Source organism: Salvelinus fontinalis, chromosome 4 (assembly GCF_029448725.1).
Source record: "Salvelinus fontinalis isolate EN_2023a chromosome 4, ASM2944872v1, whole genome shotgun sequence".
NCBI classification, from domain to species: domain Eukaryota; kingdom Metazoa; phylum Chordata; class Actinopteri; order Salmoniformes; family Salmonidae; genus Salvelinus; species Salvelinus fontinalis.
Genome location: NC_074668.1, coordinates 969963 through 1042051, shown reverse-complemented (window position 1 = coordinate 1042051; position 72089 = coordinate 969963). Strand labels below are relative to the sequence as shown.

Here is a 72089-nt window from a genome sequence, read left to right as displayed (position 1 = left end):
GTCCCTGAAGATCTCATCTACAAACGATTGGAAGACTGATGGAGCATTCATCAACCCATATGGCATGACCAGGTACTCATAATGACCTGAGGTGGTGCTAAATGCCGTCTTCCACTCATCACCCCTCCTAATACGCACCAGATTGTACGCACTCCTGAGATCCAATTTTGTGAAGAAGCGGGCCCCGCGCATTGACTCCATTACTGTATTAATCAAAGGTAGCGGGTAACTATATTTTACCGTGATTTTATTAAGGTCTCGATAATCAATGCACGGGCGTAAACCGCCATCCTTCTTCTTCACAAAAAAGAAACTCGAAGAGGCGGGTGAAATGGATGGCTGAATGAACCCCTGACGCAGGGATTCAGAGATATAATTATCCATAGCCACTGTCTCCGCTTGCGACAGAGGATACACGTGACTCCTGGGATATGCAGCGTCTACCAGGAGATCTATCGCACAATCCCCCTGTCGATGGGGTGGTAATTGAGTCGCCTTCTTTTTACAGAAGGCGAGTGCCAAATCGGCATATTCTGGGGGAATGCGCACGGTGGAAACCTGGTCTGGACTTTCCACCGTAGTGGCACCAACGGAAACCCCTACACACCTACCTGAGCACTCTCGCGACCACCCCGTGAGAGCCCTCTGTGGCCAAGAAACAGTGGGGTTATGAGTAGTTAACCAGGGTAGGCCTAACACCACAGAATACGCAGGGGAATCAATAAGGAAAAGACTAATCTTCTCCTTGTGACCCTCCCGCGTTATCATAGACAAAGGTGCGGTGACCTCCCTGATAAACCCTAACCCTATTGGTCGACTATCTAAGGCATGAATAGGGAAAGGCATATCCACAGAAACAATAGGAATCCCTAAACTATAAGCTAAATTTTTATTAATGAAATTCCCAGCCGCGCCTGAATCTACTAGCGCCTTATACTGGGAATGCAGGGAAAAATCCGGAAAGGTGACAGAGACAAACATAAGTGCAGCAGAGGGCTCTGGATGAGTATGGTGCCTACTCACCTGGGGTGATGCCAGAGTGCCCTGCCTGCCTTCTCTATTCCCAGAGGAACCAACCCGGCACCGATCAGCAGTGTGATCTCTGCGATCATAGATGGTGCTCGAGCGGGTACCCCCTCCAGTCTCCCTGCGCACCATCCCTCCCAAATCCATAGGTTCGGGAGAGAGAGTGCGAGAGGATGGAACAACCAGACCCCGATCTAGACGTCCCCGAGTAGCCAGCATGTTGTCCAGCCTGATGGACATATCCACCAGTTGGTCGAAGTTGAGGGTGGTGTCTCTACAGGCCAGCTCCCGACGGACGTCCTCGCGTAGACTACAACGGTAGTGGTCGATCAGGGCCCTGTCGCTCCATCCAGCGCCGGCAGCCAAAGTCCTAAACTCCAACGCGAACTCCTGAGCACTCCTCTTCCCCTGCCTCAGATGATAGAGGAGCTCACCTGCTGCTCTGCCTTCGGATGGGTGGTCGAATACCTTCCGGAAATGGCAGATGAGCTCCTCAAAATGGTCCAACGCCTTATCCTCTCCACACACAGCGTTGGCCCACTCCAGGGCTTTCCCGGTAAGGCAGGAGATGAGGGCGAAGCTTTTCTCACGGTCTGTTGGTACTGGATAGACCGTGGCCAGATACAAGTTCAGTTTTAGGAGAAAACCCTGGCAGCTGGTAGTATCTCCATTGTATCCCGTGGGTAGGGACAACTGGATCCTGTTCTGTTCCGGCGGGGAAAAAACGTTCGAAGGAATTCCAGGGGGTGGTGGAGGTACTGGACACGCTCCCTGTCTCTCCCAGCGGTCCATACTCTGGACAATGAGATCCATGACAGCGCACAGACTGTCAATCTCCGCCGCGTGTTCCAGGACGCGTTCCTCAACCTCCATTAGTGAAGTGCCTCCTCCTGCTGACTTCATTTTTAAGGTCAGAGATTCTGTCACAATGGCGTGTATAAGTGGCAGAGGAAGTCAGGCGCAGGAGAGTCAAAATAGAGTGTAGCATGGAGTACTTTAATAAAAGTTCCAGTAATAAGCTCCATAACACTCACTAAAAAATATAATACAAAATCTGGGTATGAAGACCCATCGCACACTTATACACAAAACACACAACACTTGACAACGAACAATCTCTGACAAACACATGAAGGGAAACAGAGGGTTAAATACACAACAGGTAATGAAATGGGATTGACAACAGGTGTGTGGGAAGACAAGACAAAACCAATGGAAAATGAAAAATGGATCGATGATGACTAGAAGACCGGTGAAGTCGACCGCCGAACACCGCCCGGACAAGGAGAGGCAACGACTTCGGCAGAAGTCGTGACACCGAGTTACAGTTTTGACGTAAATCGGCTTGAAAATCTATGGCAAGCCGTGGTGTAGTGCTGTTTTTTTAGGTGAGGGAGCGCAAAAAAAAAACATTATGTCGTCAATTCCTCCGCCTATCATTAAAGGGCTCTCCAACCCTGTTCCTGGAGAGCAACCCCTTGTAAGGTTTCACTTCAACCCTAGTTGTAACTAACCTGATTTATCTTATAAATCAGCTAATTATTATATTCAGGTGAGCTAGATTAGGGTTGGAATGAAAACCTACAGAATGGTAACTCTCCAGGAACAGGGTTGGAGAGTCCTGTTATAGAATATGCATAAAATGCATCCTCCAATTGCAGAATCTGCCTATGCCCACACATATTTTCTATTTTGAATTCCCTCAAACACCCAGTTAGGCATACGTAATTTCAAAATAGGCCATCATCACTGTCAATCATCAATGATAATTCTTCACGTTTACCGGTGGAACTGCATCTTCATGCCAATCATTTGATTGATTTCAATCAGTTTAATATAAATAGCCAATGCATTTCGCAGCCTGGTCTCATAGACTAGATGTAACATAGTAAATGTACATCCGGAACAATCAAATTCAGTATGATATGTTACGTTTGGTATGGTTCCAAAAGACAGATGGTTAATTAAAGCAAAAACAAAAGGTTGCGAATTTGAAGCTTATAAACGGACAACTTTAGCATTTTAGCAACTTTTCAAGTACTTACTACTTTTAGCTACTTTGCTACTACTTAGCATGTTAGCTAACCCTTCCCATAACCTTTACCCTTTTAGCTAAACCTGCCCATAACTCGGCCCGAAGGGGTGCACGTTTTGGTTTTTGGCCCTAACACTAGACAGCTAATTCAAATGACGAAAGGTCGATGATTAGTTGATTATTTGAATCAGCTGTGTAGTGCTAGGGCCCCCAAAAAAGAGCTGCCCTAGGCTGCTACATATTTATTTGTTTTGTCATTCTATAATTTTTTCATGGTTATTCAATATCATTTATTTAGAATTGATCAGAATACATTTTCCAGAAATAGTTTTACTGTGCATTCTCAAATTGAAAAAGGTGAGGGAGTGCTGCTCCTCCACGCTCCTGCAGCACTACACCCTTGATGGCAAGACTTCAAAATGGCTGTCTAGCAATGATCAACAACCAACTTGACGGAGCTTGAAGAATTGTGTGCAAATATTGTAACAATCCAGGTGTGCAAAGCTCTTAAAAGATTTGCCCAGAATGCCTCACAGCTGTAATCACTGCCAAAGGTACTTATGTAAATGAGCTATTTCTATATTTCCGTTTCAATAAATGTGCAACAACAAAAAATCTAAAAACATGTTTTCACTTTGTCATTATGGGGTATTGTGTAGATGGACGACAAAAACAAATAATCCATGTTGAATTCAGGCTGTAACACAACAAAATGTGGAATAAGTCAAAGGGGGTATGAATACTTTCTGAAGGCACTGTTAACCTTTATTAGGTGAATCCACTTTGGTTGTAACTTTTAGGGTCCCATGTTTTGCACAATCATATGACATGCCTGGATTTGAACCTTTATTTAAAGCCTTTTCACCAAACTGTCCCCTCTTTCTTTTATGTCAGATGGTCAGGCACCATCCTTAGACAACTGCGCAAAACACAGAGTCTTACGTGACTGTATGTTTGGTTATATTCTCTGGAAAAAAAATATGACAATCTATTGTGGTGTTGTGTCATCCCTCCATCAGTGTGAAACAGTATAGGCTACTCTCCATAGTTAAGATAATGCTGCCCCCTGTTGTTAGTCCTCTCCTTAACATCAACGTTTACTAATGGGTGGACAATGATGTCTATATGAAAGGAATAAAAAAATAAATACAAGTTAAGCATTATATATACCTTCTGAATTATAGTTGGGCTGTATAGTAGTCTCAGGTTGAAGCTCAATGGTAACTTTAAATCTTCCTGCGGTCACATCTAAGCCAATCCGTATATAGAACGCCGTTTGGGTCTTCAAAAGATACACAACAAATAACACTATTTGACGTGTCAAATGAGCTTGTTGACCAATCAGGACCTGAATATGACTGCAGGTCACATAATAATTTGACGAGTTCATCGATTTTTTTACGAAGTTATAACATATTGATTGTACTATCACTCCTATTTCATATGTCACAGCGCTTCACCGATACATATACTATGATGCTGGTAAAAGTTACTGTGTTGTCATGTGTTGCTGCCTTGCTATGTTGTTGTCTTAGGTCTCTCTTTGTGTAGTGTAGTGTTGTCTCTCTTTATGTAGTGTAGTGGTGTCTCTCTTTATGTAGTGTTGTGGTGTCTCTCTTTATGTAGTGTTGTGGTATCTCTATGTAGTGTTGTCTCTCTTTATGTAGTGTTGTGGTGTCTCTCTTTATGTAGTGTTGTGGTATCTCTATGTAGTGTTGTCTCTCTTTATGTAGTGTTGTGGTGTCTCTATGTAGTGTTGTCTCTCTTTATGTAGTGTTGTGGTGTCTCTATGTAGTGTTGTCTCTCTTTATGTAGTGTTGTGGTGTCTCTATGTAGTGTTGTCTCTCTTTATGTAGTGTTGTGGTGTCTCTATGTAGTGTTGTCTCTCTTTATGTAGTGTTGTGGTGTCTCTATGTAGTGTTGTCTCTCTTTATGTAGTGTTGTGGTGTCTCTATGTAGTGTTGTGTTGTCTCTCTTTATGTAGTGTTGTGTTGTCTCTCTTTATGTAGTGTTGTCTCTCTTTATGTAGTGTTGTGTTGTCTCTCTTTATGTAGTGTAGTGCTGTCTCTCTTTATGTAGTGTTGTGTTGTCTCTCTTTATGTAGTGTTGTGTTGTCTCTCTTTATGTAGTGTAGTGTTGTCTCTCTTTATGTAGTGTTGTGTTGTCTCTCTTTATGTAGTGTTGTGTTGTCTCTCTTTATGTAGTGTTGTCTCTCTTTATGTAGTGTTGTGTTGTATCTCTCTATGTAGTGTTGTCTCTCTTTATGTAGTGTTGTGTTGTATCTCTTTATGTAGTGTTGTCTCTCTTTATGTTGTGTTGTATCTCTTTATGTAGTGTTGTGTTGTATTTCTTTATGTAGTGTTGTGTTGTCTCTCTTTATGTAGTGTTGTCTCTCTTTATGTAGTGTTGTCTCTCTTTATGTAGTGTTGTGGTGTCTCTCTTTATGTAGTGTTGTGTTGTATCTCTTTATGTAGTGTTGTGTTGTCTCTCTTTATGTAGTGTTGTGTTGTATCTCTTTATGTAGTGTTGTGTTGTCTCTCTTTATGTAGTGTTGTGTTGTATCTCTTTATGTAGTGTTGTCTCTCTTTATGTAGTGTTGTCTCTCTTTATGTAGTGTTGTGTTGTATCTCTTTATGTAGTGTTGTGTTGTCTCTCTTTATGTAGTGTTGTCTCTCTTTATGTAGTGTTGTCTCTCTTTATGTAGTGTTGTGTTGTATCTCTTTATGTAGTGTTGTGTTGTCTCTCTTTATGTAGTGTTGTCTCTCCTTGTGTAGTGTTGTGTTGTCTCTCTATGTAGTGTTGTCTCTCTTTATGTCGTGTTGTGTTGTCTCTCTTTATGTAGTGTTGTGTTGTCTCTATGTAGTGTTGTGGTGTCTCTCTTTGTGTAGTGTTGTCTCTCTTTATGTAGTGTTGTCTCACTTTATGTAGTGTTGTCTCTATGTAGTGTTGTGGTGTCTCTCTTTATGTAGTGTTGTCTCTCTTTATGTAGTGTTGTCTCTCTTTATGTAATGTTGTCGCTCTTTATGTAGTGTTGTGTTGTGTCTCTTTATGTAGTGTTGTGTTGTGTCTCTTTATGTAGTGTTGTGTTGTCTCTCTTTATGTAGTGTTGTGTTGTCTCTATGTAGTGTTGTGGTGTCTCTCTTTATGTAGTGTTGTGTTGTCTCTCTTTATGTAGTGTTGTCTCTCTTTATGTAGTGTTGTCTCTCTTTATGTAATGTTGTCGCTCTTTATGTAGTGTTGTGTTGTCTCTCTTTATGTAGTGTTGTGTTGTCTCTCTTTATGTAGTGTTGTGTTGTCTCTCTTTATGTAGTGTTGTCTCTCTTTATGTAGTGTTGTTTTGTCTCTCTTTATGTAGTGTTGTGGGGTCTCTCTTTATGTAGTGTTGTGGTGTCTCTCTTCATGTAGTGTTGTGGTGTCTCTCTTTATGTAGTGTTGTGGTGTCTCTCTTTATGTAGTGTTGTGGTGTCTCTATGTAGTGTTGTGTTGTCTCTCTCTTTATGTAGTGTTGTGGTGTCTCTCTTTATGTAGTGTTGTGGTGTCTCTCTTTATGTAGTGTTGTCTCTCTTTATGTAGTGTTGTGGTGTCTCTCTTTATGTCGTGTTGTGTTGTCTCTCTTTATGTAGTGTTGTGGTGTCTCTATGTAGTGTTGTGGTGTCTCTCTTTGTGTAGTGTTGTCTCTCTTTGTGTCGTGTTGTCTCTCTTTATGTAGTGTTGTGGTGTCTCTCTTTATGTCGTGTTGTGTTGTCTCTCTTTATGTAGTGTTGTGGTGTCTCTCTTTGTGTAGTGTTGTCTCTCTTTATGTCGTGTTGTCTCTCTTCTCGTGATGTGTGTTCTGTATTTATATTCTATTACTTTATTTATTTTTAATCTCACCCCGCCATCCCCGCAGGATGCCTTACGCCTTTTGGTAGGCCGTCATTGTAAATAAGAATTTGTTCTTAACTGACTTTTTGTTCTTAAGAATTTGTTCTTAACTTGTCTAGTTACATAAAGGTTACATTAAAATACATAAATAAACACATGCCGCTGCCGCATGAGCGCAGACACACTTCCCCAACCTCTGGGACAGTGCTGGTCATTAAAAAAACAGCTAGCTAGCTAAACAAACACTGTTTTTCTCCAAAAACATAGCAAAACGAAATAATCTGTTTGGTGTTCACCTTCAAAAGTGCTAAATATTCATACAAATAGTGGAATCATAACAATCACGCTCCCTCAAAACTTAAGACATCTGTGGTATTGTGCACATTTTAGAGTGGCCTTTTATTGTCCCCCAGCACAAGGTGCACCTGTGTAATGATCATGCTGTTTAATCAGCTTCTTGATATGCCACACCTGTCAGGTGGATGGATTATCTTGGCGAAGGAGAAATGTTCACTAACAGGGATGTAAACATATTTGCAACATTTGAGAGAAATAAGCTTTTTGTGCGTATGGACAATTTCTGGGATGTTTTATTTCAGCTCGTGAAATATGGGACCAACACTTTACATGTTGCGTTTATATTTTTGTTCAGTACAGATGATGCCTAGCTAGATCGTTGGCTAGCTAACTATAACTACTGAAACAGATGTCGCTATGTTTTTGGGGGAGGACATTGTTTCCGTCCATCAGCTAGCTAGCATTGTTTCTGACCACCATTGTCCCAGAGCTTGGGGAAATGTGTGTCTGCCTTGTGCAGCAGCGGGAGGTGCGAAAGACAAAACTTGACCAGCATCATAGCATACATATCAGTTAATCGATGTGACGTATGAAATACGAGTGATAAGGTAGTCAATGTGTAATAACTACGTAAAAATGTTTGAAACTGTTTTATGTGATATGCAGTCATGTTCAGGTACTGATTGGTCAACAAGCATATTTTGATCCAAACGACGTCCCATAAATATGACACCAGTGTCGATGATACGTCTAAAGGTATCTGGATACTGCTGGAGGTACACGACACATTCCCCACCTCTCGTCGTGATCCGTTCAGCCTTTACCGAGAACCACATACCAGACGTCGGATACTAACAAGACTACAGCATTCATAAAGTAAATAAGATTGTAGGTGCAACAGTTTTGATTAAATGTATAATTTATGGCTTTCAGGTGCCAATAGAGAACCAACGATGTGCTACCTTTTTGTAGCATTACTGAAAATGCTAAGATATTTTCAGCCGAATCTCAGAGCTCTATCTAAAACCAGGCCCAGCAACTCGGTTGCTCGGCAACTCATTAACACAGCTGTTCGTCTGCACTAAGCACAAGAAGAGGCTGAGAAAAAAACCTAGGCTAATGTAAATACAAACTTAGGTCCACAGGAGGCTGCTGAGGGGAGGACAGCTCATAATAATGGCTGAAACAGAGTGAATGGAATGGCATCCAACACATGGAAGCCACGTGTTGGATGTCTTTGATACCATTCCACTTATTCTACTCCAGCCATGACCACGAGCTCGTCCTCCCCAGTTAAGGTGCCCCCAACCTCCTGTGACTTGGGTCAGAGAGGAAGAAGAGAGGCCCAACTCAGCGGAGAATCTGTCTCCATCCAGTGGATGGCGTTGTTTCGACCCACCGAGCAAGTTGTCCTATGGAGGTCAATGAGTGTCGACTTTGGTCAACAACAACAACAAAAATGGTTTATTTGCTACGTGAGGTTTATTTGATCGAAAATAAGTTTCATAATGCTTAAGTTGTTACAAGTGTACTGATATAAGTAGGACAAGTGACAACTTTGATAAAAAAAACACTCTATTTGAAGTTGTCTCTATGCATATTCATGGCATGAGGCTAGTAGCATAGCATCTCTCTGTAGATGAATGGGAGGAGAAAGGTTAAAGAAGGATTTTTAAGCCTTGAGACAATTGAGACATGGATTGTGTATGTGTGCCATTCAAAGTGCCTTTGAATAGGGTAGTAGGTACCAGGCGCACCGGTTTGAGTGTGTCAAGAACTGTAACGCTGCTGGGTTTTTTCATGCTCAACCGTTTCCCCGTGTGTATCAAGAATGGTTCAACCCCCAAAGGACATCAAGCCAACTTGGCACAACTGTGGGAAGCATTGAAGTCAACATGGGGCGGCATGCCAAACACGGATTTTATAAATGTATAGGATGCATAACTCTGCAATGTTTAAGGCTAGAAACAAGCTGTAAAAGACACAAGAAAGCCATGGTTCTAGTTTACATGGGGATCAGAGTATGTGAGCGAGGTGAGCGGTTGGAAAATCACACTCATCGCTCACAGAGCGGCAGGTAAAAATCACACAGCTCTCACAGAGCGGCAGGTAAAAATCACACAGCTCTCACAGAGCGGCAGGTAAAAACCACACAGCTCTCACAGAGCGGCAGGTAAAAACCACACAGCTCTCACAGAGCGGCAGGTAAAAACCACACAGCTCTCACAGAGCGGCAGGTAAAAACCACACAGCTCTCACAGAGCGGCAGGTAAAAACCACACAGCTCTCACAGAGAGGCAGGTAAAAACCACACAGCTCTCACAGAGCGGCAGGTAAAAATCACACAGCTCTCACAGAGCGGCAGGTAAAAATCACACAGCTCTCACAGAGCGGCAGGTAAAAATCACACAGCTCTCACAGAGCGGCAGGTAAAAATCACACAGCTCTCACAGAGCGGCAGGTAAAAACCACACAGCTCTCACAGAGAGGCAGGTAAAAACCACACAGCTCTCACAGAGCGGCAGGTAAAAACCACACAGCTCTCACAGAGCGGCAGGTAAAAACCACACAGCTCTCACAGAGCGGCAGGTAAAAACCACACAGCTCTCACAGAGCGGCAGGTAAAAACCACACAGCTCTCACAGAGCGGCAGGTACAAACCACACAGCTCTCACAGAGCGGCAGGTAAAAACCACACAGCTCTCACAGAGCTGCAGGTAAAAACCACACAGCTCTCACCGCCCGAAAAAAAGAAAAACACTGTAGGTCCAAATTTGCTCCATTCATTTTTTTTGTTTTAAAATGGATCATTTAACAAACACCCCATCTAATCTTGTGACTATGTACCATTTCGTAAGAAGCTTCAACATTTCAGCAACATGTCGTAGGCTACTAAACAAGGGCCCACCTAGGTGATAGCAACATGTCGTAGACTACTAAACAAGGGCCCACCTAGGTGATAGCAACATGTCGTAGACTATTAAACAAGGGCCCACCTAGGTGATAGCAACATGTCGTAGGCTACTAAACAAGGACCTACCTAGGTGATAGGCTACTAAACAAGGACCTACCTAGGTGATAGGCTATTTGGCCACTGCGTTAAAGAAACAGCTTTTCCTCTAATCCACTGATGATCAGATGCTTTAGTTAGAACTGTGGCCCTGTTGTGCTCACATCTTAACAGTTCATTGACAACTTTAGGCACTCCTCTCTTTTTAAAACAACAGCCTGTATTGAAACCCAAACGTCTCTGATGCTGCTGCATGGGCTCATTGGTTGTCTTGTCATCAATTACACAGGTGGTGACCCATTTCTTGTTTGACTCATATCAACATCTCTGCACATTAGTGGCGGGGCTAAATAAATACAACAATAGGTCCAATTAAAAGAACAGTGATGAAGGAAATGAAACATGCTGGGCAGAGCCCCTCCTCCCAGCAGAGCCCCACCTTCCAGCTGAGCCCCTCCTCCCAGCAGAGCCCCTCCTCCCAGCAGAGCCCCTCCTCCCAGCAGAGCCCCTCCTCCCAGCAGAGCCCCTCCTCCCAGCAGAGCCCCACCTCCCAGCAGAGCCCCTCCTCCCAGCAGAGCCCCTCCTCCCAGCAGAGACACTCCTCCCAGCAGAGCCCCTCCTCCCAGCAGAGCCCCTCCTCCCAGCAGAGCCCCTCCTCCCAGCTGGGCAGAGCATGGCCAGAGCTCGTGGCTGAGTTGGTACAGGAGCCAAATTTGAGCGGGAGAGAAAGACACTCACAAATAAGTTCAATCCACTCGCATTTACACACGCTGCGCTCCTCGCTTCACCCCAGCTCCGCTCGCATCCTCTGGTCAAAGCTGTGTGCTGGCAAACCTTGGTGGAGCATGGGTGGAGAAGGCGGTGCAGTGCTCATGTGAATGTATTTCCTTTTTTTCTCACTTAAAACACATTTTGTTGTTTTTTAATGATAGAAAAAAAAAAGACACGATACCGTTTGTCAAGTTTGATTTTAATATGAGAAACAAAGAGAAAGAAAAGATCAGAGGAAAACTGTCATGGGGCTGGAATCTTCTCCTCAGCACCCAATATATTACTATACAAATCTACTCTGACTACACTATGTACAAGTCAGCCACATATGTAATGAGAAGAGTTTCTAAACTGAAGCAATGAATAGAAAAGAGAAAAATCAGAGAGTGTCCTCATTCACCTGGCACCAAACCAACCAGTCATGACCACCCGTTATGCGTTCAAGCACTAACCCTTTTGGGTTTTCACACTCGTACGAACACGTTGTACAGAGACACTAAGTCTAGCAGACTGCCACATGCACACGCTCAAACCAACCTTTACCTCAAAACCTCCTTTACCACAGTTGTGCTTCCACGACATCCAAAAAGTAGAGAAAGCCACTCCTGAGAGGAACTGTTACAGAGCTCAGGTCAATAATCCGCTTTCTTCTATCCAATCTTAACCCATGGAAAACAAAAAAACATGATTTACTTTGTCTGGACCAGCATTAAGGGATTCATCTTTACCAACGAACATTAGCCAACACAGGCTCACTTCAGCAAAGACCTCTGGGATATTGAGTTTAGTGGTTTTCTTACATCCCTCTCTCCCCCTTCCTCCCTCCCCTCTCCATGCATTGCAGATTGTATTGCACAACAACGGGGCACACGTCAAGTTGAACCACTTCCCCCAGTGCTCCGTGGAATGCCAAACATACACATAACACATCCAGCAGAGCCCCCCCCCTCTCAGCAGAGCCCCTCCTCTCAGCAGAGCCCCTCCTCTCAGCAGAGCCCCTCCTCTCAGCAGAGCCCCTCCTCTCAGCAGAGCCCCTCCTCTCAGCAGAGCCCCTCCTCTCAGCAGAGCCCCTCCTCCCAGCAGAGCCCCACCTCCCAGCTGAGCCCCTCCTCCCAGCTGAGCCCCTCCTCCCAGCTGAGCCCCTCCTCCCAGCAGAGCCCCCCCCCCCTCTCAGCAGAGCCCCTCCTCCCAGCAGAGCCCCTCCTCTCAGCAGAGCCCCTCCTCCCAGCTGAGCCCCTCCTCTCAGCAGAGCCCCTCCTCCCAGCTGAGCCCCTCCTCCCAGCTGAGCCCCTCCTCCCAGCTGAGCCCCTCCTCTCAGCAGATCCCCTCCTCCCAGCAGAGCCCCTCCTCTCAGCAGAGCCCCTCCTCTCAGCAGAGCCCCACCTCCCAGCAGAGTCCCACCTCCCAGCAGAGCCCCACCTCCCAGCAGAGCCCCTCCTCCCAGCAGAGCCCCTCCTCCCAGCAGAGCCCCTCCTCCCAGCAGAGCCCTACCTCCCAGCAGACACAGACACACCATGAAGCATCAGATACAGTACAGGTGAACAACACATTAACATTAATGTTAATAACCTTAACAATGACAACACAAGAAATGTCGGAAGCTGATTTCAATGTTGAGATCTATGGTGTCAGCCACTATTAAACACTTGATGTTCATTCACTCAGATATTGTGGCAACAGAGGATGCAGCAATACAAAAAAATGTACTTAAAATAGAGGGGGGGGAATAACGTTTTGAAATAACAAAAAAAGTAAAACTTGGCTTTTTAAAACTTTTACACTAACATGACAACATCGATTGATCTCCCCAATGGACATGTGACATCTACAGAGATAGCTTTTCAATTATATTTACAACCACAATTAAGGTTAACCTTCATTTCAATCCCCTGCAACTCAGAATGAATTCTATGTAAGCCAGCTACAATCATAGAAATATGTGTACTAGAACAGGTGAAGGGAAGTACAGCAGTAATTCTATTGCTATGGCTCAATTCATCTGAAGGCGGAGCTGTGAACACAACAGCTGTTTGGTCAGAGGCTTGGCCACAGCAACATGCTAGCTACTGAATGGTCAGAGGCTTGGCCACAGCAACATGCTAGCTACTGAATGGTCAGAGGCTTGGTCACAGCAGCATGCTAGCTACTGAATGGTCAGAGGCTTGGCCACAGCAACATGCTAGCTACTGAATGGTCAGAGGCTTGGTCACAGCAACATGCTAGCTACTGTGTGGTCAGAGGCTTGGCCACAACAACATGCTAGCTACTGTATACTCAAAAAGAGTGTTGTCCAGCTTCTAGCTCTGGTCCACGTCACTGTTGTCCAGCTTCTAGCTCTGGTCCACGTCACCATCAGTGCGTGTTCCTCCACTGGAACGCGCACAAACGCCCCTGGACCAAAGCTAACCAGCCTCCAGCTACTCAATCCAGATGACTGAATCTCTGTAGGGGATAGCTAATGATATCTAATAATGCTAACTAGCTTTAATGCTATCTGATAAGGCTGCACAGTTTGCGGTGGGTATCTCCAGCGGGACAGTGCCTTGCAGTAGACATCTCCAAGGGGACAGTGCTTTCTATTCCTCATCATCAGTCCATTGTGGCTCCCCAACCCTCTCTAAAGCAGGGTTAGGGTTAGGGTCAGGGTCAGAGGGTTAGGGTCCTATTCTAGCTATGACAGTAGTTCTGCTTTAGCCAAAGGCCTTATCCAAACTGACCTATATAACATTCATATTAAAAAAGGACAATAAAATCTGAGTCAAACAAATCAAAATGACCATAGTCCAGTGTGGGGATAATGAAAGGAACATATCATGGATAAATGGAAGACAACCAGGCAGCAGTGCTTTACACAAAAAAAAACACAGGACCTCAAGACAAAAGCATTTGTCCAGTTATTGATTTCTTACTAGGCCAGGTATTAGGGATATTATGATTTCTTTGGTAGGCCTACCATACAAAAACAACATGAAAACACAACATACTGTATAAAGATGGATGAACAGAATTCAATTTACACAAACCATCAACAGACAAAAAGGTGACAGCTTTTTTTTCATGGATTTTATATGATTAAAGGTCCATCACTGAAGAATGTGAAAGATGAAAGAAGTGGTCCACATTCTGGAAGTGATAACCTCAACCCACTTCCTGCTCTCTCAAAATGACAACATCGCTGCATTCTCTTCCAGTCCTCCCCGCTGTCTGTATGTCTGTCTCTCTGTCTGTCCGTATGTTTGTCCGTCTGTCCTTCTGTCTGTCAGTCAGAGGGGTTAAGAGAAGAGTATTCAGGCAAAAGGGACCTCTCACTCAGGACAGCCCGTTGGTTGTGCCAGGGTTCAAAGTTCACTGGACCACGTGTGGTCGTAAGGCCTGGTACAACCCCTCGAAGGTGGGTCGATCGGCGATGTCGCGGTCCCAACAACGCATCATCAGCTCAAATAGAGAGGGAGGACAGAGCAGTGGGGCGAATAGAAAGATCTAGAAGAAAAATGGTGTGGACGGGGGATGGGGTGCCAAAACATTACTGTTATGCCCAGATATATAATAGCCCCAGATATATAATAGTCCCAGATATACAATAGTCCCAGATATATAATAGTCCCAGATATACAATAGTCCCAGATATACAATAGTCCCAGATATATAATAGTCCCAGATATATAAAAGCCCAAGATATATAATAGTCCCAGATATATAATAGTCCCAGATATATAATAGTCCCAGATATACAATAGTCCCAGATATACAATAGTCCCAGATATATAATAGTCCCAGATATACAATAGTCCCAGATATATAATAGTCCCAGATATATAATAGTCCCAGATATACAATAGTCCCAGATATATAATAGTCCCAGATATACAATAGTACCAGATATATAATAGTCCCAGATATACAATAGTCCCAGATATATAATAGTCCCAGATATATAATAGTCCCAGATATATAATAGTCCCAGATATATAATAGTCACAGATATATAATAGTCACAGATATATAATAGTCCCAGATATATAATGGACTTTACATTGCATGCAGGATGACACAATTTGAGCACAAGACTAAATAATATTTTACCCATATGGAAAAGAATGACATGTTGTTGAATGTGAGACAAAGCTAAGCTACCTACTGACATGTTTAATCCTATGCACTGATGAATCCAGTACCTGGATACCACTCTTCTCTCTTCTAAATGTTTTTGTCACCCATGTATAAATAAATGATTGAATAAAATAAGTAAATAAAATCACTTACCTGTCTGCCCTGGTTTCGGAAGAACTCGCCAGTGTTTTCGATGACCTGTTCGTCTGACAGTAGGCTGTAGGGCTGCTCTTTACACAGAGTGAAGATCTCCCACAGGGTGACGCCGAAGGCCCACACATCGCTGGCCGTGGTGAACTTACCCTGGAGAGGAACCACACAGACAGTGAAGTTCCCCCTAGGTACAGATCTAGAATCAGATTCCCCTCCCCCAATCCTAACCTTAGCTATTAGTGCAGAAAATACCAAACTAACCCAAGATCAGCATCAAGGACCAACTTCACCCTAAACCTCACCAACAACCACGGGATCTATTTGGGTCGTATTGATTTGGCACCAAACGGAAGAAAATAGACAAGTAGGGAGGGGTTTCATAAGTGTTTTGCTATGGTGTGCACTAATGCATAAGACTCAGATGTAGCCAAATAAATGTTGCCTTAACTGGTCAAAATGGTTGCCTATAACTTCTATCTGAATGAGCTTTGATGGAGACATGATCACATTTACATCATCTCTATCTCTCATCCACTCAACGCCACGGTTTCAATGTGAAATTGAGACATATATACTGCACATTTGTCAAGCAAAGGCTTTGTTTTTTGTCGTCAAACAGATGGAAAGGGGGTCTTAGAAAACATCTATAAGAAAAATACACATTTTCTGATTTGTCCTCGTTTTTTCGACTTGGTCTTTATGAAATTCAGCAGCCAACAAGAGTTGTGTTGTGGGTGTGGTTTAATGTGGGTGTGGTTTAATGTGGGTGTCTCTTGTGTGTGTTCGCAAATCACATGTGTTTGTTTCTACATTCAAAAAACAGTTCACATTTAGTCAATCACCCTTCTAGATAACCTGAAACCGTCTAACCAGGTAGTGTGTCTTGGAGTCACCTATGCTAGCTAGTTCTAGCCAACTCCTTTCACCAATTAGCTTCAGCCTGGTTGTGGCAAAGTTGGTTTGACATCGGACAGTCTATCTCTGGGGCTAGTTAGGGACCATCAATAAATTTAACAATGTAAATAGAACCACATTTTCATGTTGCACATCTTTTCAAATCAAATAAAATGTTATTGGTCACATGCATATATTTAGCAGATGTTATTGCGGGTGTTGTGAAATGCTTGTGTTCCTAGCTCCAACAGTACAGTAATAATTCACAACAATACACACATCTAAAAGTAAAAGAATGGAATTAAGAAATATATAAAAATTAGGATGAACAATGTCGGAGTGGCATTGATTACAATACAGTAGAATAGAAGACTGTACATACACTTAAAGTCGGAAGTTTACATACACTTAGGTTGGAGTCATTAAAACTCGTTTTTCAACCAATCCACAATTTTCTTCTTACCCAACTATAGTTTTGGCAAGTCGGTTAGGACATCTACTTTGTGCATGACACAAGTAATTTTTCCAACAATTGTTTACAGACAGATTATTTCACTTATAATTCACTGTATCATAATTCCAGTGGGTCAGAAGTTTACATAGACTAAGTTGACTGTGCCTTTAAACAGCTTGGAATTGAATTGCGACTCCACTTTGTCTCTGCACTGACGTTTTGCCTGTTTGATTGCCTTACGGAGGGAATAACTACACTGGTTGTATACAACCATATTCCCAGTCACCTTGCCGTGGTTAAATGCGGTGGTTCACGCTTCCAGTTTTGAGCGAATGCTGCCATCTATCCATGGTTTCTGGTTTGGGTAGGTTTTAATAGTCACCGTGGGAACAACTTCCCCTATACACTTCCTGATGAACTCAGTCACCGTGTCCATGTAAGCGTCAATGTTGTTCTTGGGAAGCTACCCGGAACATATCCCAGTCCACGTGATCAAAGCATGGATTCCGATTGGTCAGACCAGCGTTGAATAGACCTTAGCATGGGTACTTCCTGTTTGAGTTTCTGCCTATAGGAAGGGAGGAGCAACATTTTTCCAAAGGGAGGGCGGGGGAGGGCCTTCTAGGCATCTCGAAAAGGTGAGTAGCAGTGATCTAGTGTTTTTCCTAAGCGAGTACTACAATCAGTGTGTTGACAGAACTTCGGTAGCTTTTTCCCTATTTGTTTTGTTAAAATCCCCAGCTACAATAAATGCGGCCTCAGGATATGTGGTTTCCAGTTTGCATCAAGTCCAGTGTAGTTCCTTGACGGCCGTTGACAGCTGGAGCGAGTAGTGGAACTGGAGCGGAGCGAGTCGGAGCGAGTAGTGGAGCTGGAGTGGAGTGAGTAGTGGAGCGGAGCGAGTAGTGGAGCGGAGCGAGTAGTGGAGCCGGAGTGAGTAGTGGAGCGGAGCGAGTAGTGGAGCGGAGCGAGTAGTGGAGCTGGAGTGGAGTGAGTAGTGGAGCTGGAGTGGAGTGAGTAGTGGAGTGGAGCGAGTAGTGGAACGGAGCGAGTAGTGGAGCGGAGCGAGTAGTGGAGCGGAGCGAGTAGTGGAGCTGGAGCGAGTAGTGGAGCTGGAGCGAGTAGTGGAGCGGAGCGAGTAGTGGAGCGGAGCGAGTAGTGGAGCGGAGCGAGTAGTGGAGCTGGAGCGGAGTGAGTAGTGGAGCGGAGCGAGTAGTGGAGCGGAGCGAGTAGTGGAGCTGGAGCGGAGTGAGTAGTGGAGCGGAGCGAGTAGTGGAGCTGGAGCGGAGCGAGTAGTGGAGCGGAGCGAGTAGTGTAGCTGGAGTGGAGCGACAAGCGGAGCGTGGCCAATTTTACTGGAGAGCGTAGAGAGAAGATTCCCAAAGGCTGGAGTGTCGGCCTTCTCACCCACTCTGATTTCACTCCAGTAGCGCTCACTTCATGAGCTCAAGGCATGCCCGGCCCAGCATGCATTTATTGTCAACTTGTGTACTGCTAAAGCCCCTTGCTTTAGCTACTGTCATGGAGTTCACTAAATATTTTCATAAAGAAACTGATAGAACACACATGTGCTAAATCAAGGTGACTTACAAAGATGAGGACCAAGAGCAAGAGAGGGAGTGTGGTGATGTAGTGTCCACAACTAAAGAAGAGAGGGAGTGTGGTGATGTAGTGTCAACAAATAAAGAAGAGAGAGAGTGTGGTGATGTAGTGTCCACAACTAAAGAAGAGAGGGAGTGTGGTGATGTAGTGTCCACAACTAAAGAAGTGAGGGAGTGTGGTGATGTAGTGTCCACAACTAAAGAAGAGATGGAGTGTGGTGATGTAGTGTCCACAACTAAAGAAGAGATGGAGTGTGGTGATGTAGTGTCCACAACTAAAGAAGTGAGGGAGTGTGGTGATGTAGTGTCCACAACTAAAGAAGAGATGGAGTGTGGTGATGTAGTGTCCACAAATAAAGAAGAGAGGGAGTGTGGTGATGTAGTGTCCACAACTAAAGAAGTGAGGGAGTGTGGTGATGTAGTGTCCACAACTAAAGAAGTGAGGGAGTGTGGTGATGTAGTGTCCACAACTAAAGAAGAGATGGAGTGTGGTGATGTAGTGTCCACAACTAAAGAAGTGAGGGAGTGTGGTGATGTAGTGTCCACAACTAAAGAAGAGAGGGAGTGTGGTGATGTAGTGTCCACAACTAAAGAAGAGAGGGAGTGTGGTGATGTAGTGTCCACAACTAAAGAAGTGAGGGAGTGTGGTGATGTAGTGTCCACAACTAAAGAAGAGAGGGAGTGTGGTGATGTAGTGTCCACAACTAAAGAAGATAGGGAGTGTGGTGATGTAGTGTCCACTACTAAAGAGAGGGAGTGTGGTGATGTAGTGTCCACAACTAAAGAAGAGAGGGAGTGTGGTGATGTAGTGTCCACTACTAAAGAGAGGGAGTGTGGTGATGTAGTGTCCACTACTAAAGAGAGGGAGTGTGGTGATGTAGTGTCCACCAAAAAGAAAAGACAAAAGACAGGAAGGAGTGTGTCACTGTAGCAAAGTATTTATAAACAAAATCTGATCTCTTAAATGTTTCGTTCATTTTTGTTCTATTATCTATAAAATAGGCCATAATTGATTTAGGATCAATAGGCCTGGCATATTCCCATATTCAAGGAGCTTTCCGTTTTGATTGGGTTATTTTGCCTAAAAACCTTTAGTCCTAACTATAAATAAATAAAACAACTCTGCATCCCTGGCCAGCCTGGCAAGAGTGGCCCGAAGGGTGTTAATCATCCCCAGTGGCTCTGCAAGTGTGGAGAGGATATTTTCTACTGCTGGCCAGCTCTCCAGGCACCATCACATGAGCCTGAAGATAGACGTGGTTCTAAAAATGAATTATAAAAATTAATTCAAAAAGGCACTAATAAGTCCTTTTTTGTTTAATTTGTATTTCAATCTAAGTAAGTCACAGACTATATGCGCAATTTCTATATTATAATGATTTAATACAATGAAATGTTGTTTAAATGCTGAGCGCTTTATGTCCCTACCAGTCTATTGTGTCGCACTCGCTTCACAGTGTATGTTATAGCCTTGAAATAATAGAAATAATACAACCTAAATCATGCAGGCTCCATGTCTGGCTCCTGACCTATTTACAATGTTTATATGCTGTTTAATATGACACACCTGCCCGCCAGTACAGCATCACTACGCTGGACGGTTCTGACTTAGAATATGTGGACAACTACAAATACCTAGGTGTCTGGTTAGACTGTAAACTCTCCTTCCAGACTCACATTAAGCATCTCCAATTCAAAATTAAATCTAGAATCGGCTTCCTATTTCGCAACAAAGCATCCTTCACTCATGCTGCCAAACATACCCTCGTAAAGCTGACTATCCTACCGATCCTCGACTTCGGCGATGTCATTTACGAAATAGCCTCCAACACTCTACTCAACAAATTGGATGCAGTCTATCACAGTGCCATCCGTTTTGTCACCAAAGCCTCATATACTACCCACCACTCTCGTTGGCTGGACTTCGCTTCATATTCTTCGCCAAACCCACTGACTCCAGGTCATCTATAAGTCTCTGCTAGGTAAAGCCCCGCCTTATCTCAGCTCACTGGTCCCCATTGCAGCACCCACCCGTAGCACGCGCTCCAGCAGGTATATTTCACTAGTCACCCCCAAAGCCAATTCCTCCTTTGGCCACCTTTCCTTCCAGTTCTCTGCTGCCATTGACTGGAAAAAACTGCAAAAATCACTGAAGCTGGAGACTCATACCTCCCTCACTAACTTTAATCACCAGCTGTCAGAGCAGCTCACAGATCAATGCACCTGTACATAGCCCATCTGTAAATAGGCCATCCAACTACCGCATCCCCATACTGTTATTTATTTTATTTAATTTGCTCCTTTGCACCCTAGTATCTCTACTTGCACACTCATCTTCTGCACATCTATCACTCCAGTGTTTAATTGCTATATTGTAATTATTTCGCCACTATGGCCTATTTATTACCTTACCTCCCTTATCCTACCTCATTTGCACACACTGTACATATACTTTTTCTATTGTATTATTGACTGTATGTTTGTTTATTCCATGTGTAACTCTGTGTTGTTGTTTGTGTCGCACTGCTTTGCTTTATCTTGGCCAGGTCACAGTTGTAAATGAGAACTTGTTCTCAACTAGCCTACCTGGTTAAATAAAAGTGATATATATATTTTTTTAAAGAACGTAGCCTATTTGAAATGATGTGCGCTTCTTACATTCATCTTTTCATGTTTTTTATTCAAAATACTTTTCATTCAAATCATATGGTTTGGATTCAAAACCAAAATGGTAGGTCCAGGTAGTCACAACAGTAGATGGTGTTGGTTAAATTGGGATTTTAATGAATGGAGTGAATTTGGAGCTGCAGTGTTTTAACTTCTTCAGGCTGCAGGGTGAATATTGAAAAAACTGGAAAATATGCGCACATTTTCAAACGGCCTCTTAAGAAATATTTGATATTCCAATATGCATATATTTACTATTATTGGATAGAAAACAGTCTATAGTTTCTAAAAACGTTTGAATTATTGCTCTAAGTTGAACAGAACTATTTTTACAGCCCATTTCCTATCCAGAATTGAGATTTCCAAAATGCGATGTCTCTCTTTAAGACCTTGTCTATAAAAGGTCATTACACTTAGGACCGTAGAAACACGTCATACGCCTTCATCTGGGTGTAATGCGGAAGTGAGAATTGAAAGGAGTCGAATATCTCGTCCATGGACTGAATACCACACCTTCTTGTGAGACCTGCGCAGTTAAAAAAAAATTCCGGGCGACAGGCAGAATCCTGACTCGGCTCCTGGAAGACGCTCGATTAAGGTGAATATGATCTCTGACTACGATATTATTTGATACATGTCACAAAATCATCCTAAAGTATGTTTTTTCAATATACTTTAATTATATTATTGCAATTTATTCTGGACTGTAGACGTGATGTTTTGGAAGAATTTTTTGAAGACAGAAAGATTAGCGCCGCACAGCCGTGGTGCTTGCTAACCAAAGAGGGAAATATTTCGTTCTGGAACCCAACTAAAGACTGTACTGGACATTGGACCCCGTTACAACATTCTGATGGAATATCAACAAAGATAAGGACCCAATTTGGGATGCTTTTTCATATATCTGTCGAACTGTTCTATGCTAACTGTGCTACGCTAGCGCTTGACTAGAATCAATGCTGCTGTATGCTAGCTTATGTTGTTAGCTAATATAACGATATATTGTGTTTTCGCTGTAAAACACTTCAAAAATCGGAAATATTGGCTCTATTCACACGATATCTGTCTTTCATTAGCTATCCACCATATGTTTTTCTGAAATGTTTTATGAGGTGTAATTAGTAGTTGACGTTGGTGTCTGTATTTTCTCTGGCTACTCCCGTCTGATTTCAGACTGTAGCTATGCTGTAGCATTTATGGTAGCATCAATGTAAAACTGATTTATAGCTAAAATATGCACATTTTATGAACAAAACATAGATTTATTGTGTAACATGTTATATGACTGTCATCTGAGGTAGTTTTTTCTGGGTTCTTTAGGTTGGTTTTAGGTTATTTCGGTTGGCTTGTGCATGCTACTTGAATCATAATTCATACATCATAATCATAATCATACGTGTCTGTCCACTTTTGTATTTGGTGGTGAGCTAACATAAATATATGTGGTGTTTTCTCTGTAAAACATTTAAAAAATCGGACATGTTGGCTGGATTGACAAGATGTTTATCTTTCAAATGCTGTATTGGACTTGTTAATGTGTGAAAGTTAAATATTTTTAAAAAATAGATTTTGAATTTCGCGCCCTGCAGCTGTTGTCATTTTCGTTCCGACATCGGGTTTGCAGCCCAAACAGGTTTTAAACCTGTGAGCGTGGAACGGTTTTTAGCGGAGCGGTTGGAAAGGACGTGGTGCGGTTGGAAAGGACGTGGTGCGGTTGGAAAGGACGTGGTGCGGTTGGAAAGGACGTGGTGCGGTTGGAAAGGACGTGGTGCGGTTGGAAAGGACGTGGTGCGGTTGGAAAGGACGTGGTGCGGTTGGAAAGGACGTGGTGCGGTTGGAAAGGACGTGATGCGGTTGGAAAGGACGTGGAGCGGTTGGAAAGGACGTGATGCGGTTGGAAAGGACGTGGAGCGGTTGGAAAGGACGTGGTGCGGTTGGAAAGGACGTGGTGCGTCAGAGCAATGAGCTGGATGTCCAACTGCTCAACTCAGCTCACATGCTCTGGTTCAGAGCAACACCATCAAAGCCCTGTTATTTTGTTACAATGAATCATTTCTAAAGATGATTATTTATTTCATGTGATTCGTGATTCATTTCTAAAGATTATTATTTATTTCATGTGATTCGTGATTCATTTCTAAAGATTATTATTTATTTCATGTGATTCGTGATTCATTTCTAAAGATGATTATTTATTTCATGTGATTCGTGATTCATTTCTAAAGATGATTATTTATTTCATGTGATTAAGTGATTCATTTCTAAAGATGATTATTTATTTCATGTGATTAGTGATTCATTTTAATGTAAAAAACAACAACATGCCCCTCATTTTAAAGTCAACCCTGTAACGTGAATCTAACTATATTTTTAACATGGTAAAACTATTCATTTTTACATATATATATAAAAAAAAAAAATAGTTAAATCATACTATCAAATCAGGTGAGCTGATTCTACTCTTTTTGGCCATTTCAGTGTTTTTGTGGTGGAAAACTGAGAGGGTTGAGCATAATAGGTCAAGACTGTTACCCATAGATAGACAGGCTGGAAATGGTTTTTACTGGCAGCCCGCCAGGGTCTTAACATTTTTTTTTGTGACGCTTGCATTCAATTGCCCCTCCCTGTTGCACACAACACACTTCCATTCTCACTGTCACAAGGGGATTTATGGCCCTGTTACGGTCAACTCTGTGACAGTCAACCCTGTTACGGTCAACTCTGTGACAGTCAACCCTGTTACTTTATTTGGCACTTAATAAGCACTTACTATAGTCACTTTTTAAATGTAACTTCTTGAGAGGTTGAACATGCTCGTCATGACAAAATTTTAACATTTTGTGAAATAAAATGTCAAATTTTTTCACCAAGTTAACTACCCAAAAGGGATTAATTTTGTGGAACGACCCTGAAGTATTATCCTTTCTCACCAGTAGAATGCTCTCCCAGGCCATCCAGCGGATCGGCAGCACAGCTCGCCCCTGGATGCGGTAGTAGTCACTGCTGTACAGGTTTCTGCTCATGCCGAAGTCTGCTATCTTGATGGTGAGTCTGCGGTCCAGCAGGCAGTTGCGTGTGGCCAAGTCTCGGTGCACAAAGTTCAGAGAGGCCAGGTACCGCATGCCGGACGAGATCTGCACTGACATGTGCAGGAGGTCTGACAAACTACAAAGAGAGAGAGATATAGCAAAAAAGTGAGAGAGAAAAGAGAGATAGCGAAGAGAGATAGCGAAGAGAGAGAGAGGAGAGACCAAAATGAGAGAGAAGATGGATAGCGAAGAGAGAGAGAGGAGAGATAGCGAAGAGAGAGAGAAGATAGATAGTGAAGAGAGAGAGGAGAAAGCGAAATGAGAGAGAGAAGATGGATAGCGAAGAGAGAGAGAGGAGAAGTAGAGAAGAGAGAGAAGATAGATAGTGAAATGAGAGAGAGGAGAGATAGCGAAGAGTGAGGAAATATAGCGAAGAGAGAGAGAGAACCCTATGTGTTAGCTTAAGAAAACAATGTAGAACAATGTTGTTGGAGGAAGTGTGGTGGCATATTTATGCTTTACCAAATGAGGAGAGTTACAAACTACACACCAGTCAGAGTTATACTTAAACTACATCTTTAATAATAATAAGCTTTGCAATAGCATTTGACTTTCAACAATTCACTATTTCTAACGAACCGTTGAGAAGTACCAACAGAAAAGTACAAAGATCTTTTATAGCCAAGATACACCCCTCTCAACTTACACTGACGAACCACAGATCTTAGGAACAGTTCACAAAAGTTAAGATTTGTATGAAAGATATCTATAAAACATAGCAGACAGTTACTGCTGTGTCAACAGTTTTCATTGTTAAGACCAGTGTCTGGCCCCCTCTTACTCCAAAAGGGAACCGTCTCTTCCTGGTACGGCATAGAACAGAACCATTAGCTCATGTTCTCTGGAATGCTCTTTAGGTTTTATCACCCAAGGACATCGTAAATCTCCTCTGTCAGTACTATCTCATAGAGGCCCATCCTCAGTGGAACACATACACAAGACTCTATTCTGTCGAGTAAAACAACCATTATAATGCAATACAAGCATTATAACATAAACTTAGAAGCATTATAACATAATCTTGCAATTTTCCACGACAGAAGTGAGGGAGTAGTAATAGAATATTGAGTCATTGACCTTTATTTCTATGGGTGAGAGAATTGGTTTAGTTTAGGTCAATTCAAATCTGGACCTCCAAGCCTGTTCCACTGCTGCGGAGATTTGCATTGTTCCCCTCTAATCAGGGACTGATTTAGACCTGGGACACCAGGTGGGTAAAATGAATTATCAGGTAGAACATTACCAGCAGTAGTACTCTGGACCTCTAGGCTTGGGTATGAATACCCCTGGTATAGTTGGAATGACTGAGAGTGGTGGAATATGGTGAGAGGGGAGGAGGAGAGAGGAGTGGAGGAGCATGGTGAGAGGAGTGGAGGAGCATGGTGAGAGGGGAGGAGAGAGGAGGAGCGTGGTGAGAGGAGAGTAGACCGAGGAGGAGCATGGTGAGAGGAGAGGAGAGAGGAGGAGGAGACAGAGGAGGAGACCGAGGAGGAGTATGGTGAGAGGAGAGGAGAGAGGAGGAACGTGGTGAGAGGAGAGGAGTAGAGGAGCATGGTGAGAGAGGAGGAGACCGAGGAGGAGCATGGTGAGAGGAGAGGAGGAGTGTGGTGAGAGGAGGAGACAGTGGAGGAGTGTGGTGAGAGAGGAAGAGACCGAGGAGGAGCGTGGTGAGAGGAGGAGCGTGGTGAGAGGAGGAGACCGAGGAGGAGCGTTTGAGAGAGGAAGAGACCGAGGAGGAGCATGGTGATAGAGGAGGAGAGAGGAGGAGCATGGTGAGAGGAAGAGACCGAGGAGGAGCGTGGTGAGAGGAGGAGACAGAGGAGGAGCGTGGTGAGAGGAGGAGACAGAGGAGGAGCGTGGTGAGAGAGGAAGAGACAGAGGAGGAGAGTGGTGAAAGGAGGAGGAGACAGAGGAGGAGTGTGGTGAGAGGAGGAGGAGACAGAGGAGGAGGGTGGTGAGAGGAGGAGGAGACAGAGGAGGAGCGTGGTGAGAGGAGGAAGAGCCCGAGGAGGAGTGTGGTGAGAGGAGACAGAGGAGGAGCGTGGTGAGAGGAGGAGGAGAGAGGAGGAGCATGGTGAGAGGAGGAGGAGACAGAGGAGGAGCATGGTGAGAGGAGGAGGAGACAGAGGAGGAGCGTGGTGAGAGGAGGAGCATGGTGAGAGGAGGAGGAGAGAGGAGGAGCGTGGTGAGAGGAGGAGGAGACAGGAGGAGCATGGTGAGAGGAGGAGGAGACAGAGGAGGAGCATGGTGAGAGGAGGAGTGTGGTGAGAGGAGGAGGAGACAGAGGAGGAGTGTGGTGAGAGGAGGAGGAGACAGAGGAGGAGCATGGTGAGAGGAGGAGTGTGGTGAGAGGAGGAGGAGACAGAGGAGGAGCATGGTGAGAGGAGGAGCATGGTGAGAGGAGGAGTGTGGTGAGAGGAGGAGGAGACAGAGGAGGAGCATGGTGAGAGGAGCAGTGTGGTGAGAGGAGGAGGAGACAGAGGAGGAGCGTGGTGAGAGGAGGAGGAGACAGAGGAGGAGCATGGTGAGAGGAGGAGTGTGGTGAGAAGAGGAGGAGACAGGAGGAGCATGGTGAGAGGAGGAGGAGACAGAGGAGGAGCATGGTGAGAGGAGGAGTGTGGTGAGAAGAGGAGGAGACAGGAGGAGCATGGTGAGAGGAGGAGGAGACAGAGGAGGAACATGGTGAGAGGAGGAGGAGACAGAGGAGGAGTGTGATGAGAGGAGGAGGAGAGAGGAGGAGCATGGTGAGAGGAGGAGGAGACAGGAGGAGCATGGTGAGAGGAGGAGAAGACAGAGGAGGAGCATGGTGAGAGGAGGAGTGTGGTGAGAGGAGGAGGAGACAGAGGAGTGTGGTGAGAGGAGAGGAGGAGAGAGGAGGAGCGTGGTGAGAGGAGGAGGAGACAGAGGAGGAGCGTGGCGAGAGGAGGAGGAGACAGAGGAGGAGCATAGTGAGAGGAGGAGGGTCTCACCTGACTGCGGGGATGTTGTTGGCGTGGGTCAGGGTGCTCTCCATCTCTCTCTGTGACAGAAACATGTTGAGGTCTCCGTTGTCCATGTACTCAGTCACCATGCACAGTGGGTCTGAGCTCACACACACACACAGCAACTGGATGATGTTCGGGTCGTTGAGCCTCGACATGATCTTGATCTCCTTCAGGAAGTCGTTCCTGTGCGTGTGTGTTTGTGTGGTGGCGGTGGGGAGAATACCATAGGTCAGAACGTAGCTATTCATACACACAGAGTACTGTAGGAATATTCATACACACAGAGTACTGTAGGAATATTCATACACACAGAGTACTGTAGGAATATTCATACACACAGGCACCTGGTGAACACAAATAAACAAACACACACACCTGGCGTTGTTGGTGGCGTCTGCCCTCAGTTGCTTCACCGCCACCAGTACAGGTCGTCCGTCTCGGTCGGGAAGGGGGGCGCCCTCCCCTAGAAACTCAGGCAGACCCTCAGCCTCACACAGGTGGACCTGCACAGAGAACAGGGTCATGTTCATTAGGCCCCAAACAGACTGAAACAGGGAGGGACTACCTGGACTTGTCCAATAAGAAACACTCATTTTTATGTTTTGAAGCGTTTTTCATTGTGTGCCCAGTAACACATTATTTTAAGGGGTCCATAATAAGCCATTTATAATCATTTGCAAACAGTTTGCTTATCATTTATTAACCATGACTCCCACATTTGTAGATGTTAGTATGCTAATCATTCACACATGTATATATGTAACAGATGTGAAATGGCTAGCTAGTTAGCGGTGGTGCGCGCTAATAGCGTTTCAATCGGTGACGTCACTCGCTCTGAGGCTTTTGTGGAGCGATAGGTAACGATGCTTCGTGGGAGGCAGTTGTTGATGTGTTCAGAGAGTCCCTGGTTCGAGCCCAGGTTGGGGCGAAGAGAGGGACGGAAGCAACACTGTTACATATTTATAGTTCATTAAACATCCTGTGTTGTGAGCTTGTTCTTTCACCAGGTACAGCAGGAATGTCTGCCCATCAATGTCTGCCCATCTTTTAGTGAGAAATTACACTGGTCACTCAAAACATTTATAAACTATTGAGAAAGTATAGATAGCTCTTACTTTAGATTAGGGACTGAACAAATACTTTATTAATGATTAGTAAATTGTTTATAAATGTGGGAGTAATGATAAATACATGGTGAACAACAAAGTCACTTATGTGACTGAAATTAGAAAAGCGTTTGGTATTATAACACACAGTACAACCTTTTTCTGTTGTTTCCACCAGTGGATAACTGTTGAAGGGCAATCTGGGATTGATACATCCTTCATTGATTCTTGAAGAATACAACGTTTAAACGCTCGTGAAGAACGAATGAGGTCATCTGCAGTTGTCTGTGTGTACGTCGACAAGAAGTTAAACACTAGGAAGGTCCTCACCTCCCCAAACTGCCCCTCCCCCAGCTTCTCCCTGAAGAGCAGCCGGTGGCGGGGGAACTCTGCCACGGAGATGTCCTTGCGGGTGAGCGAGTCGACGGTGAGTGCAGGCACGGCATACATGTTACTGCCGGTCACACCCTGCAGGCTCACGATGTCTGTCTCGGCGTAGTGCGGCACGCTGTTCTGGAAGCACTGGTGAGGCGTGCACTGGGTGACATCGGGCTCCGCATAGCCCCCACCACACGCTGAGGAGGAGCAGGGATATTAGGGAGGAGGAGGAGGAGGAAGAGCATGACGAGGAGGAGGAAGAACAGGAAGAGGAGGGAAGAGGAGAAGGAACAGGATGAATAGGAGGAAGAGCAGGGAAGAGAATGTTTGGGAGGAGGAAGAGCAAGATGAGGAAGAACAGGATGAGGAGGAGGAAGAGCAGGAAGGAGAATGTTAAGAAGGAGGAGGAAGAGCAGGAGGAGGAAAAGGAAGAGAAGGAGGAGGGGGAGGCGGAGAGATAAGGAGAGAGTGATAGTTTGTGCTAAGCTCCTGACTGTTATGATAACCAGGGCCTGAGAGTAGGAGTTCTGATCTAGGATCAGGTCGCCCTTGTTCAAGTAATCTTGTTCATTATGATCTATAAGGCTAAACTGATCCTAGAGCAGCAGTCCTACTCTACATTTTGAACACTGTGCCAGACTCATAAAGCTAAGGATGAAATGAGAACAGTCCCAGACAGTAACAGACCCTGGCAGTCCCAGACAGTAACAGACCCTGGTAGTCCCAGACAGTAACAGACCCTGGTAGTCCCAGACAGTAACAGACCCTGGCAGTTCCAGACAGTAACAGGCCCTGGCAGTCCCAGACAGTAACAGACCCTGGTAGTCCCAGACAGTAACAGACCCTGGTAGTTCCAGACAGTAACAGACCCTGGTAGTCCCAGACAGTAACAGACCCTGGTAGTCCCAGACAGTAACAGACCCTGGCAGTCCCAGACAGTAACAGACCCTGGCAGTCCCAGACAGTAACAGACCCTGGCAGTACCAGACAGTAACAGACCCTGGTAGTTCCAGACAGTAACAGACCCTGGTAGTTCCAGACAGTAACAGACCCTGGCAGTCCCAGACAGTAACAGACCCTGGCAGTCCCAGACAGTAACAGACCCTGGTAGTTCCAGACAGTAACAGACCCTGGTAGTTCCAGACAGTAACAGACCCTGGTAGTTCCAGACAGTAACAGACCCTGGTAGTTCCAGACAGTAACAGACCCTGGTAGTTCCAGACAGTAACAGACCCTGGTAGTTCCAGACAGTAACAGACCCTGGTAGTTCCAGACAGTAACAGACCCTGGTAGTCCCAGACAGTAACAGACCCTGGTAGTTCCAGACAGTAACAGACCCTGGTAGTTCCAGACAGTAACAGACCCTGGCAGTCCCAGACAGTAACAGACCCTGGTAGTTCCAGACAGTAACACAGAAGGGGAAGGAACTTTAGCCTCAAATCAGACAAGCAGGACATTCCCCATCCCCACCACTATAGTCTTCTATATCATTCTGATATTATAGTCTGATAGTAAAACGGAAATACAAACTATTCAAAGAGACACTGGCATTTCAACATTTCCAATCATCATTGAGCGGCCATTCCGGGTCTTCATATTGGCACACCTTTCATCTCTTACCACGAGAGGGGCCTTGGGTCGTGACGAGAGGTCAGGAAGAGGTCATAAAGGCATAGGGCTAGAGGCTAGAGGGATATGGAGGAGGACTGGAAGGTAAAGAAGAGAGAGAGTCTGAACAACAGATCAGCGTGCATAACATACAACATTCCAGAGGATATTGAGAACCAGAGAAGCAGCCGGTATGATCAACAGGTTGATTTGTAAGAAGCGAGTAACAGTCACAGCAACATGCAAACTATAAGGACTAAGAAGTAACACGATGCCTTTGATTGAAAGAAGGATGAAGGTGGGAGGAGAAAGGAGAGGAAGAGGTGTTCACCTGAGGTCTCTGCACTCCGAGACAGTTCAGGCAGCATGTTCCTGAGGCCGGCCGGGTCTTGGTACTGAGGGTCCAGGAGGAAGACACGCTCGTACGGGTGGTCCATCTGAGAGACCCGGGGGGGCACGGGAGGGGTCTGCAGAATGATGGTGTCACTACTGGAGGACAGGCGCACAGTGACCTCCTCCTCGAGGATACGGCGTGGAGCCTGGGGGCGGGAAGCAGGCAGGGATCAGTCTTTAGCGAAGGAAACGTTATCGCTACCTCCCTCTCCGAGGCGCATCAATTGAGGAGCGAATTGAAGTGAAGAGGAAACTCAGCATCTCTTGGAGGGCAGTGGGAGTTGTTTTATAAAAACACTTAAACACACTAAGGTGTAACGGCCCTGGCTGCGTTTCTGCTAAGATGACATATGGAATTGTTTTAAGATGGTCATACCATGGATCATTTAGATATTTGATTTGTAATATAATAAAACATTGAATTCGATACGCATACGCATACGCTTAGATACGCATAGATACGCATTGAATAACATTCATACATGGAAAAACAGATAGACCAAAATATATCAAAAGGAAGCTTGTTGTGAAATGTCTGTCCTGTATCTGAGACATATAAGAAAGATCAGGAAATTAGATACTTTTTTTACCCATATTTAACCCATTTTGTAAACACTAAACTACTTCCATGATTGTTTAAAACTGGTAGCGAGGACCTTCGGTGGAGTCTTGTGAGGCTTGTGGGCGTCCTAGAGCAAAACAACCAACATGTACGTGAGAGTCTCACCTTTCGATGGTGCTAGCCCAAACTGGTGGGACGCTACTGCTAGTTGGCAGATCGTCGGTACCGACTTCAGATGAGTCCCAAGGTCATATTAGTTTGTAGGCCAAACCGTTCGGACTCTACAGACGTTTTCGTGAGAAGACTGATTTTCGGGATTTCTCCTGGTCTGACAAATACCGCTGTAGCTCTTCCACCTTCCACCGCAGATGCGGAAGGTGAATATCGAAGGATGAGGTGGATTAAGACACAGCCCATGCAAAAAACAGACAGCTTCATGATGCTATTTAGATTTCGGAGGAGAAATAAAAACAATTTACACTTTCCAGGCCATTAGAGTTGCTGAATTTTCCTCTTCACTTCAGAGAACACAATTTTTCACATCCCCTTCTGCCTTCTCAGTTCAACCTGCTAGTCAAAAAGGGTTATGACAGATGTGGGTATCCTGAATATAGTCTGTCCTACCTTCTCCAGCACCTTGCACACATACTGGCACCACAAGATCAGGAAGATGATCACTACGAGCAACAGGATGATCGTCACCAGACAGCCAATCAGAATAGGGGTGTTCCCATCATCCGGTTGGTACTTGGCTGATGGGTTTGTCACTGAGGGGGAGGAGTTAAGGAGTTGACTAATTTCATTTATTTGGAGAAAAAAAAATACATATAGGTCTATAGCCAGTAGTACATATATTTAAAATATGATCAAGCATATAACTTAATCAAGTTATTTCCATAGTGAAAACTATACTGTATACAGTAGAAGCAGGTTGGATGGATCCATTCCCTTTCCTTCAGCTTATTTTACACTTTTGCGGTCAGACTTTTTCAGCTCCAACTAAACAACTGAAATGAAACAAAGTGTTGAAAGGTGCTGCATATGAAAAGGGAGGTGTAGGGTTATACTTTTAGAAAACACCTAAACTATCTAGTACCTGAAAGGGTTCTTTGGCTATCCCCATTGTAGAACCCTTTGAAGAACCTTTTTTGGTTTCCGGTAGAACCCTATTGGGTTCCATGTATAAACCCTTTCCCCAGAGGGTTTTACATGAAACCAAAAAGAGTTCTACCTGGAACTAAAAATGGTTCTACCCGGAACCAGATAGTGTTCTACCTGGAACTAAAACCGGTTCTACCTGGAACCAAAAATGGTTCTACCTGGAACCAAAAAGTGTTCTACCTGGAACTAAAAATGGTTCTACCTGGAACCAAAAATGATTCTACCTGGAACCAAAAAGTGTTCTACCTGGAACTAAAAATGGTTCTACCTGGAACCAAAAAGTGTTCTACCTGGAACTAAAAATGGTTCTACCTTGAACTAAAAATGGTTCTACCTTGAACTAAAAATGGTTCTACCTGGAACTAAAAAGTGTTCTCCAATGGATAAAAACCCTTTTGGAACCCTTTTTTTCTGAAGAGACTACCCCGAAACGCTCAGTTTTGCATTTTCTCCATGAATGGTTATGGTAAGGATTGGGAGAGGGGAAGCAGAGAGTTGAAAGGTTACCAGTCTTGTGGGTGGTGGGCATGGAGCTCTCCTCCTTGGGCCAGGAAGATGTCACCACCGGGGTTATCTGAGTAGGAATCACGGTGTCTGCTGTGGGAAAAAAGGAACAAATTAAGAGTTTATTTCCAAAAACTCTATTTCCACAAATGCTTCAAATTCGTGTTTTTTTTTATCAGAAATTATTGCTTATGGGTAATCTTCATGTGTGTGTGTAAAATATTTTTATTCCTAGTATGTGTATGAAAAAAATATATATTTGCAAAACACTATATATCTTTTTTTTTTGCTAGAATGTTCGTATCCTGTATTTTTGACTGTGATATGTGGTGGAACCACTTAGCTATCTTAAAATGCACTAACTGTAAATCGCTCTGGATTAGAGCATCTACTAAATGCCAAACAATTAAAATGTAAATGTTTTACATACAGATCTCATGTTACTGTATTAAATTATTTATTTAAAACATTTAAATATTGATGTCACAAATGTATCATCTGTACATTTTTTTTTTTTTTAATATAGTTATTAGTTACATTTGACTGTGTAAAACCTAGCAGTTTTACTCATTTCTCTGAGAGTGAGGCAGATATATTGCATTTGCAAAAAAAAAAGATTATTTGTCTCTCTGAAATGAATCCATCAAGTGATAGATTTTAATCAAATATTGTCACATGTGCTCCCTCTCCGGCCTCTAGGTCACCAGGCTGCTCGTTATGGTGCACACCTGTCACCATCGTTACGCGCACCTGCGTGTCATCACACTCACCTGGACTCCATCACCTCCCTGATTACCTTCCATATATATGTCACTCCCTTTGGTTCCTTCCCCAGGCGTTATTGTTTCTGTGTCATGTCTGTGTGCTGTTCGTGGTTTCTTGTTTAGTATTACGTAACGTTTATTCATTAAAACACTCATTCCCTGAACTTGCTTCCCGACTCTCAACCCACATCGTTACAAATACAGTACATGTCTGTCATTGAACAACCTCATGTCATGATTAGATAGTGAAAAAATACACTGATCTCTCTCAACTTCTTTAAACAATAAACACTAATTTACCAACATTTCAGAAAATAGATATATAGCGTTTGAGACAAATCTCTTCAAATGGTCACCTGTGTTAACATACGACACTGAACATTAGAGTCTATATTTTGACAGGGGTTTAGATGGTACATTGCTTGTGCTTGTCACATCACAACCTAAAATCTAGCAAACATTTAAGAGTTTTTGAAAGCCAGGAAATGGCGTGGCTATTTCTACATATTGCACAGGTCTTTAACTGTTTTCCAGTGAACCGGTGCCTGGCGGGGCTCAACATGTGTCAAAGGACAGATAGCGCTGGAAGTAGATCATTGTAGTCTTACGTCCCATAGGGGATGAAGAGGAGTCAGGAAGGAAGGAAGGAAAAGGAAGGAAGGAAGGAAGGAAGGAAGTGAACCATGCCTTAGCGGTAGATATTTCTCTGCTTCCCCTCCTACCTGACTGGAAGGAGATTTCGCTGAACATCATCCACACATCAGCGAAGTGGAAGCGGCAGCGCAGGGCCTTGGCATTACGGCGTCCCAGAGGCACGGTCACATAGCGAGCGCTGGGGTTGCGGTCGTCCAGCACCGTACGGAACTCCACCGGCTCCGCCTCCCAGTTAGCGATGAGGCGGGGCTTGAAGGAGCAGGACACGGAGGAGAAGATCTTCACCCCGTGGTAGAACATATTGTTACTGTGCACCTGTTCAGGGAAGACCACAGTTACATACGAACTACACTGGGAAGACCACAGTTACATACGAACTACACTGGGAAGACCACAGTTACATACGAACTACACTGGGAAGACCACAGTTACATACGAACTACACTGGGAAGACCACAGTTACATACGAACTACACTGGGAAGACCACAGTTACATACGAACTACACTGGGAAGACCACAGTTACATACGAACTACACTGGGAAGACCACAGTTACATACGAACTACACTGGGAAGACCACAGGGAAGACCACAGTTACATACGAACTACACAGGGAAGTCAGTAGGTTTTATTAAAAAATATATTTGTATATTTCTACACAGAGTAACTTTTGACCAACATGAGCAGAACGTGAGCCTCTTCATCCATTGTTGTAGGGCGTGAGCAGCACGTCAAAATGTTGAAAATGAAACCAGAATATAATTTACACTGAGCAGCTCAAACCTCAAGCTTTCATTGAAATAAATGCAATCGTCACACTTGGCAAAAGTTCTGCATCAAATGTAGCAGACCAGTAGTTTACACAGACAGTAACACCACCTCATATGAACAGGCCAGTAGGTTACACAGACAGTAACACCACCTCATATGAACAGGCCAGTAGGTTACACAGACAGTAACACCACCTCATATGAACAGGCCAGTAGTTTACACAGACAGTAACACCACCTCATATGAACAGGCCAGTAGTTTACACAGACAGTAACACCACCTCATATGAACAGGCCAGTAGTTTACACAGACAGTAACACCACCTCATATGAACAGGCCAGTAGTTTACACAGACAGTAACACCACCTCATATGAACAGGCCAGTAGTTTACACAGACAGTAACACTACCTGTCCCATTCCTTCTCTGTCCTTAACCTCGTCTGTTCCATGCCTTCTCTGTCCTTAACCTCGTCTGTCCCATGCCTTCTCTATCCTTAACCTCGTCTGTCCCATTCCTTCTCTGTCCTTAACCGTGTCTGTCCCATACCTTCTCTGTCCTTAACCCTGTCTGTCCCATGCCTTCTCTGTCCTTAACCGTGTCTGTCCCATGCCTTCTCTGTCCTTAACCGTGTCTGTCCCATGCCTTCTCTGTCCTTAACCTCGTCTGTCCCATGCCTTCTCTATCCTTAACCTCGTCTGTCCCATGCCTTCTCTATCCTTAACCTCGTCTGTCCCATTCCTTCTCTGTCCTTAACCGTGTCTGTCCCATACCTTCTCTGTCCTTAACCCTGTCTGTCCCATGCCTTCTCTGTCCTTAACCGTGTCTGTCCCATGCCTTCTCTGTCCTTAACCTTGTCTGTCCCATTCCTTCTCTGTCCTTAACCTCGTCTGTTCCATTCCTTCTCTGTCGGATGCACTTTGGTACCTTCATGGAGGTGAAGTTCCTTTGCTTGTCAAAGACAAACTCCATCTCCACATAGCCAGAGCTCAGACTCCCGTTCCTCCAGCCCACATAGTCGTATCCAGGCCATACATGGTACTGCCGCGTCACCAGGAAGTCATCCTGACCAATCACACCGTCCGTCAGCTGACCCAACCCCCCGGACAGTTTCCTTGGGAGAAGGAAGGCACAATAATTGATTGGATTTATAGTGTTTTTCCAGTGCTCAAAGCGCTTTATATATTAAGGAGGGGAAACTACATCAGAACCGGGTAAAGGATAGAGTTGTAGTGCATTTCAGGTCGAATTATATTAGTATTTGTTGGCTTGTTGTTTAATCTGGAGATGTAAGTCTCTGAAATCTGACGTTGCCTGGTTCATTATGTGTGTGTGTGTGTGTGACGGTGTGTTTGCAGGCACCAGGCCTACCTTCGTTCGTGGGGACGTTGCCTGGTTCATTATGTGTGTGTGTGTGTGTGTGTGTGTGTGTGTGACGGTGTGTATGCAGGCACCAGGCCTACCTTCGTTCGTGGGGACGTTACCTGGTTCATTATGTGTGTGTGTGTGTGTGTGTGTGTGTGTGTGTGTGTGACGGTGTGTATGCAGGCACCAGGCCTACCTTCGTTCGCGGGGACGTTGCCTGGTTCATTATGTGTGTGTGTGTGTGTGTGACGGTGTGTATGCAGGCACCAGGCCTACCTTCGTTCGTGGGGACGTTGCCTGGTTCATTATGTGTGTGTGTGTGTGTGTGTGTGTGACGGTGTGTATGCAGGCACCAGGCCTACCTTCGTTCGTGGGGACGTTGCCTGGTTCATTATGTGTGTGTGTGTGTGTGTGACGGTGTGTATGCAGGCACCAGGCCTACCTTCGTTCGCGGGCGCCGTCGTATGTGGAGTCATTGAGGCTGGCAATGGGATACCCAGGAGGCATCATCAGCTGACCTTCAGGAGAGCTGTATGACGTCAGGCCGTCTACAGTACGGAGAAGAGGGGGATAGAGGTAGAGAGGAGGAGGAGGAGGAGGAGGAGTGGAGACAGAGACTCCGTTCTGAGTCATCATTTTAACTGATCGGACAGTTTCACACACGCACACGCACACACACAGCAATCCCTAATCCTCTGTGGTGTGTTCACAGACCCAATACCGCCTAGCTTTATCATGTCCCAACAACACAAACAAGCATTTCGCTACACTCACAATAACATCTGCTAACCATGTGTTTGTGACCAATACAATTAGATTTTATTTGATTTACCTTCCTTTTACTTGCTATACAACATTTATCACTATTTCTCACAGCATTTCACAACATTTTGTGTGTGTGTGTGTGTGTGTGTGTGTGTGTGTGTGTGTGTGTGTGTGTGTGTGTGTGTGTGTGTGTGTGTGTGTGTGCGTGCGTGCGTGCGTGCGTGCGTGCGTGACTTCCAGAGGAGGCTGTTGGGAGGAGCTATAGGAGGACAGTCTCAATCTAATGGCCGGAATGGAATTAATGGAACGTTATCAAACAAATCAAACATATGGAAACCATGTTTGACTCAGTTCCATTTATGACATTCCAGCCATTACAATGAGCCCGTCCTCCTATAGCTCCCCCAGCAGCCTCCTCTGGAAGTCACGCACGCACGCACACACACACACACACACACACACACACACACACACACACACACACACACACACACACACACACACACACACACACACACACACACACACACACACACACACACACACACACACACACACACACACACAAAATGTTGTGAAATGCTGTGAGAAATAGTGAGAAATGTTGTGTGGCACAATGCATTCTGTGGTTGTGTGTACGTGCCTGTGTATGCCTGCTCTCACCGTGCCAGGGGCAGCCGTACAGCTCCAGTCTCATACACACAGTGGTGGGCATCTTGGTGACGGGGATGAGACGGATGTAGCGACTGATGATGGGCGGGTGAAGGTCTTTGATCACAGAGACATAGGCGTTGTCATTCGCCTCCATCGTCTGACAAGAGATTAGAACCAGTTCAATTACAGAACGGTCCTATGTGACTCCGTTGGTAAAGCTTGGTGCTGTCAAGGTTATGGGTTTGATTGCTGGTGGGGTGAAAATATATATATTGCTGGATGGAAACCGTCTGCTAAATAGCATACATTATATAATAAACGACACCCTATATAATCCCTTCTTACACTTTGTCTCGTGGTCCAACGCAACAATGTAATGTTCAACACAACAATGTAAAACATCCTGGTTTTACAATCATTCCAAAACCTACAAGACATTTCTTTGGTCTAGCCTGGACAAAATCCCTTTTCTCAGCTGTTTCTCCACCTCTACAACTGTATTTGACCACTAAACTAAACATACTCTATATATTTGTCAGCCAAATTCATAATGTTTGTGCTCTGGTCATTTCAGCATTAAAAGATTTCCTCTAGAATCGCTCATAATAGTTGGAAACAACATAACACTAAATATTTCTGCTCCCTCCCCCCCCCCATTCTTCACACCACTTCCCTTTCCTGCACTCCTCACTTCCCTCACTTCCCTCACCTTATTGCCAAGACGATTCTTCCAGGACCTCCAGAGCTGGCCGTCGTGGCTGTAGTTCAGGCGGTACATGCGGGCAAATTCTTTACCCGAGTTCCGGGCATAGCGGCCCTGGGTTCCCACCACTGTCAGGAAGGTGAGCCGGCCCAGGTCGACCTGCAGGTACTGGGTGTCAGAGGGCTGTAGGAGTCCCGCTGGGCACCACGCCCCGTCACCCTCCTCCCGGTTCAACCTGCACTCAGATAGGTTTAGGTTTATTTGAACATCTTGGTACATATGCATAAACATACATAAAATATGATGTCATACAATTTTTTATGTTTTTACACACTATATAGATGAGTCAATGATGACTAAATGATGAATAAATTATGACTAAATTATGACTGAATAATGACTAAAAGATGAATAAATTATGACTAAATTATGACTGAATAATGACTAAAAGATGACTAAATTATGAATAAATGATGACTAAATGTATGGAAAGTTCATCAGCAATAAGTTACAACAGATTGGCATACCACTAAACCGATAAATAGACGAGAGTGGGGAACGGAGAGGAAGATAAAGAAAGATAATTCATGGAATGAAGAGAGAACATTTTTACCATATATCAAGAATACACTTCATACACTGGCATTGTGCTGTGTTGTAATCAATGAACACTTACCTGGCATATTGTGGCCCAGTGGTCTCGTACCATTGGCTGGAGGCGGTGATGTCATGGTCTTTGATCCGGCCATCCTCCATGCCAAGCGGGTAACGGCAGTGTGCTGCCGTAGAGGAGTCAGAGCCAGCAGAAAGTGAACCCGAGGTCATTACTAGTCATACCGTCTCCGGCATTGAGGACAAATGGACTTACTATGGCTGATATGTGGTGGTCTCACCTAGCTATCTTAAGATGAATGCACTAACTGCAAGTTGCTCTGGAGAAGAGTGACTGCTAAATGACAAAAAATATACATTTGGGATCAGCTTCCCTTCCCATAATCATAACCTCAACCATTAGTGAGGAAAACGCTACTGACCCAAGATCAACGGCAAGAGGCAACTTCAGCCTACACTGCCTTACTTAGTTAGTACTTTTTAAAACGGACCTGTGAAATATAGCATCTATATGCAGCCTGCAGGGACTGAATGGTCAGTGTGTGCATACTTGTGTGTACGTGGACGGATAAGTGCCAGACAGTTTGAGGTATTGACGTAGGTAGAGTTAGTTAGGTTAACAAAAATAAGCCCTCTGAAATCCCATGGAAGGAAATTACAGTTGGGTTTTAAAGAGGGGAGATGTAAATATAGGGTGCGTCCTAATTAATATCTCCTTTTCCGCAAGTGTCCACTTGTTCAATACTGCCCACAAATTTAAAAGCATTTGATAATTGGTGGCATGTGCTTGTGGGAATTTCCATCATATTTTTTTTTTACACCAGTCACTTCCTTTCAAATCAGTGAAGGGAAGTGAACAAGTCCACATTTCAGGAGGAAGGAGAGGGAATTGGGTCTGGTCCAGGGTCTAATAGGTGACTAATCCTGATTGGTTAGCAATTGTGCATGTTCACCAGGTGTGTGGTATGACTGGCAACAATGGAATGGGGGAGAGTGTGGAGTAACAGCAGCTGACTCACCTGGGTCGATCTGGGCATTGGCATTGGCTTGAAAGACCAGCAGCAGATAGAACAGCATGGTGGGCCTTAAATGTCTGAGGACAGATGTAGACAGAGGCTACATCTCTGAGAGAGAGAGAGAGAGAGAGAGAGAGAGAGAGAGAGAGAGAGAGAGAGAGAGAGAGAGAGAGAGAGAGAGAGAGAGAGAGAGAGAGAGAGAGAGAGAGAGAGAGAGAGAGAGAGAGAGAGAGAGAGAGAGAGAGAGAGAGAGAGAGAGAGAGAGAGAGAGAGAGAGAGAGAGAGAGGAGAGAGAGAGAGAGAGGAGAGAGAGAGAGAGAGAGAGAGAGAGAGAGAGAGAGAGAGAGAGAGAGAGAGAGGAGAGAGAGGAGAGAGAGGAGAGAGAGAGAGAGGAGAGAGAGAGAGAGAGAGAGAGAGAGAGAGAGAGAGAGAGAGAGAGAGAGAGAGAGAGAGAGAGAGAGAGAGAGAGAGAGAAAGAGAGAGAGAGAGAGTTTTAGTCAAATGACCCATCACAATTTCTGGAAGGTCGTTGGTTCATAGCTACCATATTATTACATTGTGCCCTTGAACAAGGCACTTAACCCCTACATGACCCTAGGCTCCTCTTTGTATGTGTTTGCAGAGCAAAATCTGAATTTCTGTCACAAGACAAATGTAGTCTGATTCTATTCTAATCAATTGTATTTTATATACCGTACCAGAAATACAAGTAAATATTATGCACTGATGACTGTAGTAAACACAGACCTGGTTATAACATTTACACCGCTGTAAATGCCACCGTATCATTCTGGGGTAGGCCATGATTAATATTTTGTATCTTCTAACAGTTTCTTTGAAGTACTGTGTGAATCGCCTCAGGCCTTGGGAATGAGACACTGGACGTACTGTCAACTGAGAATGTTCATCCATGAAGCTACTGTTAGGCAGAGTGCACCAACGACAACAACTAACCACAGACAACTCCTCGGGTGTATTCGTTAGTGTACAACGTAGCTAAACGTTTTGCCACTGAACACGTTTTTACCAACGAAAACAAGAGATTCTATTGGACAAATTCATGTAGGTACCTCACTGTTTCTTCCTGTTTTCTTCCGTTTTGGTTCCTAAATGATTCAATAACCTCACTGTCCCACTGTACTGTATCTGTCTCCTCTACTGAGCCTAGTCACTGTCCTGTATCTGCCTCCTCTACTGGGCCTAGTCACTGTACTGTATCTGCCTCCTCTACTGAGCCTAGTCACTGTCCTGTATCTGCCTCCTCTACAGAGCCTAGTCACTGTACTATATCCCCCTCCTCTACTGGGCCTAGTCACTGTACTGTATCCCCCTCCTCTACTGGGCCTAGTCACTGTACTATATCCCCCTCCTCTACTGAGCCTAGTCACTGTCCTGTATCTGCCTCCTCTACTGAGCCTAGTCACTGTCCTGTATCCACTTCCTCTACTGAGCCTAGTCACTGTACTATATCCCCCTCCTCTACTGAGCCTAGTCACTGTACTATATCCCCCTCCTCTACTGGGCCTAGTCACTGTACTGTATCTGTCTCCTCTACTGAGCCTAGTCACTGTCCTGTATCCACTTCCTCTACTGAGCCTAGTCACTGTACTATATCCCCCTCCTCTACTGAGCCTAGTCACTGTCCTGTATCTGCCTCCTCTACTGAGCCTAGTCACTGTACTGTATCCACTTCCTCTACTGAGCCTAGTCACTGTCCTGTATCTGCCTCCTCTACTGGGCCTAGTCACTGTCCTGTATCTGTCTCCTCTACTGAGCCTAGTCACTGTCCTGTATCTGCCTCCTCTACTGAGCCTAGTCACTGTCCTGTATCTGCCTCCTCTACTGAGCCTAGTCACTGTACTGTATCTACCTCCTCTACTGAGCCTAGTCACTGTCCTGTATCTGTCTCCTCTACTGAGCCTAGTCACTGTACTGTATCTACCTCCTCTACTGAGCCTAGTCACTGTCCTGTATCTGCCTCCTCTACTGAGCCTAGTCACTGTACTGTATCTGCCTCCTCTACTGAGCCTAGTCACTGTCCTGTATCTGCCTCCTCTACTGAGCCTAGTCACTGTACTGTATCTGTCTCCTCTACTGAGCCTAGTCACTGTACTGTATCTGTCTCCTCTACTGAGCCTAGTCACTGTCCTGTATCTGCCTCCTCTACAGAGCCTAGTCACTGTACTGTATCTGCCTCCTCTACTGGGCCTAGTCACTGTCCTGTATCTGCCTCCTCTACTGAGTCTAGTCACTGTACTGTATCTGCCTCCTCTACTGAGCCGAGTCACTGTCCTGTATCTGCCTCCTCTACTGAGCCTAGTCACTGTCCTGTATCTGCCTCCTCTACTGAGCCTAGTCACTGTACTGTATCTGCCTCCTCTACTGAGCCTAGTCACTGTCCTGTATCTGCCTCCTCTACTGAGCCTAGTCACTGTGCCTAGTCACTGTACTGTATCTGAGCCTAGTCACTGAGCCTAGTCACTGTACTGTATCTGTCTCCTCCACCTCCTCTACTGAGCCTAGTCACTGTCCTGTATCTGCCTCCTCTACTGAGCCTAGTCACTGTCCTGTATCTGCCTCCTCTACTGAGCCTAGTCACTGTACTGTATCTGTCTCCTCTACTGAGCCTAGTCACTGTCCTGTATCTGCCTCCTCTACTGAGCCTAGTCACTGTCCTGTATCTGCCTCCTCTACTGAGCCTAGTCACTGTACTGTATCTGTCTCCTCTACTGAGCCTAGTCACTGTCCTGTATCTGTCTCCTCTACTGAGCCTAGTCACTGTACTGTATCTGCCTCCTCTACTGAGCCTAGTCACTCTACTATATCTGTCTCCTCTACTGAGCCTAGTCACTGTCCTGTATCTGCCTCCTCTACTGAGCCTAGTCACTGTACTGTATCTGTCTCCTCTACTGAGCCTAGTCACTGTCCTGTATCTGCCTCCTCTACTGGGCCTAGTCACTGTCCTGTATCTGCCTCCTCTACAGAGCCTAGTCACTGTCCTGTATCTGCCTCCTCTACTGAGCCTAGTCACTGTACTGTATCTGCCTCCTCTACTGAGCCTAGTCACTGTCCTGTATCTGACTCCTCTACTGAGCCTAGTCGCTGTACTGTATCTGTCTCCTCTACTGAGCCTAGTCACTGTCCTGTATCTGCCTCCTCTACTGAGCCTAGTCACTGTCCTGTATCTGCCTCCTCTACTGAGCCTAGTCACTGTCCTGTATCTGCCTCCTCTACTGAGCCTAGTCACTGTCCTGTATCCACTTCCTCTACTGAGCCTAGTCACTGTACTATATCCCCCTCCTCTACTGAGCCTAGTCACTGTACTATATCCCCCTCCTCTACTGGGCCTAGTCACTGTACTGTATCTGTCTCCTCTACTGAGCCTAGTCACTGTCCTGTATCCACTTCCTCTACTGAGCCTAGTCACTGTACTATATCCCCCTCCTCTACTGAGCCTAGTCACTGTCCTGTATCTGCCTCCTCTACTGAGCCTAGTCACTGTACTGTATCCACTTCCTCTACTGAGCCTAGTCACTGTACTATATCCCCCTCCTCTACTGAGCCTAGTCACTGTCCTGTATCTGCCTCCTCTACTGGGCCTAGTCACTGTCCTGTATCTGTCTCCTCTACTGAGCCTAGTCACTGTCCTGTATCTGCCTCCTCTACTGAGCCTAGTCACTGTCCTGTATCTGCCTCCTCTACTGAGCCTAGTCACTGTACTGTATCTACCTCCTCTACTGAGCCTAGTCACTGTCCTGTATCTGTCTCCTCTACTGAGCCTAGTCACTGTACTGTATCTACCTCCTCTACTGAGCCTAGTCACTGTCCTGTATCTGCCTCCTCTACTGAGCCTAGTCACTGTACTGTATCTGCCTCCTCTACTGAGCCTAGTCACTGTCCTGTATCTGCCTCCTCTACTGAGCCTAGTCACTGTACTGTATCTGTCTCCTCTACTGAGCCTAGTCACTGTACTGTATCTGTCTCCTCTACTGAGCCTAGTCACTGTCCTGTATCTGCCTCCTCTACAGAGCCTAGTCACTGTACTGTATCTGCCTCCTCTACTGGGCCTAGTCACTGTCCTGTATCTGCCTCCTCTACTGAGTCTAGTCACTGTACTGTATCTGCCTCCTCTACTGAGCCTAGTCACTGTCCTGTATCTGCCTCCTCTACTGAGCCTAGTCACTGTCCTGTATCTGCCTCCTCTACTGAGCCTAGTCACTGTACTGTATCTGCCTCCTCTACTGAGCCTAGTCACTGTCCTGTATCTGCCTCCTCTACTGAGCCTAGTCACTGTGCCTAGTCACTGTACTGTATCTGAGCCTAGTCACTGAGCCTAGTCACTGTACTGTATCTTTCTCCTCCACCTCCTCTACTGAGCCTAGTCACTGTCCTGTATCTGCCTCCTCTACTGAGCCTAGTCACTGTCCTGTATCTGCCTCCTCTACTGAGCCTAGTCACTGTACTGTATCTGTCTCCTCTACTGAGCCTAGTCACTGTCCTGTATCTGCCTCCTCTACTGAGCCTAGTCACTGTCCTGTATCTGCCTCCTCTACTGAGCCTAGTCACTGTACTGTATCTGTCTCCTCTACTGAGCCTAGTCACTGTCCTGTATCTGTCTCCTCTACTGAGCCTAGTCACTGTACTGTATCTGCCTCCTCTACTGAGCCTAGTCACTCTACTATATCTGTCTCCTCTACTGAGCCTAGTCACTGTCCTGTATCTGCCTCCTCTACTGAGCCTAGTCACTGTACTGTATCTGTCTCCTCTACTGAGCCTAGTCACTGTCCTGTATCTGCCTCCTCTACTGGGCCTAGTCACTGTCCTGTATCTGCCTCCTCTACAGAGCCTAGTCACTGTCCTGTATCTGCCTCCTCTACTGAGCCTAGTCACTGTACTGTATCTGCCTCCTCTACTGAGCCTAGTCACTGTCCTGTATCTGCCTCCTCTACTGAGCCTAGTCACTGTACTGTATCTGTCTCCTCTACTGAGCCTAGTCACTGTCCTGTATCTGCCTCCTCTACTGAGCCTAGTCACTGTACTGTATCTGCCTCCTCTACTGAGCCTAGTCACTGTACTGTATCTGCCTCCTCTACTGAGTCTAGTCACTGTACTGTATCTGCCTCCTCTACTGAGCCTAGTCACTGTCCTGTATCTGCCTCCTCTACTGAGCCTAGTCACTGTACTGTATCTGCCTCCTCTACTGAGCCTAGTCACTGTCCTGTATCTGCCTCCTCTACTGAGCCTAGTCACTGTACTGTATCTGTCTCCTCCACCTCCTCTACTGAGCCTAGTCACTGTCCTGTATCTGCCTCCTCTACTGAGCCTAGTCACTGTCCTGTATCTGCCTCCTCTACTGAGCCTAGTCACTGTACTGTATCTGTCTCCTCTACTGAGCCTAGTCACTGTCCTGTATCTGCCTCCTCTACTGAGCCTAGTCACTGTCCTGTATCTGCCTCCTCTACTGAGCCTAGTCACTGTACTGTATCTGTCTCCTCTACTGAGCCTAGTCACTGTCCTGTATCTGCCTCCTCTACTGAGCCTAGTCACTGTACTGTATCTGTCTCCTCTACTGAGCCTAGTCACTGTCCTGTATCTGCCTCCTCTACTGAGCCTAGTCACTGTACTGTATCTGCCTCCTCTACTGAGCCTAGTCACTGTACTGTATCTGCCTCCTCTACTGAGTCTAGTCACTGTACTGTATCTGCCTCCTCTACTGAGCCTAGTCACTGTACTGTATCTGTCTCCTCCACCTCCTCTACTGAGCCTAGTCACTGTCCTGTATCTGCCTCCTCTACTGAGCCTAGTCACTGTCCTGTATCTGCCTCCTCTACTGAGCCTAGTCACTGTACTGTATCTGTCTCCTCTACTGAGCCTAGTCACTGTCCTGTATCTGCCTCCTCTACTGAGCCTAGTCACTGTACTGTATCTGCCTCCTCTACTGAGCCTAGTCACTGTACTGTATCTGCCTCCTCTACTGAGTCTAGTCACTGTACTGTATCTGCCTCCTCTACTGAGCCTAGTCACTGTACTGTATCTGTCTCCTCCACCTCCTCTACTGAGCCTAGTCACTGTCCTGTATCTGCCTCCTCTACTGAGCCTAGTCACTGTCCTGTATCTGCCTCCTCTACTGAGCCTAGTCACTGTACTGTATCTGTCTCCTCTACTGAGCCTAGTCACTGTCCTGTATCTGCCTCCTCTACTGAGCCTAGTCACTGTCCTGTATCTGCCTCCTCTACTGAGCCTAGTCACTGTACTGTATCTGTCTCCTCTACTGAGCCTAGTCACTGTACTGTATCTGTCTCCTCTACTGAGCCTAGTCACTGTCCTGTATCTGCCTCCTCTACTGGGCCTAGTCACTGTCCTGTATCTGCCTCCTCTACAGAGCCTAGTCACTGTCCTGTATCTGCCTCCTCTACTGAGCCTAGTCACTGTACTGTATCTGCCTCCTGTACTGAGCCTAGTCACTGTACTGTATCTGCCTCCTCTACTGAGCCTAGTCACTGTACTGTATCTGCCTCCTCTACTGAGTCTAGTCACTGTACTGTATCTGCCTCCTCTACTGAGCCTAGTCACTGTCCTGTATCTGCCTCCTCTACTGAGCCTAGTCACTGTACTGTATCTGCCTCCTCTACAGAGCCTAGTCACTGTACTGTATCTACCTCCTCTACTGGGCCTAGTCACTGTACTGTATCTACCTCCTCTACTGGGCCTAGTCACTGTACTGTATCTACCTCCTCTACTGGGCCTAGTCACTGTACTGTATCTACCTCCTCTACTGAGCCTAGTCACTGTACTGTATCTACCTCCTCTACTGGGCCTAGTCACTGTATCTGCCTCCTCTACTGAGCCTAGTCACTGTACTGTATCTGCCTCCTCTACTGGGCCTAGTCACTGTACTGTATCTACCTCCTCTACTGAGCCTAGTCACTGTACTGTATCTGTCTCCTCTACTGGGCCTAGTCACTTCGCATTGACAAAGACAACGTACATCGTCAAGTTCTGAGAAGGTTTTGATGTGTCGCTCAAACCTTACTGCACATCCTCGTGTTTCTTCAGAAATGCAACATTGAAACTTTCTCTCCCTCATATTCACCATCTCAGCCCCATACCAGTGTCTACATACTGTATGTGAAAACAGCGCATTTCTACGCTCTGCATTTCTGTGCTCTGCATTTCTATGCTCTGCATTTCTATGCTCTGCATTTCTATGCTCTGCATTTCTATGCTCTGCATTTCTGTGCTCTGCATTTCTGTGATCTGCATTTCTATGATCTGCATTTCTGTGCTCTGCATTTCTATGATCTGCATTTCTGTGCTCTGCATTTCTGTGCTCTGCATTTCTGTGATCTGCATTTCTATTCTATGATCTGCATTTCTATGATCTGCATTTCTATGCTCTGCATTTCTATGATCTGCATTTCTGTGATCTGAATTTCTATTCTATGATCTGCATTTCTATGCTCTGCATTTCTATGATCTGCATTTCTGTGCTCTGCATTTCTGTGATCTGCATTTCTATGATCTGCATTTCTATGATCTGCATTTCTATGATCTGCAGATAAAAAGATGCACAAAAAAAAGGTGCAATTTACTGATGTCATCGAAAGTAAAAACATGAAGAAAATAAAACAGTGAGGAGGACCATGAGATCTGCAGTCACACAGGAAGCAGGAAAATGTCATCCCCCTGGCTGATGTAATCAGACTGCACTTTTTATAGGACCTTTCTTCTTCTTATCTTTTTAACTTGAGAAAATAGAAACGCAACATTTTCACATAGATGTTGGTGTGGTGCTGAAGATGATGAATATGAGGTTGAAAAGTGGTATAAACTCCCCCGTTAAGTTTTCCTGCCCTGGCTCCTATCTATCGTCTACTAACCCTGTCTTCTCTAAATCTTTCCCAATGTGTTGACCCCTTCCCCCACACGTTTCTCCCTCTCCCTCTCTCTCTCTCTAGTCTCTCTCTCTCTCTCTCTCTGGTTGTTTTCAAAGCTCTTGTTGCTTACTGTTCCCAGGAGTCTGGGTCTCTGGATATAGGCCCAAGCAGAGCCTGGAGCCTTGCCAGAGTACTGTGCCTGGGAAACACCACAGTTTGCTGGGCTGAGCCACTGGCACAGGCCTTCTTTTATTGCCCACTTAGATTGAAAGAAAAATATGGTTTCAGGGTAAAATCCCCCACGGGGTGAATAGTGTGATACATGCTCACAGTCAACAATAATCAAAAACGTGCAAAACACTCAGCAATGACAATCCCACATGTTGCCTTGTTGACTAGATGCTTGTATTACTATCCCCATGGGAACTGGAAATCCTCACGTCCCCACAAGGATAGTTAAAACAAGGACAATTCTCTATAACGGGGATATTTCCCACATCCCCACGAGGACAAAGGCTATTCTAAATTTAGGGTTAGGGTTACAATTAGCATTACAATTTGGGTGAGGGGGTAAGGTTAGGGTGTGGGTTAGGTTTAGGATTAAGGGTTAGGGGAAATAGGATTCGAAATGGAAATCCATTTTAGGTCCCCACAAGGATAGTAAATGTGTGTGTGATCCATCCATGTTGTTATTTGGGGTTGACAAGTTTACAAACCCTGGACATAAACCCCAGGCCCACGCAGAGTTCTTACGCAATCCTCCAAAATGAATTCAGACCCCTCCCACCCCCTTCATGTCTTTGCAGCACATAGCAACTTCTGCTTTTTTCAATTTGTTCAGGATCCTTGCATCCTGCCATGTCACCGTGCTTTGAAAGTGTAAAGATGGTCTCTCTCTCTCTCTCTCTCTCTCTCTCTCTCTCTCTCTCTCTCTCTCTCTCTCTCTCTGTCTCTCTCTCTCTCTCTCTCTCTCTCTCTCTTTCAACATTACTCTGGGAAAACCTCAGCTGCACTGAGGGCAGTCTAACTCAAATTGTTGAGAAAGACTAGCAGAGAGAGAGTGAGTGAGTGAGTGAGTGAGTGAGTGAGTGAGTGAGTGAGTGAGTGAGTGAGTGAGTGAGTGAGTGAGTGAGTGAGTGAGTGAGTGAGAGAGAGAGAGAGAGAGAGAGAGAGAGAGAGAGAGAGAGAGAGAAAGAGAGAGAGAGAGAGAGAAAGAGAGAGAGCGAGAGCGCGAGAGAGAAAGAGAGAGAGAGAGAGAGAGAGAGGAACAGATGAACGGTGAGGGATGGAAAGTCAGGAAATGTATGGAAAGAAAGAGAGAGAGATAGAGAGAAAAAGGAGGAGGGGGATTGGGTGAGGCAGATAGTCACAGCTGGTTTATCTAATCCTTGAATCAAGCCGAGGCCTGTTCAACAAAGAGATTCCTCTGTCCTTGCTCATCTTTCTAAGGGTCTCACGTGACCAGGCCCGGAGCCGAGCTGAGCAGCAGGGTTACAGATCCTGGACATTGCTGCTGAGCACCAGGGTTACATACCCTGGGCCTTGTGAGAGAGAGAGAGTGAGAGAGAGTTGAGAGAGTGTGAGCGGGTTTCACAGCCAGACAGCAACCCCTCCGTTTCCAAGCCTCCCATCTCATCTTCCCTAACCCTACATCAGCACAGCAAACAGTCCTAAATCCCCCAAATTCCAAACATACGACGCAATCCAGAGATCACATTCTCCCATACAGGACCGAGCATGTCCTCCTTTTTTTCAGAGGTGAATGAAACTGGAGTTGACTGAGAACAAAGCACAGAACAGAACAGTGTCTACTGTTCTAGTCATATGTCTAAAGAGCTCAGTGAGGTTTCTGCATTATGATGCATTTACATGACACGTCAACATTCTACGGCAGCCATGTTAGAACCCCATTGACATTACATGGGAAATATTTAAACAATGCTATGTTACACCGACTGTCTAATATTAGAACACTTTTCCAAACGTTGGCCCGACATTAATTAGTGCTAATATTTGTCCTGATACACACTTGTAGATGTTTCTTGTATGAGTGTCTAATGGGAATGTGTTTCTAGCATATCCAAACTCCCCCTGAGATACCCGCAGGGACTGGGGTAACAGCCAGGGTCCCCATATCCAAACTCCCCCTGAGATACCCGCAGGGACTGGGGTCACAGCCAGGGTCCCCATATCCCAACTCCCCCTGAGATACCCGCAGGGACTGGGGTCACAGCCAGGGTCCCCATATCCCAACTCCCCCTGAGATACCCGCAGGGACTGGGGTAACAGCCAGGGTCCCCATATCCCAACTCCCCCTGAGATACCCGCAGGGACTGGGGTCACAGCCAGGGTCCCCATATCCCAACTCCCCCTGAGATACCCGCAGGGACTGGGGTCACAGCCAGGGTCCCCATATCCCAACTCCCCCTGAGATACCCACAGGGACTGGGGTCACAGCCAGGGTCCCCATATCGAAACTCCCCCTGAGATACCCGCAGGAACTGGGGTCACAGCCAGGGTCCCCATATCGAAACTCCCCCTGAGATACCCGCAGGGACTGGGGTCACAGACAGGGTCCCCATATCCCAACTCCCCCTGAGATACCCGCAGGGACTGGGGTCACAGCCAGGGTCCCCATATCCCAACTCCCCCTGAGATACCCGCAGGGACTGGGGTCACAGCCCCTGGAGCAATTGGGGTTAAGTGGAGGGCAGGCTAGAAACCAACACCCCCATGATAAACAGTGAACAACGACTATGAGCTCTGTGGAGGGCAGGCTAGAAACCAAAACACAACCTGCACATGAATACACATGTTGACGGACACCCACATATAGACACGGACAAACACCACGCACACACACACCGTCATGTTTACATTAATGTTCAGGACTTTTTCAGGATGGGAAATTGATTCTCATTCAAAATCCTATTTTCCTGAACCCCTAACCCTTAACCTAACCCTTACCTTTACCCTTAACCATCACCCTTTACCCTAACCCTCACCTTTACCCTAACCTTAACCCGTAACCCTAACCTTAACCCCTAACCCTTAACCCTAACCCTTAACCTTTACCCTTACCTTATTTATTTATTATTTATTTACCATTATTTTACCAGGTAAGTTGACTGAGAACACGTTCTCATTTGCAGCAACGACCTGGGGAATAGTTACAGGGGAGAGGAGGGGGATGAATGAGCCAATTGTAAACTGGGGATTATTAGGCGACCATGATGGTTTGAGGGCCAGATTGGGAATTTAGTCAGGACACCGGGGTTAACACCCCTACTCTTACGATAAGTGCCATGGGATCTTTAATGATCTCAGAGAGTCAGGACACCCGTTTAACGTCCCATCCGAAAGACGGCACCCTACACAGGGCAGTGTCCCCAATCACTGCCCTGGGGCATTGGGATATTTTTTAGACCAGAGGAAAGAGTGCCTCCTACTGGCCCTCCCACACCACTTCCAGCAGCATCTGGTCTCCCATCCAGGGACTGACCAGGACCAACCCTGCTTAGCTTCAGAAGCAAGCCAGTAGTGGTATGCAGGGTGGTATGCTGCTGGCTATGCTCCTTAACCCGTAACCCTAACCTTAACCCCTAACCCTTACCCTAACCCGTAACCCTTAACCTTTACACTAACCTTAACCCCAAACCCTAACTCCTAATCATACCCCTAACCCTTACCTTTAAATTGCATTTTTACGTTTTATCACATGCAAAATGTCCTGACTTTTCAGATTTAGTTTTATTTTCCTATCATTTCCTATAAGGACATGCTGGTTACTTGTCAGGACATTCTGGTCCTGATAATAGTAAAACAAGTCCACACACACACACACACACACACACACACACACACACACACACACACACACACACACACACACACACACACACACACACACACACAAGGTCTAAACAAAATACATGATGTGACTTTACTTTACTTTTATGTATTTAGTAGATAATAAATCTGAAATGACATACCATCACATTGAAACAGATTTACCATGAAATACCATCACATTGAAACAGATTTACAATGACATACAATGTCATGAAACTGTGAGTTACATCTGGTGTGGAATGTACTGAGTCGATGTGCAGGGGTACGAGGTAATAACATGGCTATATACAGGGAGTACCAGGGGTACGAGGTAATAACATGGCTATATACAGGGAGTACCAGGGGTACGAGGTAATAACATGGCTATATACAGGGAGTACCAGGTAATAACATGGCTATATACAGGGAGTACCAGGGGTACGAGGTAATAACATGGCTATATACAGGGAGTACCAGGGGTACGAGGTAATAACATGGCTATATACAGGGAGTACCAGGGGTACGAGGTAATAACATGGCTATATACAGGGAGTACCAGGGGTACGAGGTAATAACATGGCTATATACAGGGAGTACCAGGGGTACGAGGTAATAACATGGCTATATACAGGGAGTACCAGGGGTACGAGGTAATAACATGGCTATATACAGGGAGTACCAGGGGTACGAGGTAATAACATGGCTATATACAGGGAGTACCAGGGGTACGAGGTAATAACATGGCTATATACAGGGAGTACCAGGGGTACGAGGTAATAACATGGCTATATACAGGGAGTACCAGGTAATAACAAGGCTATATACAGGGAGTACCAGGGGTACGAGGTAATAACATGGCTATATACAGGGAGTACCAGGGGTACGAGGTCATTAACATGGCTATATACAGGGAGTACCAGGGGTACGAGGTAATAACATGGCTATATACAGGGAGTACCAGGGGTACGAGGTAATAACATGGCTATATACAGGGAGTACCAGGGGTACGAGGTAATAACATGGCTATATACAGGGAGTACCAGGGGTACGAGGTAATAACATGGCTATATACAGGGAGTACCAGGGGTACGAGGTAATAACATGGCTATATACAGGGAGTACCAGGGGTACGAGGTAATAACATGGCTATATACAGGGAGTACCAGGGGTACGAGGTCATTAACAAGGCTATATACAGGGAGTACCAGGGGTACGAGGTAATAACATGGCTATATACAGGGAGTACCAGGGGTACGAGGTAATAACATGGCTATATACAGGGAGTACCAGGGGTACGAGGTAATAACATGGCTATATACAGGGAGTACCAGGGGTACGAGGTAATAACATGGCTATATACAGGGAGTACCAGGGGTACGAGGTAATAACATGGCTATATACAGGGAGTACCAGGGGTACGAGGTCATTAACAAGGCTATATACAGGGAGTACCAGGGGTACGAGGTAATAACATGGCTATATACAGGGAGTACCAGGGGTACGAGGTAATAACAAGGCTATATACAGGGAGTACCAGGGGTACGAGGTCATTAACAAGGCTATATACAGTACCAGTACAGAGTCGATGTGCAGTGGTACGAGTTCATTGAAGTAGATATGTACATATACTGTAAGTATGGATAAAGTGACTAGGCAACAGAATAGGGGAATACCTAGTCAGTTGTACAACTGAATGCCTTCAACTTAAATGTGTCTTCCTCATTTATCCCAAACCCTCTGAATCAGAGAGGTGCGGGGTGGGCTGCCTTAATCGACATCCATGTCTTCGGCACCCGGGGAATAGTGGGTTAACTGCCTTGCTCAGGGGCAGAATGACAGATTTTTACCTTGTCAGCTCGGGGATTCGATCCAGAAACCTTTCGGTCACTGGCCCAACTCTCTAACCACTACTCTCTAACCACTCCGTTCCAACAATAGACAGTAGCAGCAGCGTATGTGGTGAGTGTGAAAGTGTGTGTGGGTGTGAGTCCAACGCGTGTGCAGAACAGTCTATGGCTTGGGTTGCTGGAGTCTTTGACAATTGTGTAGGCCTGGTATAGAGGCTCTGGATGGCAGGGTGCTCGGCCCCAATGATGTACTGGACCGTGTTCACAATCCTTTGTAGCCTTGCGGTCGGTGCATTGCAGTCGGTGCCTTGCGGTCGGTGCATTGCGGTCGGTGCCTTGCGGTCGGTGCATTGCAGTCGGTGCATTGCGGTCGGTGCATTGCAGTCGGTGCCTTTCAGTTGCCATACCAAGCTGTGATGCAGCCAGTCAAAGGGCTCTCAATGGTGCAGCTTTAGAACTGAAGGCCCATGACAAATCTTTTCAGCCTCCTGAGGAGGAAGAGGCGCTGTCATTCCCTCTTCACAACTGTGTGGGTGTGTGGACCATGTTAATTCCTTTGTGATTTGGACGCCAAGGAACTTGAAGCTCTCGACCCGCTCCACTACACCCCAATCGATGTGGATGGGGGAGTATTTGCCCCTCCGTTTCCTGTAGTCCACGATCAGCTCCATTGTCTTGCTGATGTTGAGGGAGAGGTTGCTGTCCTGGCACCACAATGCCAGGTCTCTGACCTCCTCCCTATAGGCTGTCTCATCATCGTCAGTTATCAGTCCTACCACAGTCGTATCATCAGCAAACTTGATGATGGTGTTGGAGTCGTGCTTGGCCAAGCAGTCGTAGGTGAACAGGGAGCACAGGAGGAGACTAAGTTGTTGATGGTCAGCGTGGTAGATGTGTTGTTGCCTACCCTCACCACTTAGGGGTGGCCCGTCAGGAAGTCCAGGATCCAGTTGCAGAGGGAGATGTTCAGTCTCAGAGTTTAGGGATGATCTTGGAGCGGACTATGGTGTTGAATGCTGAGCTGTAGTCAATGAACAACATTATTACGTACAACACATTACTTTTGTCCAGGTGGGTGAGGGCAGTGTGGAGTGCAATAGAGATTGCGTCATCTATGGATCTTTTGAGGCGGTATGCGAAATGGATTGGGTCCAGGGTGACCGGATGATGGTGTTGATGTGAGCCATGACCAGCCTTTCAAAGCATTTCATGGCTATAGATGTGTGTGCTACAAGGCGATAGTCATTTAGGCAGGTTACCTTGGTTTTTTTTGGGCACAGGGACTATAGTGGTCTGCTTGAAAAAAATTGGTATTAAAGATCGGGCCAGGGATAGGTTGAAAATGTCAGTGAAGACACTTGCCAGCTGGTCAGTGCATGCTCTGAGCACATGACCTGGTATTCCGTTTGGCACAGCGGCCTTGCGAATGTTAACCTGTTTAATGTTCTTACTCACTTGGAGAGCGAGATCACTCAGCCGCCTGGAACAGCTTGTGCTCTCATGCATGGTTCAGTGTTACTTGCCTCGAAACGAGCATAGAAGACATTTAGTTAGTCTAGTAGGCTAGTGTAGAAGTTTAAGAAGTTTAAGCTGCCTATCAATCATTGTTTTTGTAACCAGTGGACAGCCAGTGAAAAATGCGCTCTGTCAACAGCTGCACAGTGCAGATCCCAGCCTATGGAATAAAAGTGGGGATTTTATTGCTCAATCTAATTCATCCTGATAGAAAAAATCATCCATAGACACATGCTCAAACTCACACACTTCTGATAGACTTCATGGGACAATTTGTAGTTGCTACATCCATTTTTGGATTTATACATGATATTTATATACACTGCTCAAAAAAATAAAGGGAACACTTAAACAACACAATGTATCTCCAAGTCAATCACACTTCTGTGAATTCAAACTGTCCACTTAGGAAGCAACACTGATTGACAATAAATTTCACATGCTGTTGTGCAAATGGAATAGACAAAAGGTGGAAATTATAGGCAATTAGCAAGACACCCCCAAAAAAGGAGTGATTCTGCAGGTGGTGACCACAGACCACTTCTCAGTTGCTATGCTTCCTGGCTGATGTTTTGGTCACTTTTGAATGCTGGCGGTGCTCTCACTCTAGTGGTAGCATGAGACGGAGTCTACAACCCACACAAGTGGCTCAGGTAGTGCAGTTCATACAGGATGGCACATCAATGTGAGCTGTGGCAAAAAGGTTTGCTGTGTCTGTCAGCGTAGTGTCCAGAGCATGGAGGCGCTACCAGGAGACAGGCCAGTACATCAGGAGACGTGGAGGGCATAGGAGGGCAACAACCCAGCAGCAGGACCGCTACCTCCGCCTTTGTGCAAGGAGGTGCACTGCCAGCGCCCTGCAAAATGACCTCCAGCAGGCCACAAATGTGCATATATATATACACAGCTGAAGTCGGAAGTTTACATACACTTAGGTTGGAGTCATAAAAATTCGTTTTTCAGGCACTCCACAAATTTCTTGTTTACAAACTATAGATTTGGCAAGTTGGTTAGGACATCTACTTTGTGAATGACACAAGTAATTTTTCCAACAATTGTTCACAGACATATTATTTCACTTATAATTCACTGTATCACAATTCCAGTGGGTCAGAAGTTTACACTAAGTTGACTGTGCCTTTAAACAGCTTGGAAAATTCCAGAAAATTATGTCATGGCTTTAGAAGCTGCTGATAGGCTAATTGACATCATTTCAGTCAATTGGAGGTGTACCTGTGGATGTATTTCAAGGCCTACCTTCAAACTCAGTGCCTCTTTGCTTGACATCATGGGAAAGTCAAAAAAATCAGCCAAGACCTCAGAAAAAAAGGTGGACCTCCACAAGTCTGGTTCATCCTTGGGAGCAATTTCCAAATGCCACGTTCATCTGTACAAACAATAGTACGCAAGTACAAACACCATGGGACCACGCAGCCGTCATACCGCTCAGGAAGGAGACGCGTTCAGTCTCCTAGAGATAGACGTACTTTGGTGCGAAAAGTGCATATCAATCCCAGAAAAACAGCAAAGGACCTTGTGAAGATGCTGGAGGAAACAGGTACAACAGTATCTATATCCACAGTAAAACGAGTCCTATATCGACATAACCAGAAAAGCCGCTCAGCAAGGAAGAAGCCACTGCTCCAAAAAAGCCAGACTACGGTTTGCAACTGCACATGGGGACAAAGATTGTACTTTTTGGAGAAATGTCCTCTGGTCTGATGAAACAAATATAGAACTGTTTGGCCATACTGACCATAGTTATGTTTTGAGGATAAAGGGGGATGCTTGCAAGCCGAAGAACACCATCCCAACCATGAAGCACGGGGTTAGCAGCATCATTATGTTGGGGTGCTTTGTTGCAGGAGGGACTGGTGCTCTTCACAAAATAGATGGCATCATTAGGATGGAAAATTATGTGGATATATTGAAGCAACATCTCAAGACATCAGTCAGGAATTTAAAGCTTGGTCGCAAATGGGTCTTCCAAATGGAAAATTACCCCAAGCATACTTCCAAAGTTGTGGCAAAATGGCTTAAGGTCAAGGTATTGGAGTGGCCATCACAAAGCCCTGACCTCAATCCTATAGAATATTTTGGGGCAGAACTGAAAAAGAGTGTGTGAGCAAGGAGGCCTACAAACCTGACTTGGCACAGCGGTCTGATATTGGCACAGTGGTCTGATATTGGCACAGTGGTCTGATATTGGCACACAGTGGTCTGATATTGGCACGCAGCGGTCTGATATTGGCACAGCGGTCTGATAGTGGCACGCAGCGGTCTGATATTGGCACGCTGCAGTCTGATATTGGCACAGAGGTCTCATATTGGCACAGAGGTCTCATATTGGCACAGAGGTCTCATATTGGCACGCTGCAGTCTGATATTGGCACAGAGGTCTGATATTGGCACAGAGGTCTGATATTGGCACAGAGGTCTGATATTGGCACGCAGCGGTCTGACAGTGGCACGCAGCGGTCTGATATTGGCACAGCGGTCTGATATTGGCACGCAGCGGTCTGATATTGGCACGCAGCGGTCTGATATTGGCACGCTGCGGTCTGATATTGGCACACAGCGGTCTGATATTGGCACAGCGGTCTGATATTGGCACGCAGCGGTCTGATATTGGCACGCAGCGGTCTGATATTGGCACGCAGCGGTTAGATATTGGCGCGCAGCGGTTAGATATTGGTGCGCAGCGGTTAGATATTGGTGCGCAGCGGTCTGATATTGGCACGCAGCGGTCTGATATTGGCACGCAGCGGTCTGATATTGGCACAGCGGTCTGATATTGGCACGCAGCGGTCTGATATTGGCACGCAACAGTCTGATATTGGGGCGCAGCGGTCTGATATTGGTGCGCAGCGGTCTGATATTGGCACCCAGCGGTCTGATATTGGCACACAATGCAGATAGCCCGGTTAGCCAATGTGCGGGAGCACTGGTTGGTCAGCACAATTGAGGTAGTATGTACATGAATGTATAGTTAAAGTAACTATGCATATATGATAAACAGAGAGTAGCAGCAGCGTAAAAAGAGGGGTTGGGGGGGCACACAATGCAAATAGTCCGGGTAGCAATTTGATTCCCTGTTCAGGAGTCTTATGGCTTGAGGGTAAAAACTGTTGAGAAGCCTTTTTGTCCTAGACTTGGCACTCCGGTACCGCTTGCCATGCGGTAGTAGAGAGAACAGTCTATGACTGGGGTGGCTGGGGTCTTTGACAATTTTTAGGGCCTTCCTCTGACACCGCCCGGTGTAGATGTCCTGGATGGCAGGCAGCTTAGCCCCAGTGATGTACTGGGCCGTACGTACTACCCTCTGTAGTGCCTTGCGATCGGAGGCCGAGCAATTGCCGTACCAGGCAGTGATGCAACCAGTCAGGATGCTCTTGATGTTGCAGCTGTAGAACCTTTTGAGGGTTTTAGGACCCGTGCCAAATCTTTTTAGTTTCCTGAGGGGGAATAGGCTTGTCGTGCCCTCTTCACGACTGTCTTGGTGTGTTTGGACCATTCTAGTTTGTTGGTGATGTGGACACCAAGGAACTTGAAGCTCTCAACATGCTCCACTACATCCCCGTCGATGAGAATGGGGGTGTGCTCGGTCCTCCTTTTCCTGTAGTCCACAGTCATCTCCTTAGTCTTGGTTACGTTGAGGGAGAGGTTGTTTTTCTGGCACCACCCGGCCAGGTCTCTGATTGGATAGATAGAATGTGGATACCCAACCTGCTGGCTTAAGTCATGTGTTTAAGTATATTTTTTGCATTTATGTCCAGATGACAGATCATTTTAACTATATCTGCTTATAACCATAAAGCATTCTGGGTGAGAGGAGCATAAAAGAGACAAAGCTAATTAGGATTGAGATAACACCCTCATCACCTCCTTTTGAGACACTGATGTTCCCTCTGGGAAAATTATTGTTATTATATTCTATGTTATTCTATTCTATGTTATTCTATTCTATGCTAATCTATTATATGTTATTCTATTCTATGTTATTTTATTCTATGTTATTCTATTCCATGTTACTTCATTGTATGTTATTCTATTCTATGTTATGCTATTATATGTTACTCCATTCTATGTTATTATATTCTGTTATTCTATTCTATGCTATTATATTCTATGTTAATATATTCTATGCTATTCTATGTGGTTCTATGTTATTTTTATTCTATGTTATTCTAATCTATAACATTTTGACAAACTCAAGAAACAGACATGAAAATATAATTAGCTAAAACATCTCTGAAGGCCCTAGTGGTATATTGTAGGGCATGTGTAACTACTGTGAATTTGCATAAAGGAAATGCATTTTTGTCCAAACATCAGGTCTCGAACAGTGAAAATCATGTTTTTCATTCAATTGGATGATATTTGGATGAAACCAGTTCAAAGTAGGATGACCCAAGTTTGAAAAATAACTGTAGCTGGTACATTGATCAAGTTTGATAATAAAGTTACTGGTCCCCTGCCCCCCGTGTCAAACACTTGGATTCAGGAGGCAGACATTACCAAGGATTTACTTCCAGGCTTCATGCAACATCACATAAAGCCAGAAATGTAATACACCAATTGTAGCGTCTCGTCATGTTTAGTCATTTAAATATGTACCGCCTTAAAACCGTCATCACATGTGCGCTTACGCCTTTACTTTGGCTTTGTTTACCAACTGTAAGCTAGCTACTAGCTCAAGCAGAACGTACGACCAAAGATACTGGTACCCGTTCATCTGTGGTGTGACTGTTAGCTAGAAAGCTACTTACCAGCATGTGTTGTGACTGGATGCCATGGTGTAAATTTAACATTTGACTTTTTTTTCAGAAGAATGAAGACATCGGACAGCAGTGGCGGCTTTTCATTTTAGTTAGACAAGCTGCAAAATTACGATAATGTCACATGGCGTGTGCTGTGACCATTTCGAACGAATCTACTTTATCAACTGGGGAGAACATTTGATGGGTCTTAGCTAATCCTGAAAGCGGATGCTGTACCATCATTGACAGTGGAGCTTGCAAGCGCTGACCATAATGGAAGTATCAGAGTTTGATGAGTCTGACATGGTCGCCAACATTTTGGGGGGGTTCAGGGGGCTAACGTTAGATAATGCAACTGTGGCTGTGGCTGCTTTGACTTGCAAAAGGCATATTGTAGCATATACTGTTCAAAACCACACCTGAGAGTCTATATGGTTTTAGTTCTTCCATCCCAAGTGGCGCAGCGGTCTAAGGCACTGCACCTCAGTGCTAGAGGCGACACTACAGACCCCGGTGTGATCCTGGTCTGTATCACAACCGGCCGTGATCGGGAGTACTATAGGGCGGCGCACAATTGGCCCAGCATCATCCGGGTTAGGGGAGGGTTTGGCTGGGCTACGCCGTTATTGTAAAATAAGAATTTGTTCTTAACTGACGTGCCTAGTTAAATAAAGGTTAAACAATTCTAAATAAATAAATCCCTAAGACCCTGACATGAAGTCTGAGATGCTGCATCTACTTCCAGGCCACAGCAGGAACGCTGTGATACAAAACAAGCTTCTCAAGGCAACGCAGACAGGCTCCTGGATCTCCACTTTAACGAGTTCACCAGCGCCGTGATCCAGCACTGTATGTGGGGAAGCTGTGTGAGCTGTCCATCCCAGGACCCCTGTCTGCCCGGTGAGAGAGGACCCCTGTCTGCACAGTGAGAGAGGACCCCTGTCTGCCCAGTGAGAGAGGACCCCTGTCTGCCCAGTGACAGAGGGCCCCTGTCTGCCCAGTGAGAGAGGCCTGTGCTATTCATCCCAGGACCCCTGTCTGCCCGGTGAGAGAGGACCCCTGTCTGCCCGGCGAGAGAGGACCCCTGTCTGCACAGTGAGAGAGGACCCCTGTCTGCCCAGTGAAAGAGGACCCCTGTCTGCCCAGTGAGAGAGGCCTGTGCTATTCATCCCAGGACCCCTGTCTGCCCAGTGAGAGAGGACCACTGTCTGCACAGTGAGAGAGGCCTGAGCTATTCATCCCAGGACCCCTGTCTGCCCGGTGAGAGAGGCCTGAACTGTCCATCCTAGGACCCCTGTCTGCCCAGTGTGAGAGGCCTGAGCTGTCCATCCCAGAACCCCTGTCTGCCCGGTGAGAGAGGCCTGAGTTGTCCATCCCAGGACCCCTGTCTGCCCAGTGAGAGAGGCCTGAGTTGTCCATCCCAGGACCCCTGTCTGCCCAGTGAGAGAGGCCTGAGCTGTTCATCCCAGGACCCCTGTCTGCCCAGTCTGAGAGGCCTGAGCTGTTCATCCCAGGACCCCTGTCTGCCCAGTGTGAGAGGCCTGACAAGGAGGAGGCCATAGCTGGATTTGTCTTGGGGGTGACTGATGCCAAGTGGGTGTCTGAAGACCCTGCTTGATTGAAGACCCCGCTTCCCTCTCCATCAACAGAGCCTCTTCAACCTCAGGAGGCTAAAGACATTTGGCTTGTTACCTAAAACCCTCACAAACTTTTACAGATGCACAATTGAAAGCATCCTGTTGGGATGTATCACCACCTGGTACAGCAACTGCACCGCCCTCAACCACAAGGCTCTCCAGAGGGTGGTGCGATCTGCCAAATGCATCACCGGGGGCTAACTACCTGCCCTCCAGGACACCTACAGCACCCGATGTCATAGGAAGGCCAAAAATAATCAAGGACATCAACCACCCGAGCCACTGCCTGTTCATCCCGCTATCATCCAGAAGGCGAGGTCAGTTCAGGTGTATCAAAGACGGGACCGAGAGACTGAAAAACAGATTCTATCTCAAGCCATCATCAAACAGCCATCACTAGCACAATAGAGGCTGCTGCCTATAGGCATAGACTAGGATTCACTGGCCACTTTAAGGAATGGAACACTAGTCACTTCAATAATGTTTACATATCTGGCATTACTCATCTCATATGTATATACTGTATTCTATACTGTTCTACTGTATCTTAGTCACTTAATGTTTACATATCTGGCATTACTCATCTCATATGTATGTACTGTATTCTATACTATTATACTATATCTGGCATTACTCATCTCATATGTATGTACTGTATTCTATACTATTATACTATATCTGGCATTACTCATCTCATATGTATATACTGTATTCTATACTATTCTACTATATCTGGCATTACTCATCTCATATGTATATCCTGTATTCTATACTGTTCTACTATATCTGGCATTACTCCTCTCATATGTATATCCTGTATTCTATACTATTCTACGGTATCTTAGTCACTTAATAATGCTTACATATATTGCATTACTCATCTCATATGTATATACTGTATTCTATACTATTCTACTATATCTGGCATTACTCCTCTCATATGTATATCCTGTATTCTATACTATTCTACTATATCTGGCATTACTCATCTCATATGTATATACTGTATTCTATACTATTCTACGGTATTTTGGTCACTTAATGTTTACATATCTGGCATTACTCATCTCATATGTATATACTGTATTCTATACTATTCTACTATATCTTGCATTACTCATCTCATATGTATATACTGTATTCTATACTATTCTACTTTTTCTTGCATTACTCATCTCATATGTATATACTGTTTTTCTATACTATTCTACAGTATCTCATTCACTTAATAATGCTTACATATCTGGCATTACTCCTCTCATATGTATATCCTGTATTCTATACTATTCTACTATATCTGGCATTACTCATCTCATATGTATGTACTGTATTCTATACTATTCTACTGTATCTTAGTCTGTTCCGCTCTGACATCACTCGTCCATATGTATATAGTCTTAATTCATTCCTACTTAGATTAGTGTGTATTGGGTATATGTTGTGTAATTTGTTAGATATTACTTGTTAGATATTACTGCACTGTCGAAGCTAGAGGCACAAGCATTTCCCTACACCCGCAATAACATCTGCTAATCACGTGTATGTGACCAATAACATCTGCTGCTAATCACGTGTATGTGACCAATAACATCTGCTAATCACGTGTATGTGACCAAAAACATCTGCTAATCACGTGTATGTGACCAATAACATCTGCTAATCACGTGTATGTGACCAATAACATCTGCTAATCACGTGTATGTGACCAATAACATCTGCTAACCATGTGTATGTGACCAATAACATCTGCTAACCATGTGTATGTGACCAAAAACATCTGCTAATCACGTGTATGTGACCAGTAACATCTGCTAATCACGTGTATGTGACCAGTAACATCTGCTAATCACGTGTATGTGACCAATAACATCTGCTAATCACGTGTATGTGACCAATAACATCTGCTAATCACGTGTATGTGACCAATAAAAATATGATTTGATCTATCTCTATAGTTGGAGTGCATTTCCTAAAGCATAAACTTTTATGTGAAATTATATCATTTTGCTACTTTGTATTTTAGTTTTTTCAAGCATTCAGATGGGAGAGAAGCGTTACAAATTGTACAAGTCATTGAGTCCTGCACACTGTAGGGTGGCCGGGTGGCATTACGAGGATAAATCAGTCTGATTATTTCATGTTTAAGATTCTAATCCAGTATCCAATAGGATTCCTGCAAAGTCTCCAGTAGATCAAAACAACACAGAGTAAAGAGTCTCTGGGGGAAAAAACACTTGATTCAACACAGAATACATCAGAAAAAAACAGACGGAGAGGGTGGTGCTAGTTAAACCCTATTACCCACAATGCCAGGAGGAAACAAACTCGCCCACCAAAGTTGGACAGGAAATAAATGAATCATTCTCCTAGGATCATAGTGTGCAATGCACAGTCACTGGTCAGTCAATCCTGCTGTCAGAGAGAGGTGAAATTGCTGCTGTGTAAGAGACATGGTTTGACCCAGATGTACAAACCTGAACTGGGAAATTGACTGTTTCAACACCTAAACCAAGACATGGTCAAAGGGGAGGGGGTGTGACACTTTATAAAAGTGAGGACATTTCTGCACACAACCTCCCATTCATAGACTTACACGTAAAAGATTACCAAGACAAGTTGGATCAATTATATCAATTATTCCCCCCTTCTTTTCAATTCAGAATATCAACATATTTAACATCCAATGGACAGCCTTGATACTATCAGAGCAAAATAAGTTAATACTGAGATTATTATCATGGGTGATTTGAACAATGTTAATGTGTCTGGACTTAATGGGAATGGATTACAACCACTTGTTAACATTCCAACAAGACAGAATGACATCCTTGACTTTTATAATACCCCTAAAACAATGAGTATGTTTACATGCAGACAAATAATTCAATATTAAACTGACTACGGCAGTAGGCAGATTATGCATTAGTCACATTAAACACCTTAGTCTGCTTATCTTAACCGGTGTACGGTCAAAATCAAAGTAAGCATATGCCGATTAAAATGCATGGTTTTCTGAGGAATCTTTCTAATTATTAGGACATGTAAACATCTTAATCGGCGTCCCAGCGGTGTATTTCACCTGCGCTTGTGCCAGCACCTCTAGTGCAAGTCTCCCTCTTGGTATTGAGAGAAAGCCAAGAGTGTGCAAAGCTGTCAAGGCAAAGGGTGACTACTTTGAAGAATCTAAAATCTAAAATATTATTTAGATTTTTTTAACACTTTTTTGGTTACTACATGATTCCATATGTGTTATTTCATCGTTTTGATGTCTTCACTATTATTGTACAATATAGAATATAGTCAAAATAAAGAATAAACCTTTGAATGAGTAGGTGTCCAAACTTTTAACTGGTATTGTATACAGTTGAAGTCCGAAGTTTACATACCCCTTAGCCAAATACATTTAAACTCAGTTTTTCACAACTCCTGACATTTAATCCCCAAAATTCCTTGTTTTAGGTCAGTTAGGATCACGACTTTATTTTAAGAATGTGAAATGTCAGAATAATAGCAGAGAGAATTATTTATTTCAGCTTTTATTTTTTTCATCACATTCCCAGTTGGTCAGAAATGTACATACACTCAATTAGTATTTGGTAGCATTGACTTTAAATTGTTTAACTTGGGTCAAACGTTTTGGGTAGCCTTCCACAAGCTTCCCACAATAAGTTGGGTGAATATTGCTTTTTGCTTTTTCAGTTCTGCCCACAGATTTTCTATAGGATTGAGGTCAGGGCTTTGTGATGGCCACTCCAATACCTTGACTTTGTTGTCCTTAAGCCATTTTGCAACAACTTTGGAAGTATGCTTGGGGTCATTGTCCATTTGGAAGACCCATTTGCGTCCAAGCTTTAACTTCCTGACTGATGTCTTGAGATGTTGCTTCAATATATCCACAAAATGTTCCTACCTCGTGATGCCATCTATTTTGTGAAGTGCACCAGTCCCTCCTGCAGCAAAGCACCCCCACAAAATGATGCTGCCACCCCCGTGCTTCACGGTTGGGATGGTGTTCTTCAGCTTGTGTTCAGCTTGTGTTCAGCTTGTGGTGTTCTTCCCCCTTTCTCCTCCAATCATAACGATGGTTATTATGGCCAAACAGTTCTATTTTTGTTTCATCAGGCGAGAGGACATTTCTCCAAAAAGTACGATCTTTGTCCCCATGTGCAGTTGCAAACCGTAGTCTGGCTTTTTTATGGCGGTTTTGGAGCAGTGGCTTCTTCCTTGCTGAGCGGCCTTTCAGGTTATGTCGATATAGGACTCATTTCACTGTGGATATAGATACTTTTGTACCTGTTTCCTCCAGTGTCTTCACAAGGTCCTTTGCTGTTGTTCTGGGATTGATTTGTACTTTCGCACCAAAGTACGTTCATCTCTAGGAGACAGAACACGTCTTCTTCCTGAGCGGTATGAAGGCTGCGTGGTCCCATGGTGTTTATACTTGCGTAATATTGTTTGTACAGATGAACGTGGTATGGTCCCATGGTGTTTATACTTGCGTAATATTGTTTATACAGATGAACGTGGTTCCTTCAGGCGTTTGGAAATTGCTCCCAAGGATGAATCAGACTTGTGGAGGTCTACAATGTTTTTTCTGAGGTCTTGGCTGATTTATTTTTCTTTTCCCATGATGTCAAGCAAAGAGGCACTGAGTTTGAAGGTAGGCCTTGAAATACATCCACAGGTACACCTCTAATTGACTCAAATTATGTCAATTAGCCTATCAGAAGCTTCTAAAGCCATGACATAATTTTCTGGAATTTTCCAAGCTGTTTAAAGGCACAGTCAACTTAGTGTATGTAAACTTCTGACCCACTGAAATTGTGATACAGTGAATTATAAGTGAAATAATCTGTCTGTAAACAATTGTTGGAAAAATGACTTGTGTCATGCACAAAGTAGATGTCCTAACCGACTTGCCAAAACTATAGTTTGTTAACAAGAAATTTGTGGAGTGGTTGAAAAACGAGTTTCAATGACTCCAACCTAAGTGAATGTAAAATTCCGACCTCAACTGTATGTACATAATTTTTACTCATCTACCAATAGGTGCCCTTCTCTGCGGACATTACAAAACCTCCCTGGTGTTTGTGGTTGAATCTGTGTTTGAAATTCAGATAATTGTACAGAGATACAGCGATGACGTAAACATTCATAAATCATGTTAAACACTATTACTGCACACAGAGTTAATTCATGCAACTTATTATGTGGCTTGTTTTGCAAACTCCTGAACTTATTTAGGTTTGCCATACTTATTGACTCAAGACATTTCAGCTTTTGATTTTTAATTAATTTGTAGAAATGTCTAAAATCATAACTCCACTTTGACATTATGGGGTATTGTGTCTAGGCCAGTGACAAACAATCTCCTTTTAATACATTTTTGATTCAGGTTGTAACACAACTAAATGAGGAACAACACATTGGCCCATTTTTTTCTCAAGGCCTTCAGTTTGGAGACATGTTGGCTATAACCAAGCATAATGCACGCGCAGCGGTTAGAAGAAAATGACTTGTATGATTTCAACTATTTTATTGTCAGTGGCCTTATCTCTGCGGTCCCGTAATTACATACCAGTCTACTCTTCAGAAGCAGTCTGTGAAATGTTTAAATCACCAAAAGAAACAGCCTACTTAAACAAGTTCATTGCATTTGGATAACCAAACGTAAGATAAAACTACAGCAGGGTACCCCAACTAGCCCACGGGTGATTTTGTTTGGCCCCCAAGTTGTTTTGTTGTTGACATAAAACACTGTAAAAACACCAGCAAATCAGCTCAAAGTGATTTAAATTTTGGAAATGTGTTCCAAAGTATTCCCACGCAGAATAGAGAGATAGATGTGATCGTATACATATGTAAGCAAGGTTTAAAATGATTATGTTTGGGCGGTTAACCTCCCCCCCAAAAGAAAAAGAAAGACAAAAAGCATTATAGGCCTAAACGATTACAATATATGTTCGATATCCTTATAACTCTGTTGTCATAATCAATAACGTAATCAACAGTCCGTCTACAACAGTGAGTTTTAACGTTTGAGAGGTCCTAGGACGAGCGTAAACATTTCTCACTCCGAGTTCGTTTGGTAATCGCAACAAAGACTCCAACATAAACAGCCATGGGATAACTTTTATCTGTTCCAGGCAAATTCAACTTGTTTCTTTGTACCGACAACATTATCAATTTACCTGATTTGAGTTATTGACGGGATCCAGACAATAGACTTTCTCAGCTCGACTGGCCTTCGGACACGCTTGTTGATTAAAATTTCCGGATCATTATCGCAAAAAAAGTGGATGATTCTCGGTGTATTACAATGGATCGGAGAATCAGCACACAAGGAAAAAAAGTTTCAATGTAATTTTTACATCACATCCCGCTTCCGGCCCATAGAGGGAGAAGGAGGTGCGACTATGGGCGCAACATGGGCTCATGCGCACGATCATGATTTGGGACATTTGTCTAGGCTATATGACTCCTGTTCCGTTAGGCACTGGAGCACGCATTTTAAGCCAAATTCACGTGATAAATGTAGGCCTAACCGAAGCCTATACTAATCAAGGTTCAGGCCAGTTTCCCTAAATTCCCTGAAATCAGTGATGGCTCTGATGTCATCCCATAATATAGGATAGGGTTTAAAGCGTTTCTAACTGACCTTCTAATCTAGAATAGCCTTAATCATAATCCCTAATCCTCCAATAACAACACAGAGAGACTTTTCAAAATTACTCTGTCCAGGCAACCAACCTACAGACGTAGGACCTTAATTTAATAATTTAATTTAAGCAGGAAACGCAAATGTGTGATGTATCTAAGTTTTAAAAAAGCTTCTGAAGTTTGCAATTTCCACTTTAAAATTTCAGATTTGTATGAACCCCATTCAAACATTTCCATTAATTATAATCTACATAATAATTCACATTTCCTGTGGCTGGAGGATTATTTTCCTGCTGTAGCAAACTGGCTCATATTAAATTAAGATCCTACACCTGTACTGTATAGGCCCACTCTGAGTGTCCAGAAACCCCACATCCAGGCTAGGCCAGCTGTCCAATAAAATCCTATTCATCATCATCAGTGCACCTTGTCAGGGTTTAATTGGAATTGCCCTCTAACATTGCATTTAATTTAAATTCAGAGTTTACCCCAAGATAGCAGTGCTGGAAATTCTTAATCGCTTTTCTCAATGAATAACCCCAACCAACAATACACATTACATTGTGAGTGAAGGTTATTGAACACAGTCTCAAGAACTTTAGTGATGGAGCCTATAGGAGAGGGAGATTTTGTTGCAACCCCCATTTCAAAAACGTTCCTTCCTGCATTGGCACCCTACCAGAATGCAATCATACGACTAGAGTAGACAACATGAGTTATCTGGAACACAATAAGTGATTTCTTTCATTGCCAAATGCAACTATTTTGATGTGAGGTTGTCCCCTAAATCTGCTTAGATTAGTGCGGATCTATGATCAGGTCTCCCCTGTTCATGTAATCATATTCATTATGATCTAAAAGGTGAAACTGATCCTAGATCAGTACTCATACTCTGAGATGCTCCATGTATATATAGGCCCTGGTAAACAAAAAATACTTTTCAGAAGTGTCGCGTCCACTTTGAACAGCAGAGGACAGCATAACCTAACACTAAAGGAGATTCAAACTCCGTCCCCCATGAAGTGTTTTTCCACGTCCACTCCCACATCTCCACATGCCGAGTCATGAGGTTTCCCCTCCGGGGTGATGTAATAACCATCTCCACATGGTTTTTGTTGTTGATTGGTTCCCCTAAAAACGCACAGGGCCTAGAAGATGGAAACACCCAGCACTGAGTGGATGAATACAGTACAAAACATCTCTAGTAAACAGTGCTATGCATTTCTATTCACTGAGGCCACAAGAGCAAAAGATAGACATTTTGTCCGTCGTCTTGCTGGGGGATCAACACTGAACCGTTCAGGGGAAGGAATATGCCTGTTTGATGTCCTGTTATGTATTATGATCTGAATCCTACATTGAATAAATGTTGCCCCTAGAACTAATAATGATTACAATATTGAAATCAATAATTGGCTTTATCTTTACAGGCCTGTACCAAACAGATTGGACTCCAAGGTGGTAACAAAGCAGTAACAAGGTGGTAACAAAGCAGTAACAAGGTGGTAACAAGGTGGTAACAAGGTGGTAACAAGGTGGTAACAGGGTGGTAACAAGGTGGTAACAAGGCGGTAACAAGGTGGTAACAAGGTGGTAACAAAGCAGTAACAAGGTGGTAACAAGGTGGTAACAAAGCAGTAACAAGGTGGTAACAAGGTGGTAACAAGGTGGTAACAAGGCGGTAACAAGGCGGTAACAGGGTGGTAACACGGTGGTAACAAGGTGGTAACAAGGTGGTAACAAGGTGGTAACAAGGTGGTAACAAGGTGGTAACAGGGTGGTAACAAGGTGGTAACAAGGTGGTAACAAGGTGGTAACAGGGTGGTAACACGGTGGTAACAAGGTGGTAACAAGGTGGTAACAGGGTGGTAACAGGGTGGTAACACGGTGGTAACAAGGTGGTAACAGGGTGGTAACAAGGTGGTAACAAGGTGGTAACAGGGTGGTAACACGGTGGTAACAAGGTGGTAACAGGGTGGTAACAAGGTGGTAACAAGGTGGTAACAGGGTGGTAACAAGGTGGTAACAAGGTGGTAACAAGGTGGTAACAAGGTGGTAACAGGTTGGTAACAGGGTATTAAAGGGGTAGTTCACCCAAATGACAGAATGTTGGTTTCTGGACCCTGTAAGCAGGCTAAGATAGACAGCAATCATTGCTTTGGTTTTGTTTACCTGGCCACTGTCTCCAAAATGTTCACTTTTTAGCATTTGTGTCCCAAAAAAACAATGCAAGTCAATACCCCGATAAGAATTTTTCATTTTTCATGTCCAAATCATCCAAATGTGTCCTAAATTGATTGTAGTGTAGCTCAATATAGCTACTTAAAGATGATTTGGGCATGAAACGTGAAAACTGCTCATATGTAAATAACAGATAAGTACAATCTTAAATCAGACTGTAAAATAAACAGTTTATTATTAATAATATCAAATTCAAAACAGCATTACTCATGATCCTTTCATCAGTTTAGCAGAAAGTATGACATTACCAGGATGACAAAATTGACGTTATGCGGATTACGTGAGGATAGAGGTTCATTGCTACTAGATTGTAGCAAGAAACCTAGTAATGTCAGATTTCGAGTCATTTACATGGAACTTCCTATGAGTTACATCATAGTATTACATCACTAACTGGCTTCTGTTGCCACAGTGTAAAATGTAGATCAGATTAGGCCTACACAGCAGCAGTCAGCAGTCAGTTGGTGAACTAATATAATTAGTCATATTTCATAGGGATTTTCAGTTCAATTTATCGTGATACAGTATTACTGTCCATTCCTAATAATTCAAAGGGCAATATCTGAGGTATATTCTGTCTTTTATCATATATTCTGACAAATCAGAGCACAGTCCAGGAAGGAAAGACATTCTGCCTATCACGTTATGATCAGAACATTTGTGGTAGTAGAGCGTAGATCTAGAGCTGAAATCTAGCATCGTGGAAAATCATGCACACTCTGATCACTTGCAGTTTTTGGGGCGTCCCAGCTCTCTCAATGTGATTCCTTCAGCTGTCATATTTACTTTCTGGAGTAGATAACAATGGATAATGAGGGATAATGGTGGATAGCGGTGGATAAAGGTGGTGTCTAATGCATTCTCAGCTGTATCCCTCCTAGTTGAACACAGGCCTACTACGGGCCACTGTTGACCACATGGTCTTCAGCACAACCTCTCTTGATGTCGAGGTGTTATGTTATTTGTTACCTGGCATGATGACTCCTTGTTGTCCCCAGTCCACCTGGCCGTGCTGCTGCTCCAGTTTCAACTGTTCTGCCTGCGGCTATGGAACCCTGACCTGTTCACTGTGATTACTATTATTTGACCATGCTGGTCATTTATGAACATTTGAACATCTTGGCCATGTTCTTTTATCATCTCCACCCGGCACAGCCAGAAGAGGACTTGCCACCCCTCATAGCCCGGTTCCTCTCTAGGTTTCTTCCTAGGTTTTGGACTTTCTAGGGAGTTTTTCCTAGCCACCGTGCTTCTACACCTGCATTGCTTGCTGTTTGGGGTTTTAGGCTGGGTTTCTGTACAGCACTTTGATATATCAGCTGATGTAAGAAGGGTTATGTAAACACATTTGATTTGATTTATTTGATCGTTCCAGATGATTGAATTGTTGTGAGTTCACCATTTGGACCATTTAGTAGGTCTAGGTTAGAGTTAGGCTACTACCAGACAACGTACATTATAAGTTCCCATGTCCTTTGCCATTCTAAGTTAACATAACCTGTGCCATTATAAGTTAACATAACCTGTGCCATTCTAAGTTAACATAACCTGTGCCATTCTAAGTTAACATAACCTGTGCCATTCTAAGTTAACATAACCTTTGGAGATCTTTTTACTGAGAAGACTGTGTGAGCGTGGCACACATGCCAATCATTGTTGAGCACATCCTTTCATAATAATATGTGATGGAATGTAGAAAGAGGAAGTGCTCTGACTTCTAAAGTTGCTGTTGGTCACAGGCAGACTATAG

The 72089-nt window shown here is 44.7% G+C and overlaps 1 protein-coding gene across 2 annotated transcripts; it reads right to left on the bottom strand.

Annotated features, from left to right (window-relative positions):
• Positions 1 to 12459: 12459 nt before the first annotated feature.
• ddr2l (discoidin domain receptor family, member 2, like) lies at positions 12460 to 67831 on the bottom strand. 2 transcript variants are annotated; one of them, XM_055918560.1, is made up of 17 exons: positions 67630 to 67831; positions 39975 to 40079; positions 39020 to 39122; positions 38350 to 38578; positions 37650 to 37797; positions 36664 to 36769; positions 35784 to 35970; positions 34154 to 34400; positions 32671 to 32757; positions 31627 to 31769; positions 30379 to 30586; positions 28392 to 28636; positions 27331 to 27458; positions 26941 to 27138; positions 23813 to 24047; positions 15267 to 15416; positions 12460 to 14483 (listed from the first exon to the last, which is right to left on the bottom strand). In XM_055918560.1, exons 2-17 carry the CDS (start codon positions 40030 to 40032, stop codon positions 14349 to 14351), a joined length of 2607 nt encoding a protein of 868 aa, XP_055774535.1. In that variant the 5' UTR covers positions 40033 to 40079; positions 67630 to 67831; the 3' UTR covers positions 12460 to 14348. The 2 variants fall into 2 exon arrangements, with proteins under 2 accessions (XP_055774535.1, XP_055774534.1); XM_055918559.1 differs by having other exon boundaries at positions 32671 to 32760; positions 67630 to 67830.
• Positions 67832 to 72089: the final 4258 nt, after the last annotated feature.

Excerpts from the sequence above, each read along its gene's own strand:
- ddr2l (XM_055918559.1), bottom strand. The coding sequence starts at position 40,032 with ATGCTGTTCTATCTGCTGCTGGTCTTTCAAGCCAATGCCAATGCCCAG. Across the intron at positions 39,123-39,974 it reads CAATGCCCAGATCGACCCAG|CACACTGCCGTTACCCGCTT; the intron begins GTGAGTCAGCTG and ends CCTCTACGGCAG. Across the intron at positions 31,770-32,670 it reads GCCCACCACCCACAAGACTG|TGACAAACCCATCAGCCAAG; the intron begins GTAACCTTTCAA and ends CCTCCCCCTCAG.